This window comes from Hydractinia symbiolongicarpus, chromosome 10 (genome assembly GCF_029227915.1).
Source record: "Hydractinia symbiolongicarpus strain clone_291-10 chromosome 10, HSymV2.1, whole genome shotgun sequence".
Taxonomy (NCBI): Eukaryota; Metazoa; Cnidaria; class Hydrozoa; order Anthoathecata; family Hydractiniidae; genus Hydractinia; species Hydractinia symbiolongicarpus.
The window spans coordinates 24,614,649-24,666,046 of record NC_079884.1 but is presented as its reverse complement, the minus strand read 5'-3'; the positions used below and the strand labels follow the sequence as shown (position 1 = coordinate 24,666,046).

Sequence of the window (51,398 nt, the reverse complement as noted above, 5' to 3'; positions counted from 1 at the left end):
TAATTCTCAAACACTTTAGTTTTCGAGGACGATATGAACATGAAATTTGTTTGTGCATTAAACCATAGTATTGTTCTAAACAATTGTGATTATAATATTCAGGTTATTTCCAACAAAATATCCAAATGATAATAAACAAGTGCATAAATATAATATTTCTAAGCAATAGTAAAGAAAGGAATTTTTTTATTAAAAGCGAAATACCCCAAGTTTTTCGTTTAATTACCAGACTTTTTGAAGTAATCAATTAGACTGCAGTAGTGCGTCGAATTTTGAGCCAATACCTCCATCAGTTTTAGATATCGGCTATTACTCAAAGCTACCCTTTAAATGTTTATGAAAGTCTTAAAATCACTTAGCTTTCGCTTTCATTTTATTTCAACGTAAAAAAAATTAACATCTCGACAATTCGAAAGAATCTAATGTTTGGGCGATTTTAGGAATATTGCGGAAAGTATTTTCGTAGTTCAAGCTTTTTACATTTCTTAAGGAATAAAATTTCGCAATTTCACAGTTTTGTTCTGATCTGATATAAAATAAACATTTTTCAATGTGTTTCGCAGGAAATTTTAGTTAGCAGTTCTATTTTGATAGATCTGTTTTTGCTAATCAGTCCAATTTTACAATTAACCTTTTTACACACCAATTGTTTGCCTTCTGGTGTTCTGCATTTTTCATCATCATTTGTGCATATACCTTAGCTCTCCTTAAAATTTTGTATATATTGTACATTTCTTGCTTTTTATCATTAAAAATATTTTGCTGATATAGTTCAGTTATGTATAAAAGAGTTATTTTAGTTAACAGACAAATAGAGGAAGAAGGCTTCATTACAAATGCAAAATAAGTGGGATTTTTGCACCAATTTGAGACACTTCCCTACTCTCTGTGCTATTAAAAAAAGTTCTTGCACGAATCATGAATATAATAGATTGCGCAATTGTTTACATTTCCTTAAATTTCATTGGTTGAAAAACGCCAGAGAGGTGGCTGAGGTGGAAAATGCAGTCGTGGAAACACACCTTAAGGAATTTTCCCTTCAACATCCTCCTGCAGTTATGGTCATTTGTTCATGACGCCACACTACACTGAAGACAATATTACAGTGTTTTAACCTCGTTTATAATTATTTTTTAAAAATAATTTAATTATTTAGAAAAAATATAATTTTTATGATGTTTTGTGAAAAGCTGTAGTTAAGAAAGCACTTATTACCATAGAATCTGTTAAAAAGTGGAGAAATTGAATGGAAGAGACAATTTGAGAATGTTTATGCAGAACAAGTTTTTGTTAATAATATACACCTTAAAATACATCCTCTATTGTATATATATTATATTTACAAATCCTAAGCAGAAATGTAATTATCTATTAGTACTCCATATGACAATCAAGGAGACATGTTAATGGTTGAATTTTGAATTTGATTCTACATTTTATTCTATGTACACTAAAGTAGAATGACCGCTGACTCGACGTAAAAAACATGCTCCCAAGCTTCTCTCGAAAAGTTAAACTCATTTAACTTTTTCTGCGCGTATTATATCTCTGGAGTTTTTCAGCCAATGAAATTTAAGGAAATGTGAACAAGTGCGCAATCTATTTCATTCAAGAAACCATTTTTTCCTGCACTTTTTATTCACAAAATAACAACATTTTAATTCGCTGCTATAATTTCGTAGCAAAAGATTTCCTCTGTTTAAGGCGGCTATTTTATTCTAAGTTCAAACTCAAGAGAAAAATGCTGTCGAACTTTTTCTGCTAGAGCGAAATATGCAGTCGTAGGGACACCAACTTTTGCCAATGAGATGTGATACACCTAAATATTCACAGAACTCCTCAAGTACCGCACAGTTTCACTGACATCAGTGGCGCCACTACACGAAAATTTGTATACGACGCCTGAAAGCAAAGCTCTGGGAGGTTTATCTTCAAATCGAAACATGGTAGAAAATTTCAAAAAAAAATTATAAACCACCTCCGAAATGAACAAGGTAGCTGTTCACGAAACAGCTTCCTAAGACATGTCTTTACCTGCAGTGAAACAGATCCTAAGTAAGGCAAGACAATAAGAACCTTAGCTTAGGAACATCATGAGCATACCAGAAACATTTTAGAACAAAATGTACATAGAACTTGACAAACAGACTGATTTTACTATTTTTAAAGTCTGTTTCTTTTATGTACCTCAGAATGTACATCAGATGTACCTATGCATATTCAAAGAAAGATTATTATTATTATTTACTTATGACGTCACAATCTGTGACGTCAATAATTTTAGTGTTTTAAAGTTCGACTTTTATAATTATATTTTGAAAATATAAGAAAGTCTTTTTATCTTTAAAGAGAATCATGTACTTAATAAGACCATAGGACTAAAAGATCACTTTCATTGTATTTATTTCAATAATAATTTTATGGGAATTGTCGATATCTTTTTTAAATTTACAACGTGAAGGTAATTAAGTAACAGGATGTTTTACCGTCCTTTGCGATTCCATCCCTAACAGCTGGTCCTTCCTCCCCTCCGACTGTAACTATGTTACATTACCGCTAGAGATACGTGTAGCATTGCTCTAACGTGCTTGCCTGCCACACAAGCCGATTAGCAGTCAGTAGATAGCACCAGATGGGCTGACAACACTACATTTAGAGTGCGTCGGAGTGGGGAATAATCATGACTCCCTCAGATGGATGTGTTTTATTTGTCCTTGTTTATTTAACATAAAAACCCAACAAGTTGTTCTTATAAATAAAAATGTTTTCCGCGGTAGTTATGATTTTTGAGCGCGTTTGTTGCAGCGTTAAAACCTTCCATGAACCTAAAAATACGAAAATGATCTGAAGTTTGTGATTAACATTAACACGTGTGTACATTTCTGAAATATTCAAACAACTTGGTGTTTAATTATTTTCTCTAAATTTAGAACTTCTTTTCAGGATGATGATAGAATTTAACAACGAATTTGAGTACATCAAAAAGGTGAACCATGTAGTTGGCGACCGTTCACTCGAGTCAAACTGTACATTGCTTATATTAAGAATTGGCAAGAGAAACCAAACAAAATACGGCATGTTACACAAAACAGCACAAAAGAATAACATTGCTACTGTAACAATCGTCCGTCTTTGATAATTTATACTAGAGTGACGATAAGCATCCACTTTTGCCATTCTTTGTCGAACATACCAGATTAGATAAATCTGAGAAGAACTAATCAGGATAATTATTATACCGAGAGTGAGAACCAATGAAAAATGAATATGATTTGCAGTTCTTGTTACATTTACTGCAGACAGAAAACTAGCAGTTACCGAAGCAAATAGCATTCCCGGTATTACACATTTAAAATAGTATTTACCAAATTTCAAGTGAAAGTTTGGAGTAGTGATCAACATGCATCTATCTATTGATATTGCCATTGTCATCGCTAATGAAAATGAAAACGGAAACATGGTAAAAAAAATTACATATGGGTACATATTGCATAACAATTCTCGTTTAATACCAACATCAAGAAGCATCATAGCAGGTAAGGAGAGTATCCCTACACCAAGATCTGATATACTCAATATTAAAAATGATTTGGTGACTTTACTGTTTCTTTGTTTTCTCAACAATCGAATCAATATAGTGTTAATGAAAAGTATTAGGAGTATTAGAACACCTGATGTGGTTAGAATTGAATATTTGATTTTCCCACTATTCATCCACGAAGTTACGAAGCAAATATATCCAGTTGGAGTTGTGGAAACAGATGACGAATTAAACGACGATGATTTATTCTGCGAATGATCTTCCATCTATATCAATTTCTGTCAAATGCTTTTCTTATGTTAAAATTAAAATGTTATAGCGAGCGTAGTAACCTATATGCTAAGCCAGTCAATGTGTTAGTTATGTTGTAAATGGAGGAAAAGTATTCAAAGGGAGAATTTACTCAGCTGCTCCAAATAAACATTTATTCCGAAGAAAACTTTGGAACATATAATCTATTGCAGAAAGGGAACATGATATTATATTTAACCAAACATCGGATAAAGTTCTGTTAAAAAACAAATGAGATATGCAAATTTAAAACGACTTCCCAATTTGTAAAATTTGCATTTCTAATTTGCATAAGTGGACTTTCTCTGTACACAGAGAATTTTGCAAAGTGGACCTTTTTTTATAAAAAAAAGCTATGCAAAGTTGACTTTCTCTACAAACAGAAAGGTTTACAAAGCTGATTTTTGTATGCACAGACAGCTTTGTAAAGTTTACTTTCGCTACACGCAGAACATTTTACAAACTTTACTTTCTCTACACTTTGATTTGAAGGCAATATTTAATGTATTTTAAAGCAATACAAATTAGCATGTTTATTTGTACAGTAGAGTCTCCATAACTCGAACCTCTATTACTCGAACGTCTCCTTAACTCGAACGAAATCGTTGGCACCGTGAAAGTTTCCTAATAAACTCTTATAAAAAAACCTCTACTACTCGAACCTCCATAACTCGAATGTTCCCTTAAGTCGAACAGATTATTTTGTCACTTGAAGGTTTTTGACTCCATAACTCGAATTTTGTGGCATTTTGAAAAAAATTGATAAATTTTCCTGATCATTTAACTCTTTATCATTTTCATATTTTAATGTTTACGTGTGTTGTGGGCCTTATATTGTTCGAATGCATGATTTGAATGTTTGTGTTTCGAACGACAACGCTTTCTCAACCAATTTTCAAAAACAGAATTTCATAGCAATCTGACAATGGCGTCTGTGGCAGGGTCAAAAAGAAGTAAAGCCGATAATAAGTCCTGTAAAATAAAATACGGTACCCTCAAAGAGCTTGAAAAAGGAACTGCTCCAAAGCGTTTTCTCGAAATTTGGAGAAGAAATGTTAGCTTCCCTAAAGGACTTAAATAAAAACATCAAACGAGATTATGATGATACTTGTAAACAATCAATTATAACTGATTTTTTTCAAAAAACTTGAGCAAAAAGCAACTAAAACGCTCTGTTTTTGTATTTCACCAACACCAGAACCCCCAATAAGTAAGACTACGTACTTAATATACTGTTTTTGTTCATCTGATAGGCAGATAAGGGAAAAATTTTGAAAAAACTTGAAAACCTCTACTACTCGAACGTCTCCTTAACTCAAACGGTTTCCTTTTCCCCCTGGCCGTTTGAGTTATGGAGACTCTTCTGTACTTTATTTCTTCGCGGTTAAAAAATAATCAAAGGATATTGTGGACATTTAAATTTAAATTGTCCTTAGTTGTCCTTATGCCATGCTGCCTTTTAAATTGATTTATGTTAAACAGAAAAAAGATACGCCTAAGTAATAAAAAGGGGATCTTATCCGTTTTACTAACAACCAAATTGGTTTAGAATTAAATGCAAAAACAACTAGACGTCAGTTCGTGAAGAAATTACAGGAAAATTACAAACTAGTCAAAAAGGTAAACTGCGTATACTTTTGTGTTCCTAAAAAATTCGGGATGATTTAAGTTTGCGAATACGAGTCAAATTCGCAAACATTAACTCTGAAATTCTTGTAATTCTTATTTTCTCACTTCTAATCATGTTTAAACGGAGACTTATTTGCTTCTGTGAAGTAAACAATTTTTTTACCAAATTTATATAGATTCTTTCACAGTTAGTTCTATCAAAACAGTTTTAAATAACTTAAAAGACAATAAGCACACAACATGTTAAATTTATTTCTTCAATTTTGTTTATCAAAAATACACTCCATATATGCCAAGTTATATCACATTGAGAATGCGATTCATTTTTTTTATGTGGCTGCTGAATACAAAAAGTTCCTTAACTCACTTTGATCTCCATATTCTCTCTCGTGTTTGCTTACAGTGTACTGCCATTTTTAAAATCCTAACGCTTGACTTCGAAGTGACTATGTTGTTTTATTGAGAGATCCCAGTTGCTGGCAACAGAGACGTTGATCGCTATATATCATCACATATTATGTTTAATGTTCTGGTCATACCGTGTTCATACTGTGTGAAAAGAACACACCAAATGGTGTGGTGTTCTTTTCTTTCAAATAAATCAAAAAGATTATAGGGGAAAGGGGAAAAAGTACAACGAAAAAGCAACATTTTGATATAAATTCGAAACTGTTGTACAGGCAGTTTGATTTGTTTGTTTTGTTTGTTTTTATATACAGTATAACTCTATAATGCAATTTCAAATTTCGTTTAAAAAAAGGCGACATTTATGGTTAATGACGAAATTCTGTGCGACATTTATGAAAAAAAGTGAATTTTTAATTTGCAACATTTATGGTTGATGTGCGACATTTGTGGGCGATGTTGCGACATTTATGGTTGATTGCAGCATTTATGGTTGATTGTAGCATTTATGAGTGTAACAGTTACAACCTTACGTAAGAAGGGTATATTTCGAGAGCGCCACGAAAATTATCGTCTGACTGCATATTTTCGATCAATGGTTGTTTGATTAATGGTTGTCCAATGAGTGTCCCTATTTCGATAGTTTTTGTCAACACGTACATAGCTAAGAAGGAAAAAGACGTAGTAAATCGAAGGAATTAATCCGAAACTATATAAACGTCATGTAGATTAAACCTGTGCTAAACAGGAAAGGAACGCGCCAGATACTCTGTTCAATTTACTTAATGATTAGTACCCAAACATTAAGTTAACAATGGAAGTGAATCCTCTTGTTTTCTCGACATAGAAATTATTCCAGATGGCAACGGCTGCAAAACCAATGTCCACAGAAAAGATTATAAGTGACACTCTGCAGTACTGAAACGATATAAACGCTTTTGCATTCGCTGACCTAGATGGGGCAAAAAAGTAACTGTTTTGGAGAAGAAATTGAGTGTATTAAATACAAATGTAAGAAAGCAAGATATCCTTATTGGCTTGTCAATAACATAATCAGATATTTCAACAGATTTTAGGAAGAATAAGTTATAACTGACTGGCTATTTGAAGAAAGGAAAAAGATAGCTGCCCTATTGTACTAGAAATGTAGAAGTTGCAAAAATATTCATTTACAAGGAATTTTTATTTTCATAGTGCTTTGGAAAACAAAAAAATACATTCTCTCTTTCCTTTTTAGGCAGCATATACATGCGTTATTTATGAAAGTTACCTGTTCGTGTGGTCAGAAATATATTGTAGAGACAGAAATGCCGATATACGTTGGTCCGAGCATGTTGTATTGAATGATGGACTTTCCTTCAACTGGGAAATTATCTGTACAGTTCCCAAAACAAAAATTTTTTATATTAAATCTCTTAGGACAACTCTAAACTAGCAAGTTGAATCTAAGAGACTTTTATTGTTTCATAATGGCGTAACATAGTAATATTTATTTTGTATTATAGCTTTCATTCCATTTACGTGCATGTCCTCTTGAGAATTGCATACAAGGATTTTAGCATATCTATACTTAATTCATGTTTCCACAATTTTTTTTATTACCTGACGATGTAAGGTTATATGTTGTTCTTAAGGTGCTTAACACTGAGCAATAGTGCATACTAATTTTATAAAGCCGCATTTACATGTACAAAAGTTTTTACGTGAGAGCTAACGGAATTTTTTACGTTAGGAGATGCTTCTTACGTAACATGCGTAACATCCCAAGTCGAAAAAATGAACGTGCATGTGAATGCGGCTTAAGAAAATTTAAATAAATATAAATGTTATGAAAAATATAGAAATCATGAGGAACATAGATAAAAAAATAAATAGATAATAGATTTTTTTTGTTAAAATGATACAAATATCCCTGCTATAGAAAAATATACTATGATATATAAAAATAAAAATATAGTAAAGATTAATAAAAAATATGTATTTTTAAAAGGAACAGTGGAAACCCACTTTGTCTGGTAGTGTTAAAGTGCTGTAGAATACAAAAATCTTCCTCCTTATTTATTATTTTAATGAGACGAGCAAAGCATTCAAGTTGAAACATCCATCTCATTTGTTTTTCCAGTTATTATATCAGATAAGTAGTCTGAAAAAATTAAATGAGAGGAACATACCATTTACCTGAATGAAGCAACCATTAAGGGCTTTTCCTCGAAATAACCATGTTTTTACTCCCCAACACCTAATAATTCTAACATATAAATCTTAAGAAGGGTTTAGGTATACGTTCAATTAAAGCTTTCAAACACGAGTAATAAAATAATATAAGTAATAATAAGAAAGAACAAAACAAAACAAAACAAAACAAATGTGTTTTGTTTACAACCAAATATCTGAAGTGCAGTCACCACCAGGATAGCGAATTTCATGAGCAAAAGCTGGTCCATCAGGTTCCACGCCTAGATCGATGCACAAATCCGGGTTCAATTTTAAGCCACCGTTCACATTGTCTACATCAACTTGCACCAACATCGAACCATTTCTAAATAGAATCGGTATGTAAAACAGAATCCAATAAGTGATGTGGAAAAACTCACAATTTTTACGTTTACTCTTCTTTGAAAAAAACACTAACGGATAACTGAAGAAAACATTATTACAGTACCATGTATATACGCACGGACTCTGAACAGATGCGTCATTTGTTGCATTTCTTGTTATTTTTTTCACGTACTCAGCATAACAGCAAATGTTTAAGCAGGATGCAGAAACACCTGTACTTACCTTTTTTATAAAGCGCCGAAACTGTTTAAAATCCTGACGTGCATGTCATTATTTAAGTATTATTATTAGTTAAAGTAAAACAAAGAATTCAAAGGTTGACTTACTTAGTTAATTCCGGATAAAATTGTCGATCCCATGCCGAGAACAACGAAGTTGTCACATAAAGACGTTTTCCGTCCAGACTAAGCTGTATCATTTGCGGACCGCCATGGATGCGTTTTTCTTTGATGAACACAGGGTCTGGCTGTTTGAAATCCCCCTCAATAACCTTCACACCACCATCACTCACTAGACTACCGTTAATGTAAAACTGAAAGAAAGAAACGTGTTGTTGTACAGTAATAATCACAAACCAAACGTGCCAACCTTTTTAGGGGCAGGCACTCCGCACGAATAAACAACAACAACAACAAAAAAAGTTCAGTGCTTATGCATTACTGTCTTTAAATGTGAGTTCAAGAGTAAACAAATTTGAATCACTTTCAAAAATAGGTCCAAAAGCACAATCTTGACAAGCTAGTTTATTATTTTATGGTTTAAAGGAATTTCTAAAAATAGTACCATTATCGACAATCATTTTTTTGTTTTTGTTTTATACATTAAAATGAGATATAGAAATACAAATGACATTGCCACAATGTTAAGAGAGGCATGGGTAAAAGTAAAGGTAGCACGCTGAACATTAACTAGAGAACATGTTATGATGTGAATCAAGTATTTACCTGCCCAACAAGTTTTGGATTTTTTGTGTCGGTGATGTCGTACTGTCGTATATCACCTTGTATCCAGTTGCTTACAAATAAGTATTTGTCGTCCATTGAAATCAAAATATCCGTGATCAACGCTAGACAGGACAAAAATTATAAATATTAGCCTAATTCTTTGAGGTGCCTTAACATAGCACAAATATCTTTTCACCCTACTCTTGCTTTTTCTGTTTTGTTTTTTAGATTTAATACTCGCGAAATTCCGTAAATTTGCTCATTCGCAAAAAAGAATTACGTTTTTACCACGTGAAGAATAGTAATATTTTTACTATTCTTCACGTGGTAAAAACGTAATTCTTTTTTGCGAATGAGCAAATTTAAAGTGAAAATTAAGCTTTTTACCATGTTTCCCAGAGTCGCTAGGGTTCGTGAGACTTTCTTTATATCTATATAGCGCTTGTATAAAATGAAGATGTGGCAGATTCATGGTTCTTTCTTAATATAATTTTTACAAAAACAGAACATGTGTTAGTTCTTGCGTTAAAGTTTACTCTGTCTGTACAACTACCTTTGATAGTAAAATGTTTAAATTTAGAAAACATAAATAGTACGATTAGCAACTTCTTAGCAGCTTTAGAACTGAAATAAAATTTGGTCCGCAGCAACTGAGGTTTCAGCTAAGAATGGACCTGCTTATAATAAAACGTGTATACATTAATTCAAGAAAATAATTTCAGGTACAAAATTAACGATCACGAAATTAACACGAAGGAAATTAACGAATGCTTATAACAACTTATGAAAAAGAATTTGAATAGCAATAACGTAAATCAGAAAATATGTATTTTTATTTTGATAATAATGGGTTTATTGACAACTGGTTTCTCTTGTTTCCTAAAAATGAAATAACTACAATTTACAAAATTGTTACAATTCCTCACAATTTTTCAATCGAAAATGATTTCCTATACAATTTCTCACAATTTTTTAATTGAAAGTGATTTTGTTGACGAGGATAATAAGGAAGAAGATTGTTACAATTCTCATATTGTTTTAATCGTAAGTAATTTTGTTGAGAAGGGAAATAAAGAAGACTAAAATTGTTACAACTGCTCACAATTTTTTAACTGAAAATGATTTCGTTTACGAGGGAATGAAAAGAAGAATAAAATTGTTACAAAGACATTTGTTTGATGATGCAGCTCACTGTCGTAATCATATCGTCACAGCTAAAAGTTGCGTATCAGTTAATGGAACGCGCATTCAAACGCGATAGCCCAATCAAAAAAACATAGAATAATTTGAGAATTTGAAATATAAGGCATACACTTACAAGGCATTTCGGGTAGTGCCCAGCCTTCTACCTTCTGTGCAGGGACTGATATTACTTTTTCGGCCTGCCATTCTTTTTTCTATAAAGAAACGAAAAAGAATCTCACAAATCGTAAACATTGGTTTAAAGCCTTATAAAAGGTAACTGGTATAAACAAGGCTATCAATTTATGATCTCGCCCAACCCTAACCTTTATTAAGCGCTACAGAGGTTTGGAAACAGCTTGAAAATTGTCACTAAGACATATCATGTTAAATACTAATTTATATCTAGGCGTAAAAATTGGTACCTCATCTTGATAAATTCTAAATACAGTCCCGCTTAAAGCACATCCTACAAAACCAATGTTTGAATCTGGATCATGAAGGAATCGGATTTCCAAAGGAATTTGTCCGTCTGGCGCAAGATCAATTGACTTGACGTAGCTTTTCTCCTTCCAATCCCAAATGTGAATTTGGTGACCGTATAAGCCTGAAAACAAGTTAAACCCGCATTCAGCAAACAAAGACAAGTGAAAGGAACACTGGGTGCCAAATATTTGTCAATATAAATAAGTATACTGAGTCAACTTAAGAAAGTAAACTTTTTCAAATTTGGAATTCCTCTCAATTATTGAAAATTTTTGGGAGATGGCACCGTGTGGGCCATTGGATGTTGCACAGAGTTGTCTAGTAGGGCCGCACCCTAATTGGGTCTGCGTAGCTCAAAATGAGCATTTAGGACTCCCCCATCCAAGTTATGGCCCCTCCTGAAAATAATATAAGGGTATATCCCTTGATATTTGTGAGACTAGCCATTTAAAATATGCACATTTATCTATCTATCTTGATAGTCAAGAAATTTTCTTGTGAAATCTAGATTTTTTTTCCTGAAGAAAGAATTACTTCATCCTGATTAACCTAGCACTATACATAATATATATATAAGAAGTAAAAATTAAGAAAAAGTCATCAATTTTGCAAAATGAACGCAAATTAATAGGACGGAAAAATTAGTTTCTCGTTAAAATAAAAAATAACTTCGCGAAAGTGAATTCCTTTAATATAATATTAAAATGTTTTTATAAAATATTTCACTTCACTTGTATATTGCACCATGATTGCACTAAAGACAGACCTAACCTCAAAAAAGTTCATGTGTTTTTAACATTTAAATATTGAAATCGAGGTTTTATTACCCAAGATAAAACACTTAACAGATGTAAGCCATTGGTTTTGGCAACTGAACTTGTTAATACTTAAAAAGAAGTTGAAGAGTAAACATATAGAAAATGTACATACCAACTCCTGAACAAGATCTTTATAAAAAAGAATCTTTAAAGTTCGTAACATATTAAACTCAATTCCACAAACATTTTAGAGACAGAATAATTTTTTGTAACAGGCTTTTAGCTACACACTATTACTACTGCAAAGTTATTATGAGAATTGCTTTAGTGTACGTACCTTCAGCAACATGGGCTGGGTTAAAGCCATGCAAAAACGCCTTCGGTGCTCCCCATTCCGAGCTAACCATAACATTATGACGCGGTTGATACCAGAAGTCATACCCAAAAGGAGTTTCTTCACCTTTCTTTTGCCATGTTCCAAGAACTTCAAATGATTCGCCATTTATCAGTGCAAAGCTACCTACAATTTAATATGATTAATTAATATAAGTAATTCACGTGCAGAAAATTTCGCGATTCATCAATAGTTCATTTTAGCGATTGAATCTCAAAATGTATTCTTTCATTATCAAAACATAAAATTAAGATATAAAATAGATTACATCTGCCCAGGATTTTTTACGTGTTCGCAAACAATTGTGAATCAATGCTTTCACAATTTAAAATGCTAAACAACAAATCATATAAGCACATGTTTTCTGACTTTAATACTCTTGGTAATATAACAGTAGGGGTTGGCCTATAATATGCAGAGGGGAGGGTCGAAATTCAGATTCATATTTGAGCTGTTAATGAATTACAACAGGGCTATAAAAAGTTAATGCCCAGTTGTATAATAATGAAACCAATACATAGTTTCACCACCACCACAGAAATGTTGCAGACCTTTGCCATTTCCATCTTTGTCACCCATACTACTAATCATAATATTTCCATCAGCAAGACAATGCGTTGTGTGAAGATTAGTCAAGTTTGCCTTTTCCAGCATTTCTTCATTCGTTACCACCTGTTGAACGAGAAGAAAAATGTAGTAAAAAAAAACAAAGTAACTAAACTAATGTATTTCATTGAGGGATCCAAAGACTAAAAATGATATTTTTCATGGTACAGAGGACAAAAAAAGAAGTTGTGTCTTTATATCTTATAATATGTATATATGTATATATATGTTGAAAGAAGTCCAATTGACCTTCTGACATCAACAATTGATATGGTAGTAAGCACAAAATTCTTTCTTTGAATATTTTGCACAATATAAAAACTTTTTTGCAGTGTGGGCTAACAGTCTTAATGATATCTTGACATAAGCAAAGTTTAAAAATTTAATATTAACCTTGTCTTAAATTAGAACTATACATGTCTAGTTCTACACCTGTGAAAAATCCACAAGTTCACCTGTCCTTATACATATGAAATTTGCTAGTGTGTTTGTATAAAACCGAGCAAAGACAGACAGACAATAAAAATAATTAATATACAGACAATACATTAATCATCCACAAACAAATACAGCCTTAACCTTAAGAGTTACTCACATGCTTTAACTTTGGTGCTCTCTCATCTGTGCCCACATCAAACATGTAAACTTGTGCAGAATTGATTGATGGCAGGACTAAAATATTTCTTGACCTTGCTTTATTACAATGACAGCTAGAATGTAAATGTTGATTGGTAGTTACCTATGTACACTGATGGAGTTTATGCACACATCTTAAAACCTACAGCAGCATTATTTTGCCAGAAATGTTAATAAATTACAAATACTTACAGAGGTTGAAATTCACTTTGCTTCTCAAAATAGAAGCAAAGTAAATTTCAAACTGTGGTTATTTTTATTCTTTTTATTCAGAATTTAATTCAAAATTTAATTTCAGCAATTAGATAGAATAATGCTGCAAAAAAGGTATTTGCATTGATAAAATAACGGTGTGGTGTCAAAAACTTGGATTCAAAATTCTCTGGTAACCCTTTACTAGGGAGTTACTATGGCAACCATGTACATAGCTGTAGGGGGAGAGATTCCTGCTACCCTTATACATAACAGAGTAGGCAAATTGGCTTTGGTGCTAATCTTGCAAAATTAGTTGTCTAGCAGCGTATTTTCATCTTGCAATATTGAAATAATTCTTGACAGACCCTAAAAGCCACCAGCAAGTAGATCAACTAATTTGAGTTGTTTGTTAAAAAAAAGTTATATATGGTGTTTGTATATGCCTTTAAATAAAGATTTGTGTTAGCAACATGTACAACTTCTATATTTAGTGCTGAAAAATTTGTTTGCTGGCTGCATTAAGAATTGGTTATATTACACAGTAGCATTTATACTTAAAAATCCATGGGGAATCTATTGTGACTGCAGCAAAAAGGTCTTAAGGTGATCAGTAAGGTAAGTTGACTGTATTAAAAAAAGAAAGAGAGAAAACCTGCTGCATGCATTCCATCCACTGTGGTGTAATTCATCACCATTGGCAGGTATGTAGGTTCGGTGTATGACCTATATGCATACAAAAAAATTTTATTTTTGACAAATGTAATGTAAGTACACTTTACTCTTAATCCCATATCTGGTCAATATTTATTTCCCCGCATAGTAAAAGTGTAGACAAAAAAAGTGATTATCTGTTTTATTTAATAAACATTTACCTGACTGAATGTTGGTGATTTTGGATCCACATCTGCAGTAACCAAATAACCAGGCTTGTCTTTGTCAACAGGAATGCATGGGAAATAAACAATTTTCTCAACTGGAGCTTTTATTGCATCAGCAGGTGTTGCATAACCTGGACCACTTGCCGGTGTTGATTCTACATGCAAAAAATAAAATAAAAGTGCTGTATTTTGTGCTTGCATCCCAAAATATTAAATTTGGTTTATAAGGAACTTCTCATGCATAACATAAGTGATCACTTTTTTTCACCCAATTATTTCCCTCAGTTTTCCAGTTATTGAGCCTTAAACATAAAAGTGCATTGCAATGGCTTCATTAATGATATATAATTCAATCACTAAGGTCAACCTAATGTATATGTTAACAGCACCAAATACCTAATTTTTGGTAAACAAATGAGACAAAAAATCGTCCTCCTTGTAAAATTCACAGACAGATACACAGAAGCTTTGTATTCTTATAAGAAATTTTTTATATTATTTCTTTTTGTTTGCTGCCGACTTAATCTTTTTGAATAATTTTTAATACTTTTATTAGTTTTTATTTTTAACATATAAATAAATAAACATAAATTTTACCTTTAATTTACAGTATATAAATGTATATATATAACCACCAACAATGTAAAACTCAGTTATTCATGCACCCTTAAGATGCAGAACATCATCATATATACACTGCAACTTGACGCTACTGAAAGCAAGAACATCGCCTATTCAACTGCCAGTGAAAACCTGTTTGTCCGCTTGACAGCAAATGCCCTACACCACATATTGGATACAAGGTTGAGGTAACAATGAATGCGAGAATGTCAGCACATCTGTTTAAATTTTGTAAAAGTAACGGGTGTCCACGAAACATTATTACTTACTTACTAGTAACAATGGCAAATTATTCAAATACAAAAAATACTAAAACAAAACTGAGTTATCAAAATCCATATAGCAATTAAAGAACACTTCCAATCCTAACCTATTATGGAATATTGCAGCATAGGCATTCTCATGTGAATGTGGTATGAATATACGATCTCTGTCTCTTTGAAAAATGTGCATCATTCATGCTGAGTCCAAAAGAACTCTTTAAATCACTGAGCTGATTTCAATATGTCCCCATAAGAATAAGTTTGATAATATCTAGGAAATTTGAAAGAGGCAACATTCCCCACTGTATTTTAAGATTTATAAGAATGTGGTACACTAATCAGCATAGTTCTAACCTGAAGATTGTTAATGTAACATGAAACTCAGTCATTGTGGTTGTACAGTTGCAATTTGTTGCTTCTTATACGTTGTTTTTCTTGCATAATACACATTGGAAACAAGATATAGCTTTGATTGTATTTTGTATATACTCTTTTATCTTTGACACAATTACCTTTTTCTCTATAGTATGCATTATTCCCCTCCATAACTCTTGTTAAATCATAGAAGAAACACGACAAAGTAGGATTATATTTATACTTTAAACAAAATCCCAATAATATTTTACACGCCTTGCACACACACCCATTTGCCTGCCTCTAAGTTTTGACGATTGAGATTGCATTTTGAAAATCCAATGACTGAATGACAAAACTTTCTCGAACAAATTGCACGATGTAGCATAGATGCTAAATTTTACATTTGTAATTAGAGAATGAATAGCTAAATACCTTGTCCGCCCATTATCAATTAAACTTGTGGATCCTGCTGGGAATCTTGCAGACACCTGCTGCGTAGCAGCAATACGAACTATTCCGACCCGTATTGACATCTTACCCCGTATTGACCGAATTTTGGACCCGACCCGTTTTGACGAGAGTAGACCCGTATTGAGTTGCAAATAATATTTTTCTGCGACGCAGAAAAAGAACATTTAAAAAACAACTTCAAAATGCAAATAAAGTACATTTCCCTGTATTTTTCAACTTGCAGATATAATAGAATAAAATTTTAGCGGTAAATAAAGACCCAAGTTGACCAAATACCCTCTAGTCACCATGGTGCAACATTTTTTGCTGACCCAAGTTGACGAAACACCCTCTAGTCACTATGGGACAACATTTATTGTAGACGTTCTAGAAACTTTGGTCAACTTGGCTCAACAGCAAAAATTGCCCCATAGTGACTGGAAAGGATTTGGTCAACTTGGGTCAACAACAAAAGTTGCCCCATAGTGACTAGAAAGGATTTGGTCAACTTGGGTCAGCAATAAAGGTTGCCCTATAGAAAATAACAAGCAGAAACATGGTAAGCCTTTTTAATAGCAAAAACTTGTTGCCCCGTCTTTTAACATGTAAAAGTATATACACTTAAAAACATGTATATATATATTGCCCTTGGTATTCTTAAATAAACACTGGTCTGATAAAAATTAAAAAGAAGATCCAGACAGGATTTGCACCTGTATATTCGTGTCTTCAAATTAACAGAATACCAACTGAAAGCTGGATCATAAACACTTCATAAAGGTCTGAGCTCTTCAAGAAAACAAAACACCAACACAAAAGCATGCGAAAACTCCTGTGCATGCAAACATGCCCATTTCTGGGAAATGAGATAATAGCTGAGGCATTAATTGCTCTGCTAGTTCTGAAACAAGTTTGTCTAGCTGAGTCACTACATCATTGCACATGCTAAGGCCACCCTAAAAATATTAGTGGTTACAAAATCCACCATTTACCTTTTCAGCAGTCCTCTGAATTACAGTTGTTACGTCCGAATGTTATTTTGATAGGGACTGCACTGCGCTACTCAGTGCTATATTTTCCTGCTTCGCATTTATACGACAAGACAAGCGAAAACCATGAGAACAACATTGACTGACAAAAATTGAACTTGAAACGGAGGCTAAATATACAGCTGGCGTACATCTAAAACGAATAACAAAATATGGCTGCGAAATATAGTATTTTTGTAATTTTTTAGGAAACATTTTTACACAACCGACCGACCGACTCACTTTTGTAATTAGAAATGACGCTAACCAAACATATTTTCGATGGTGGCCTAATCAACAATTTCTTACTAAAACATAAGTAAAAATGAATAAAAGACTTTTAAAAATATTCTTTTAACCTTATATTGTCTAAAAGAAAGAATGTAATGTGAGCTGGCGTTTGATAACTCATGAAAGTCAAGTTCTTTCTATGTGTACATTAAAAATAATTTTTATTGTGTACAAACCAGATGGGCGCTAAAGTATTTTTATATAAATATACTGGTTAAACTTAAAACATTTAAGGTTCAAAATATTTGGGAATATGCCTTACTTCTGATTATACCCAGGGTAGATTGTTTTGGCTAAAAATGATTTTAAAAAGTTAAACTGCAGCTTTAATAAGCAAAAATCTGTTCTCCTGGCCAGCAAATACGAGGTGATACTTTTCAATCAATTAAGTGTCTGTATTTTTCAGGATAGCCATTATGAATTAAGGGAAAACACGCTGTTCACGTAGTCACCTTTTTATAAATAGGAGCTGAATTTCTTGTGGAATCTTTGTTTTTTAACTTCAAGTTTTGGGTGCGTTTTTGCTAATTTAGCCTTACTTTAATTAAGATACTTGTAGTTCTTGTTTAATCAAAGCTTCTTCTGTGAAAGGTCCATGCTTTCCCTCAACTGAAAGTTGTGCCAACAAGTGACATTCTGACTGGAACTATTCAAGATTCATTTTATAACCCTTGTTGTCAATCCATCCACTCTCAATAAGTTTAAAACCTCACTGACTATTGTACTATTGTTTGAAGAACTCAATGGAAAATGGCATTTGTAGAAATTTGTAGCTCACTAGCATCTTTTCCACATGCCAGACACATGTTAGAAGAGCCCTTAGTTAAAATATAAACAAAGAAATCTATCTGTAGCAAGCTTAAGTACTCTAGTAAAATAAAATACAGCGTTAGCCAATCAGATAGGTGAAACAATCAATCGCTGCTGAAAAAACTGCTTAAAAAATACTGTACAAATAACAACACAACACAAGATAACGGATACTACTTGCATTGTGGCATGGCTAGCGATAACTGCTTTCCCAGAAAGCAGGACCCGACCCGCAGTGGTAGAAGCCGACCCGTTTTGACCCATTCTCAATTATTCAAAACCTCAACCAATTTGGGGCAACGGATAACACGGGTCTGATCACGAACAATTAAAGATAATTAACTCCTATATATACGGAGGTGTGGCACTCAAGGGCTAAAATATGCTGATATCAGCAGCAAAAATCTGAAAATCATAAGACAGAACTACATTTTTTCAAAGTTACCCAGGGTTCCTCGACGTTGGCCATCACATTGGCTAGCGCTGAAACTTGTGAACGAGACGCAGTTGGAAGCTAAGGAATCGTGGCTTTGAACTGAAGACATGCTGAGAAATGCCATGAGTGGTGCAAGGGAAAGAAGAGGAAGTCTTAAGTAATTTTATTTCATTGGATTTACAAGAATTTGAGGTACCCCACAATGAGAAGTAAAGAACAGAAACGCCTTGCTGATGTCTGATGATGAGGGATGGTCACATCTAGATAATATTTATTTTGTGATTTTAAGCTACCTAGCTAATGCCATGCCAGCACTTCAGGGGCACATTTGTTATTAAATAATTAAGTGATAAAGTACAAGAGCTAAATATATTATTTTTATGTAGCTGTAACACAAAAGATTTTTATAGGCATTCTGTCATTTTAAATAAAGATAGCTACCTGCTAGCAATTTGGACCTCCCATAACAGTGACCAGTCAAGACTTGAGTATAAAGCTAGTTAGGCGTGCAAGGCATTGCATGTTGGTTAAATATGTTGTCACGACAAACAGAAACCTATATTTTATAAATCAATTTCTGCAAATGTCCAGGTTTCTTTTATCGAGCAGAAACCTATTTTTCATACATAAATTTTTGTAGATTTTTGTAGACTGTCTGTCGTCTAGCAGCGTATTTTCATCTTGCAATATTGAAATAATTCTTGACAGACCCTAAAAGCCACCAGCAAGTAGATCAACTAATTTGAGTTGTTTGTTAAAAAAAAGTTATATATGGTGTTTGTATATGCCTTTAAATAAAGATTTGTGTTAGCAACATGTACAACTTCTATATTTAGTGCTGAAAAATTTGTTTGCTGGCTGCATTAAGAATTGGTTATATTACACAGTAGCATTTATACTTAAAAATCCATGGGGAATCTATTGTGACTGCAGCAAAAAGGTCTTAAGGTGATCAGTAAGGTAAGTTGACTGTATTAAAAAAAGAAAGAGAGAAAACCTGCTGCATGCATTCCATCCACTGTGGTGTAATTCATCACCATTGGCAGGTATGTAGGTTCGGTGTATGACCTATATGCATACAAAAAAATTTTATTTTTGACAAATGTAATGTAAGTACACTTTACTCTTAATCCCATATCTGGTCAATATTTATTTCCCCGCATAGTAAAAGTGTAGACAAAAAAAGTGATTATCTGTTTTATTTAATAAACATTTACCTGACTGAATGTTGGTGATTTTGGATCCACATCTGCAGTAACCAAATAACCAGGCTTGTCTTTGTCAACAGGAATGCATGGGAAATAAACAATTTTCTCAACTGGAGCTTTTATTGCATCAGCAGGTGTTGCATAACCTGGACCACTTGCCGGTGTTGATTCTACATGCAAAAAATAAAATAAAAGTGCTGTATTTTGTGCTTGCATCCCAAAATATTAAATTTGGTTTATAAGGAACTTCTCATGCATAACATAAGTGATCACTTTTTTTCACCCAATTATTTCCCTCAGTTTTCCAGTTATTGAGCCTTAAACATAAAAGTGCATTGCAATGGCTTCATTAATGATATATAATTCAATCACTAAGGTCAACCTAATGTATATGTTAACAGCACCAAATACCTAATTTTTGGTAAACAAATGAGACAAAAAATCGTCCTCCTTGTAAAATTCACAGACAGATACACAGAAGCTTTGTATTCTTATAAGAAATTTTTTATATTATTTCTTTTTGTTTGCTGCCGACTTAATCTTTTTGAATAATTTTTAATACTTTTATTAGTTTTTATTTTTAACATATAAATAAATAAACATAAATTTTACCTTTAATTTACAGTATATAAATGTATATATATAACCACCAACAATGTAAAACTCAGTTATTCATGCACCCTTAAGATGCAGAACATCATCATATATACACTGCAACTTGACGCTACTGAAAGCAAGAACATCGCCTATTCAACTGCCAGTGAAAACCTGTTTGTCCGCTTGACAGCAAATGCCCTACACCACATATTGGATACAAGGTTGAGGTAACAATGAATGCGAGAATGTCAGCACATCTGTTTAAATTTTGTAAAAGTAACGGGTGTCCACGAAACATTATTACTTACTTACTAGTAACAATGGCAAATTATTCAAATACAAAAAATACTAAAACAAAACTGAGTTATCAAAATCCATATAGCAATTAAAGAACACTTCCAATCCTAACCTATTATGGAATATTGCAGCATAGGCATTCTCATGTGAATGTGGTATGAATATACGATCTCTGTCTCTTTGAAAAATGTGCATCATTCATGCTGAGTCCAAAAGAACTCTTTAAATCACTGAGCTGATTTCAATATGTCCCCATAAGAATAAGTTTGATAATATCTAGGAAATTTGAAAGAGGCAACATTCCCCACTGTATTTTAAGATTTATAAGAATGTGGTACACTAATCAGCATAGTTCTAACCTGAAGATTGTTAATGTAACATGAAACTCAGTCATTGTGGTTGTACAGTTGCAATTTGTTGCTTCTTATACGTTGTTTTTCTTGCATAATACACATTGGAAACAAGATATAGCTTTGATTGTATTTTGTATATACTCTTTTATCTTTGACACAATTACCTTTTTCTCTATAGTATGCATTATTCCCCTCCATAACTCTTGTTAAATCATAGAAGAAACACGACAAAGTAGGATTATATTTATACTTTAAACAAAATCCCAATAATATTTTACACGCCTTGCACACACACCCATTTGCCTGCCTCTAAGTTTTGACGATTGAGATTGCATTTTGAAAATCCAATGACTGAATGACAAAACTTTCTCGAACAAATTGCACGATGTAGCATAGATGCTAAATTTTACATTTGTAATTAGAGAATGAATAGCTAAATACCTTGTCCGCCCATTATCAATTAAACTTGTGGATCCTGCTGGGAATCTTGCAGACACCTGCTGCGTAGCAGCAATACGAACTATTCCGACCCGTATTGACATCTTACCCCGTATTGACCGAATTTTGGACCCGACCCGTTTTGACGAGAGTAGACCCGTATTGAGTTGCAAATAATATTTTTCTGCGACGCAGAAAAAGAACATTTAAAAAACAACTTCAAAATGCAAATAAAGTACATTTCCCTGTATTTTTCAACTTGCAGATATAATAGAATAAAATTTTAGCGGTAAATAAAGACCCAAGTTGACCAAATACCCTCTAGTCACCATGGTGCAACATTTTTTGCTGACCCAAGTTGACGAAACACCCTCTAGTCACTATGGGACAACATTTATTGTAGACGTTCTAGAAACTTTGGTCAACTTGGCTCAACAGCAAAAATTGCCCCATAGTGACTGGAAAGGATTTGGTCAACTTGGGTCAACAACAAAAGTTGCCCCATAGTGACTAGAAAGGATTTGGTCAACTTGGGTCAGCAATAAAGGTTGCCCTATAGAAAATAACAAGCAGAAACATGGTAAGCCTTTTTAATAGCAAAAACTTGTTGCCCCGTCTTTTAACATGTAAAAGTATATACACTTAAAAACATGTATATATATATTGCCCTTGGTATTCTTAAATAAACACTGGTCTGATAAAAATTAAAAAGAAGATCCAGACAGGATTTGCACCTGTATATTCGTGTCTTCAAATTAACAGAATACCAACTGAAAGCTGGATCATAAACACTTCATAAAGGTCTGAGCTCTTCAAGAAAACAAAACACCAACACAAAAGCATGCGAAAACTCCTGTGCATGCAAACATGCCCATTTCTGGGAAATGAGATAATAGCTGAGGCATTAATTGCTCTGCTAGTTCTGAAACAAGTTTGTCTAGCTGAGTCACTACATCATTGCACATGCTAAGGCCACCCTAAAAATATTAGTGGTTACAAAATCCACCATTTACCTTTTCAGCAGTCCTCTGAATTACAGTTGTTACGTCCGAATGTTATTTTGATAGGGACTGCACTGCGCTACTCAGTGCTATATTTTCCTGCTTCGCATTTATACGACAAGACAAGCGAAAACCATGAGAACAACATTGACTGACAAAAATTGAACTTGAAACGGAGGCTAAATATACAGCTGGCGTACATCTAAAACGAATAACAAAATATGGCTGCGAAATATAGTATTTTTGTAATTTTTTAGGAAACATTTTTACACAACCGACCGACCGACTCACTTTTGTAATTAGAAATGACGCTAACCAAACATATTTTCGATGGTGGCCTAATCAACAATTTCTTACTAAAACATAAGTAAAAATGAATAAAAGACTTTTAAAAATATTCTTTCAACCTTATATTGTCTAAAAGAAAGAATGTAATGTGAGCTGGCGTTTGATAACTCATGAAAGTCAAGTTCTTTCTATGTGTACATTAAAAATAATTTTTATTGTGTACAAACCAGATGGGCGCTAAAGTATTTTTATATAAATATACTGGTTAAACTTAAAACATTTAAGGTTCAAAATATTTGGGAATATGCCTTACTTCTGATTATACCCAGGGTAGATTGTTTTGGCTAAAAATGATTTTAAAAAGTTAAACTGCAGCTTTAATAAGCAAAAATCTGTTCTCCTGGCCAGCAAATACGAGGTGATACTTTTCAATCAATTAAGTGTCTGTATTTTTCAGGATAGCCATTATGAATTAAGGGAAAACACGCTGTTCACGTAGTCACCTTTTTATAAATAGGAGCTGAATTTCTTGTGGAATCTTTGTTTTTTAACTTCAAGTTTTGGGTGCGTTTTTGCTAATTTAGCCTTACTTTAATTAAGATACTTGTAGTTCTTGTTTAATCAAAGCTTCTTCTGTGAAAGGTCCATGCTTTCCCTCAACTGAAAGTTGTGCCAACAAGTGACATTCTGACTGGAACTATTCAAGATTCATTTTATAACCCTTGTTGTCAATCCATCCACTCTCAATAAGTTTAAAACCTCACTGACTATTGTACTATTGTTTGAAGAACTCAATGGAAAATGGCATTTGTAGAAATTTGTAGCTCACTAGCATCTTTTCCACATGCCAGACACATGTTAGAAGAGCCCTTAGTTAAAATATAAACAAAGAAATCTATCTGTAGCAAGCTTAAGTACTCTAGTAAAATAAAATACAGCGTTAGCCAATCAGATAGGTGAAACAATCAATCGCTGCTGAAAAAACTGCTTAAAAAATACTGTACAAATAACAACACAACACAAGATAACGGATACTACTTGCATTGTGGCATGGCTAGCGATAACTGCTTTCCCAGAAAGCAGGACCCGACCCGCAGTGGTAGAAGCCGACCCGTTTTGACCCATTCTCAATTATTCAAAACCTCAACCAATTTGGGGCAACGGATAACACGGGTCTGATCACGAACAATTAAAGATAATTAACTCCTATATATACGGAGGTGTGGCACTCAAGGGCTAAAATATGCTGATATCAGCAGCAAAAATCTGAAAATCATAAGACAGAACTACATTTTTTCAAAGTTACCCAGGGTTCCTCGACGTTGGCCATCACATTGGCTAGCGCTGAAACTTGTGAACGAGACGCAGTTGGAAGCTAAGGAATCGTGGCTTTGAACTGAAGACATGCTGAGAAATGCCATGAGTGGTGCAAGGGAAAGAAGAGGAAGTCTTAAGTAACTTTATTTCATTGGATTTACAAGAATTTGAGGTACCCCACAATGAGAAGTAAAGAACAGAAACGCCTTGCTGATGTCTGATGATGAGGGATGGTCACATCTAGATAATATTTATTTTGTGATTTTAAGCTACCTAGCTAATGCCATGCCAGCACTTCAGGGACACATTTGTTATTAAATAATTAAGTGATAAAGTACAAGAGCTAAATATATTATTTTTATGTAGCTGTAACACAAAAGATTTTTATAGGCATTCTGTCATTTTAAATAAAGATAGCTACCTGCTAGCAATTTGGACCTCCCATAACAGTGACCAGTCAAGACTTGAGTATAAAGCTAGTTAGGCGTGCAAGGCATTGCATGTTGGTTAAATATGTTGTCACGACAAACAGAAACCTATATTTTATAAATCAATTTCTGCAAATGTCCAGGTTTCTTTTATCGAGCAGAAACCTATTTTTCATACATAAATTTTTGTAGATTTTTGTAGACTTGTAGTAAAGTCTCTGTCCAGGTTAAGACTTCGTAAAGGGTAAACTGTGTCACACGGAGGACACTTAGTGTAATGTGTTACAAATCCAGTGGAGTGCTTATAGCATTAAAGGTATAATACATTTTTCATAAACCAACATTCAACAGGACTTATGATAAAGCCTATTGATACTTCTGCAAAGCAAATACAGTTGTCTAGCATTTTTCATTTTGCATAATAAGTTCCTGTAGATATTCAAAAATTAATTGTGAGTGGCACCAGGCTGAGTGATTAGTGCAAGTAAACGTGTTGCAGATCCAGGTGGACAAAAAATAACTTCTAACAACTTTGTATTTATATGAGCTGGATAAGGTATTTGGTCCTGAACCTGGGACACATTTTATCTGTTTGAATTATTTTAAATCCTGAGAATCACTTTGAATGTTTTCTGTACACATGGCTTGTCAAAATGATATGCTGTCAAAAACAGTTTATTGGCGTCTCAAAAAATGGCTTAATTCAGGAACTCGGACACTATGATAGTAGTAAAACATTTTTTGGGTTCATTTCATCAAACTGGTCTAAAAACATGTAATACTAAGTTTCAAGTCATTATTTCAATTTTTACTGAAGTAATAGGACTTTTACTTATTATGGTTTTAGCATAGTTTTTCATACAACTGACACCAAAATGGCTGCAGGGACTAATCGGTTTGAAATTAATTTATAATATTTTTATAACAACAAGTTGTTCCATAGCTTATGTATATGACATTATGATAAGGACGAAGAAGTTACTGTGCGACATGGGTTTTAAACCTTAAAATTTTCCAGCGAGAAATTTGAAAACTAATAAATCACAAAATCGCAAAAGTTTATCTTGAAAATTTTCAATTTTTGTTAATGTGAAAGTAATCCACTTGAAAAGGTTTCTGAGGTTTTTTATGAAGAAATCTTCCATGTTACCCATATGGTGTAACTTGATGAACAATGAATTTTCCCGCAAGTGTTCTCAAATATGTGTAGTATAATTTTAAAAACTGTGATGTAATTTTCCTCTTAAGTTTTGATTTTAAACCCAGCTAAAAAGCTCAGCCTTGTCCTTTTTATACTTAGTCTAGCTAGCTATAGCGAAAAAGTTTAATATTTAAACTTGACCTATTTTACTGAGTATTAAGTAATAAATGCTAGTTTAATCCTTAATGTAGCTATATAAGGTAGCTAAGCTACCTGTAAGAACAACATCAAACAACGTCGAGGCTGTTCTCTTTTGTAAACAAACCCAGTGGTATTTTTGTAATAAGTACCAAAATTTATGTGTGCATTTCTTGCGCTTATGAGAGTAACCAAAGTGCCCTGTACGTAAATCCTAAAAATTTATGTCATTGGCACGCTCTTTACGAATGACACCACATAAAAAAAAAACGTGCTTTGCTATTTCCCCTAACCTCTACCGAGATTTGGTTGTGATATATATCAGAATTAATTGTCTTTAAACTGAAAAATGTTTATTGTGGAAAATAAGACGCGTGACGCAGTTTGTACTGCACCATGGAGATTTAACGCTTTTTAAAGTTCGTACTACCCCACTGAACGTGTCGGAATTGGAAATCGTCATTGAGTAATATAAATTTATGATTAAGTACAACAGAGAAGGAATAAAGTTATCCTCTTTCTTTTCCATTTTCTGTGTTTAATTAACTACTTCTTAGGTGTGCGACTTTGAGAGTCAGATCAAATTATATCTAATTTTGGCGCGAATTTAAATTCCCTTATTTATATCTGACTAAAAATAAGTTTTACGCGAATTTAGTTTCTTTGACGGTAATGTTGTAAGCAATAAATATAAATTACTCCCATTAGTGGCTTTTAATAAAAGATATGACATCTATGCTGATAAACGATAACATAATTGAAGAATATAAAGTGGAATAATAATTGACGTCTAATAATCTTCAACGCCATAACATCGCACCCAAAACGCGGGAGATACGCGGGCGATATTAAGACAATTTGTTATTACAAGACTTTTACGCTTTATCTTTTAAAAGCGTATATTTAAGAGCAAAAAAACATATCTGAACCAAATCCTACAGTATTTTAAAGAAGATTATATTAAAGAAATGCGCTTATATTAAAGAACAACCTCGTCCCCAGGGTCTTGTGTCCCCTGAGCCGTGTTATTACGGAGTGGCCCAAGCTCGACAACAATGTGGCTATCGGTGGCCTATCAACTTTATCAACTAGGCAAAATGCCCTGGGAACGAGATTGATTGAAGAAATAACTCGCTGCAAAAGAAAGTATACGTGTAACTCTAAAAAACAGGGCATTAAAATAATTTGCGTGCAAAATAAATATTTTGAGAGAATATTGCGCTGGCTGATTAACGAAATTTAAATTTAATTTGTGTTAAAGCTACGGGCATACAGAAAACCGGAGAAGAAACAATATAAAATATCCTTTGGTGATATGTTTCTTAACTCTTTACTAGCCTCTTCACGAAATAATGTTGAATATATATCAGATATCAAAAATTGCACTTGAAACGAGGTTGGGTAAAATATTTTTGCCAATGTGCATTTCTCTGAACGTTCTAGCGTATTCTACAAAACATTGACGCAAGCAATTTTTCATAGCAAGAAAATGTTCAATAAAATAATTATAGAATCATTTTTGTGGCATTGGAAGTGAACGATAAAAGAGTAAAAAAGTAAGACATTTTGTCAGAATATTAGAAAACTGCGGGTTTTAGGCTTTGGTAACATCCAAAATTGTGATCAGCATCCTTGAAAGTATGTAAATAACTCAATGTTTATCCCTAGATTTGGGGTACGAACCTAAACATTTACGTCTCTTGGTTAACCAGAGGCGTATATCTAGATCATTACGATCGTTGCACCTCAAGCGTTCAAGGCAAGTACGAGAGATTTATGAAAGCGGACAAATCTAATACCTTACTATGCAGGATATTTTGAAAACAGGTGTCACTTTGACCAGAACGAAAAGCTTGGTACTACTGATGTACACATTTTGTTATGATAATTGACTGTTCCCCTTATGTAGCTGAATACGCTTCAATGTCTGTTCAAAACTTAATTCTCATATATCAGTTTGATTTTCGACCTGCTGATCAAGTACAGTTTTTTTTTTATTTTTTTTTTTATTTTTCGCCAAAAGAAATTTACATACAACTATTTCAAAATTACATAGCCGTCATTAAAAAGAGCGTCAAATAAAATTGACAATTAAAAAATATTAAATGTTATGTTAAATAAAAGAAAGCGTTTAATTATCACACGTAGTGTTGTTTCAGAAGAAGACTTGTTCGTTATTACTTCGTAACAGCTGATTTCTTAGTGCAAGTTTAAATTGTTTTGTAGATGGAATGCTTTTTATCTCATCGTTAGAAGCATGCTCCAGAGTTTTGGGCCTCGGTTTGATATTGAAAATTTTGTTACATTAGATATGATTTTTGGCCGAAGGAAATTATTACCTGAAAATCTAGTTGGATATTTATGTTGAACTTTCTTAAATAATGTAATGAATATATTTGGTGCTATAAAATTTTTAATCTTATACATGAAAATAAGGACTTGAAAAATGTTTAGCTGACATACATTAAGAATACCCAGTTCTTTTAGCAATGGTCTAGAATGGGAACATTTATTCTGTCGTAATATAATCCTACTGGCATGTTTTTGCTGAATGTGCAGTTTTTTTAATTTTGTTATATTAGTGCTAAGCCTACCCCATGCAATGTTTGCATAGTTTAAATAGCAGTGTATAAAGGAAAAATATATGCTTCTTAAGCAGTTCTTATTCAAAGCGAAACTGGCTTTATATAAGATTCCTAAGCTTTTGGAAACTTTGTTTTCCACTAATTTAATATGTTCTCTCCAAGTTAAATTTTCGTCTAGGAGAACTCCAAGAAATTTCATTGAATATTCTCTTTTTATGTTAACATGATCAATAACTAATCCAGGTAACCTAAGAGGTATTTTATCTTTTTTACTAAGTTTGTGAAAAAAGGTATATCTAGTTTTTGAAGTGTTAAGGGATAATTTATTCGCTTTAAACCAATCAGCCAATTTAGTCAATTCTAGGTTAGTAGTTTCAAAAAGTACGTTTATATCTTTATGAGTAAAGAATAAATTTGTATCATCAGCAAATAAAATTGAATTTAAGACACTAGATGCTCTAAATATATCATTGATATAAATAAGAAACAACAGTGGCCCTAAAATTGACCCTTGAGGTACTCCACATGTTATAATCCTGTAGTTAGTATTTCCTTCGTCATAAGAAACATATTGTTTTCTTTCGAAGAGGTAGTTATTGAACCATGCGAGATATGTATTTCTTATGCCATAATATTTTAGTTTTTCTAATAGAATCTCATGGTTGACCGTATCGAATGCCTTACTTAGATCAATAAAGACCCCAATTGTAAATTTATTCTCATCAAAGGCTTGAAATATTTCCTGACTCAACTGAATGATTGCGTGATCAGTTGAATGACCTCCTTGAAATCCAAATTGCTTATTATACAAAATATCGTTATTGTTCAAGAAAGAATAAACTCTGTTGTACATGATTCTCTCTAAAATCTTCGAGAAGCAGGGGAGTATTGAAATTGGTCTGTAGTTAGATACTTCACAAACTTCTCCTGCTTTAAAGACTGGGACAACTCTAGCTATTTTTAACTTTTTAGGAACAATGCCTGTAATTAGAGATGAATTAAATATATGCAGTAGTGGAGATTTTAGTTCATTGAAACAGTTCTTTAAGACATTGCTGCTGATTTGATCAAAGCCAGGACTTTTGTTGATTTGCAAAGAATGAAATGCTGCTTCTAGTTCCTCCTCACTTAGCTCTTTTTTCTCTATTTCATTATCATGATATGACAAATACGATCTAAAGGATTTTGCACTGTGACCTATTTTCGACGCCATGGTCGGCCCCACTTTAGTGAAGGAATTGTTAGATTCTTCAGCTATCAAAGATGGTTCTTCAATTTCATTTTCGTCATTTACAAGTTTTGAAGGAAAATTATTACTTCTAATTTTTATTTTACCAATCACTTTCTTGATGATATTCCATGTTTTTCTTGCATTATGTTTGTATTTATTATATTGTTCATTGAAGTAAAAATTCTTAGCACGCTTTTTTATTAATTCAAAAAGGTTTTTATAATTTTTATACAGTGTTTCATTCCCGTAGGTTTTCTTTCTTAAATACTTTTCATATAGTTTTTGTTTTCTTCGGGAAGATTTTTGGAGGCCCCTAGTCATCCAGGGATTAAAGAATGTTTTGATCTTAATAAACTTAATTTCTTCTGGAAATGCCGCATCATAACTTTCCAAAAAATATTCAGAAAGCTATCATATGCGTCATTTGCATCCGTTGCTTCTACCACGTCGTCCCATTTTACCTTAGCCAATAAATACTTAAATAATGTTATTGAATTTTCATTTATTTTTCGCGTTTTTATTTTTACATGGTTTGACTGTTTATCAAAGTTTGTATTGGACGTGATAAAGATGGGAAAATGATCAGAGATGTCTGTTTTGATAATACCCGAATGTAGTTCTTTGTCGCAAAATGAATTTGTTATGATGTGATCAATTACTGTAGCGTTTTGTTTAGTTACCCGGATTGGTTTATTTATGAGAGGAATATACCCACTTTGAAATATAAAGTTAAAGAAACACTGGATGTTTTTGTTTGTTTCGTAATCAAGTGTATTGAGGTTAAGATCCCCCACGAGGTATACTGCTTTGCTGGTGTTTTTATTGATCAATATAATAGGTTCAATTAACGTTATAAAATTATCAATTGATCCTGCAAGTTGCATGTATATTACGCTCACAATGATGTTCGTTGTTGTTTTGTTCAGTATTTCTACACTTAATGACTCACAATCGTTATTATTCACACATAGCTCTGTTCTTTTTTTATACAATTATGAATAAACACACACACGCCACCACCCGCCTTGTTAGAGTTTTTAATTTGATGAATCACCGAGTAATTACACAATTGAAAATTTGAATTGTTTTTTATGTCTTCATTACGACACCAAGTTTCAGTTAGACAAATTATTTTAAAACGAAAATTCAGAGTGTGGAGAAACTGTTAAAAACTCTCAAAATTCTTTTGCATGCTTCTAATGTTGAGATGTAGTATAGAAAATGAATAATTTTTTGCGTGTGCAAAAATATTGTCTGAATTTGGAGAATAATATTTTGTATTAGTGTTCTTGGACAATGTGTAGCTATAAAAATATAAGTCTGGGTCATTTTCATCGTTTAATAGTAAGGTTTCGTTGGTTTGGAATGGATGAAATTCCAAATTTTCAAAATTTGTTTCCGTCATTGTAGCAGAAAAGATAATTAAAAAGAAAATATAAATCGTGTAAATAAGAAAGCGTTAAACAATGTTTTTCGATTTCTTAAACTCCCTAACAACAAGACGATCATAAAGAACGATAGCATATTTACCATTTTCTCTATGAATCTTTATTTCCTTGAAGAGATTCGCCCTAATCCGATTCGTCGAAGTGGAGTAATCCTCATTTACATATATTCCGGTGCCTTTTAGTTTCTTCGAGTTGTTTAAAATATTAACTTTATCCTTATAGTCCAACAGTTTAAGTACGATAGTACGCTTTTTCCCATTGCTTTTCTCTCCTGTGCGGTGTGCTCTCTCTACGTGCACATTCGACAATCCTAATTTGTGTTCAAATAAATTGACCACTTTCTTTTCAGTATCGTCCCAACTCTCCGACTCGCTTGCTTCCAACCCATCAATACGTAAATTGTTTCTTCTTTGTCTATCCTCTAAGTGTCGTGGTTTTTCCTCATAAATACTCAATTGTTCTTTACGATTCGTTGTCTGTTCAAGTAAGCCAGCTTCCATTTTTTTAAAACTTTCCTCATTCAAACTTTGTGTCACTGTCAGGCTTTCCTCTATATCTCTTTTGTCCTTTTCTAAGGCTTTAATTTTTTCAATTGCTCCAAAAAGATTATTTTTTAATGTCCTATTTTCTTCTTGGATAGCTTCATATGATGATGCAATTTCTTTCAGTTTTTTGTCTGATTCACCAATCTGTTCGTTTGTGATCTTCAGATTACTGCTAATTAACTGAACAATATCCCGCTGTTGCTTTTGAAACATTGTGGTAAAAATATCACGCACCATTTCCAGAGAAATTATGTTCACTTGATTAGATTCCATATTTGTAAATATAAGTATTGAGTAAGTATTAAGTAAAATAGTAAAATTTAAATAAAATATCAAAATTTAAATTCCCTCTTCCGCAGTAGTTAAAAACACGTCCGCTCTCGACAACATGTGAATTATCCCAATTCATCAGTTGTATCCTGGTACTTTTCCCAAAACAGTCTTGAATATTTCTCCGCGTTCAGAAAAACACTTGTGTGTATAAGTTCATCATCTTTTTTAACACTCTTGTTACATTCAAAAGTTCTTCGTCTAGACGGTAAAAGATCATCATTCAGACAGACTAATTCAACAAAAAATAATGTCGCGGAAAGGTTTAGCCCGAAAGTAAATCAGAGGGTTAATTATCCACTTAAAAGAGCTACGAATGATACTTTGCAAATGGATTTTGCAGAGAGGTTGGACTTCACTGATCCAATCTTCAATTAGTGCATATCTTGGATAATGTTACACGTTTTGCAAGATGCAGTTGATCACTTATTACAGTGGTGGAATGATCATCGTATTCCAGGACCAGAATGTTGTGTTCCGATCGAAAATATAATTTTCACGATGAAAACAGCTGAAGTTCCCTATTTTTTGTAGTGCTGGGTTGACGTTTATCAAGGTATGGTCATGACCTTTAATATGCAAAAGAAACTTCAAAGAATCTAGGGACGTCAATACAAATTATTTATCAATGGAAGATACTGTGCTAGAAAAGTGGTTATTATAATAATAATACGACTAGAAAGTCCTTTTATTCATAAAATTTTTATGTGATTCAGTAACATTTATGTAAAAAAATATGCAAATGATAATAAAAGAAAACATAGATAAATAGTTATTAACCTCTTGTAGTAATGGAATCTTTCACAGTAATTCCACTTTTGTATAGTTTGTGAAAACACTATTATACACGGTGCATGCTTAATTATACGCGATGTAAGCACTATTATACACGGTGCATGCATGATTATACGCGATGTACGCAATGTTACATACAGTGCATACATAATTATACTCTGCGCAAGCACTATTATACTCTGTGGAAGCACTATTATACACGGAGCATGCACTATTGCATGCTGTGCAAGCGTTATAAATGTAACGTTAATCTCGTATGTAATGTCGCGAATGCGAAATTATTCTGAAACATTCAAAGCGCTGAGTAGACATAACAAACTAACTAGAACATTCAAAGAATGATTAAGCGCATGATATTCGAACTCTACTGAACAATAGACCTTTGTTTTGTTTATAATAGGAACCTTCGGAAAAGAACATTCTAGAACATTATTTTTAGTATATATATAGACAGCATTTGTCAAGTTATGTTAAAAGGGTATGTATTATGAAGAACGAAATATAAGAAGTTATAAAATCAAGGCTAACTCGTTCATCTGTCGCAACATGTAACGTTTATATGAATAAATGTGCCATTTGGCAAGTTGGTTATTGAAATAATATAGAGGAGAGTGTCTACTGCAGAATTATCCAATAAACAATGACTGGATTGTCTCGATCTATTTTAGGATGAAGAAATTTCTGCCCATCATGTTTGGCCAAAGCATGACATTTGAGTGTTTTTTTAGATAAGGCGACATTTCTGTAAACATAAACTATCCGCAATATAGAGGTTTTATCATATGAAGGTGTCCGTCTTTATATCCGTTCCATACAAAAGTCTCTAATGCAGATTATTAAAAAGGATATCTATAATATGTGTAAAGAGGTTTCACTTACTTACACATCGTACTCAATTGAGTTCCCTCCTCTCAAAATGTTCCTTCTCTTCCAATAAAACTAATATCTAATAGCTAAACACAACCTCTAAATGAGATCCCGTTGAGATTTAATTCAGTCGAGTACAATTTTTGTTTTAGAGGAAAGGGTACTTCAATCCAAATCAGGCAGAGCTTTTTATCTTGATGTGCTTTAGTATGACAGAGTTTATGACTCGTGTTCTTTTTTTTTAACAAATTATAATACGATTTAAACAAAGTAATATTGTACTGTTTAGATTGTAAAATTCAGCGTTTAAGATTTCGTTTTTGAGTTGACTTTTACCTATTTTCTTGTGTTAATCAATTTTTTTAATGTCAACGTTACTAATTTTCTTATTTCGTCCAAACTTTGCATTCACCGCCAGCAAAAATAATTGTTTTCCTTTACCTTTTTATGTTTTTCAACAGCTCACGTATTGTGGACCTTCCAACATAAATAGAATTTTTTATTTTCTTTATTCATTTTAACGATCAACACTATTTACTTGATGTAGTGTTGTTCCCTTTTTTTCCTTTATAGGTGATTATAATTCTCCAAGGTGATTCAATAGTTTCCACTGGCAAAATGCTATATTTTTTCTTGCAGGCTAGCACAGTGTTCTATGTGATTCTTTAAAATAGGAAAGGTGTCTCCTTTAGGGTAACTTTATTTGCTTTTGGTCTTCGACAAACTTTGTTAAAACTAACTGAAATTTTCCAACATTTTTGCTCAGAAAGTCACGAAATAGGCACCACATTATTGCACTTTAAATTGTTAATTTGAGAGGCGCTAGTGAACATTTCTTTCACCAATAAAAGAATGCGGTTTTTCCTGACATATTTTGTGTAAAATCCTGCAATTAGTGCAAGAGAGAATATGTTGTCTCTCCACACAAAAAGTTTTTTTAAGCAAGTTTTCTTTTTCGATTCCTTATTTTTCATTAGTTTTAGCAATTTTTCACCGATGACTTTGTACAATGTACATTTGATACTGTAAAAACGTGAAACCGAATTGTTGAAAACATCATCAACATCGTTCGCAGACTTCCTTAAAAGGTCGCCAGAATGAGAAAACAACCCTGGAGAAGATGTAGATATGGCTGGCAGTCTTCCAAAATCCCAATGCAACGATAAAGCGCCTATGTTTTTTTTTTAAACCATTAAATTTAAACTCCGTCCCGGAGACCTTTCAGCGATACCCGCAATCACTCATAACTTATATTATGGAGATTTGTTCAGTATATCCAATATTGTGGAGACAAATGCATGAGAAAACATCTAATTAAAACAACCACACGGTAGTTAGTGTAGTCAATTAGAAAATTGAAATTTGCATATGGCAGTTAGAAAAGCAAAAAATAGCACTTTAATTAAAATTTTGGCATCTATATGAATATATTCTATTCACTCGACGTAAAACTTGATTCATGGCTGGCCTGAGGTCGAGGCCTATTGATGATACTCTAGAGATAGAAACATGAATAATAGCTTCTTAATTTTCAAAAATGAGGTGTGATACTAATATTTAACTTCCTAAATAAGACATCTTGAAAATAACGGCACAGGGAAAAACTGATAAAACACTGTTGGCAAACCTTGTTCCTAAAGATTCTTAGGTTTTTACTTACGAACAACTAAACAGTCCTTAGGACGAGGTTGACCTGATGTCGAAGCCGCCATTGCTTAAGTGGAAAGTCAAGAACCCGTGGTAATATAATCCATAAACCAAGACTTCGAAAAGAATTTGGTATCCTTGTCACCAGGACTTTTCTACGCCTATGATATTCAGACGGGAAGAAATAGAGTCATGTGGATGAACTTGAGAACTTCGTTAACCGTAAGAGATTTGATTTTCCAAAAATGTTTAGAAAAAAAATTATTTCAAAATAAAACATGACGTATCCGCTGGGGAAAAGTTTTCACCGAGATGTGAATTTTAAACGAGGTGAAAATGGCTTGCCATTGCAGCAACCTTATTCGAATCAATAAAAAGACAAAAAGACCTAAGAAAGATGTTGGAATTGTACTGCACTTCTACAATATAATCGAAACTACTCGTTAGCCGTGGAAAAATCCACGGGGTCCTCCGTCTTTAAATTACACGCTATTTCGTGTGCTCGTTGAACAACACTTTTCTTGTGGACAGACAGACAAAATACGGCTATTAATAGAGATACCTCGTACAATAACATTTTTTAGGTGCGAATAATAAAAGATACTGTCAAAGTACAATTTCGGTCCCAGAGCTGCTTATTCGCTACATATATGTGGCTCTACAAAGAAAGCAAAGAAGAATCTCTGACAACAAGATAGAATAGTGACGTTATAGATTATTAGTGAGCCAAGCAAGATGGGAATAAAATGAAGACATGTTCTGATTGAGGTCTGTTGAAATGAATAACAACGCATTAATTACAACCAGAGATATTATTTAATCTCCGTATTCATTCGCCCAGGAGCAGGGTTGTTTTCAAATCCTGTCGAGCAGACTTGTTCCAAGGCTTACCCACGCCTATAATATGACGGTGTAGAAGAGCCCTGAAGACGAGGTTGCCGTGTTAAGTTTTGTTTCACCAGCTGCATAACTAGATTTTTTTTTGCTAAGATTCCTGTTTTTCTCAGAGTAAGTTTGAATCTAATTTTTATACCATACTTATTAGTAATTTTGATTAACACTTCACTTTTATTTCAAGAACTAGAATTTAAAGGCACAGACGATACCAGCCTAGGTTCTGATGTGAAATGGGCATTTCACGAAACCTCGTGCATCACGGAGTTTCATACCGCGCAAGTCTAAGCACTAGCGAAGTACTTTGTAGGGACAAATTTTTATCGACGAAAGAAACGCTAGAAGCATAAAGAAAAAAAAGAATGTATGATCAGACTTTCATTTATTCATACCACCAGAGTTTCATCCTACCTCACTTTTCTAATTTCCAGGACTTTTGTTTTTAAGCACAAATTAACACATCTTTGTAAAAGTCTGTACGTATGGCCTTTATGGATGCCAAATCATGTTTCCGCACCCTAACAGGACACGCACCATTTTTTATCTAAGGGTTTGTTTCTCAGAAAAAATTTTTTTAGTTTCAAAATTGCTAAGCAGTTGATAAGCATACTCCAAGTTTACAAGAACACAAGTAGACACTTGTTTTTGGACACTATCACTAAAAACATTTTTTTCTAAGGAACGCTTTTATGCCGCTTATTAGACAATCCATTTTTTGACTTCCCAAATATTTTGACTGGTCAGTTGCCAAGTTATTGACCTACAATGCAAGCTTTGGTTGTTTCTTTTCAAAAAGGGTACCAATTTCCAATCTGAAAAAACCGGGTCGGAATATCCAGCGTTGCCACTCTTCATGTCACCAGATTGATTTAGAGTTTTTTTAACACAAGCATGGATATCCAAACAATATAATCAGCAGATTAACCAATGTTATTCCTTTTCTATTATCTTCTGAAAGTATCTTCAGAATCGACTTAGCAGGTGGATCAAAAAAATTATGTGAAATAAAATAATAGATTAAACACTCGTATCGATCCGGTCATATAAATGAAATACATAAAAATAATTTGAATACATAAAAAAAAAAAACGTTCGGTTTACCTTTTAACAGGCCTTGGTTTTTACCACATAAGTATTATATACATTACATCAATTCACACTTAAACTACAGATTTTTTCACACATTAATATATTTAGAGATGTCGATTCTTCATTATGTATTTCTCGTCGTTCAAAGCGTCGTCTTTCAGGTTCGTCAGAAAGTCGCAGCGTGTCGGTGTTTTTCGTCGTAAAATAAATGGTACCATAGCTACGCAAGCGAATTGTCTTCCTTTCGTCTTTTGATTCTTGGTTCATTGCTCGGATATGCATTTGCGTCTGGGGCATGCTTTTTCAACAAAGTATCAAAATGCGCCTCCAGACGACGTCCCATTTTGCATACGTCAGATTCCGCCTGAAAAAGGGATTTAAAAAGGTTTAAATGAATTCTACTTTGTTAGAAGAAGCTTCGAGCAATTGTTTAAAAAGAAAATGTATCAAACAATGCAATTACTCTTCAAAATTTAGTTTCGAATCGACAAGTTAAGTTAAAACTGAAAAAGACAGCATTGTTTTTTATTCTTTTTTTTGGAAATTGTGTCAAGCTTTGTACGACCACGAGTTTATTTGCTCACATTTCCAAAATCTTAACCCGATAACTATCGCTTAGCAAACGAACCAAAGTGTAAAACATACAAACATAAAAGAAATCAGTTATTGATTGCAACTTACATGTGAACGCACAAAATAATTAACACACAATAAAAATTTATTCATCGGAATTCCTCGATCATCAAGTCCGTCCCTCTCGAAATTAACCAATATAGCATCACATAGCCGTACAAACGCAAACCAAATACCCTTCCACCTCCCTGTTAATTTCGCGAAAATTAGTTCCAACAAATATTATTACGAATGCTAAGGAATTCGTAAAAATTAATTCTTCCAAGATTGGTATTTTTCCCTTATTGAAAAACCATTTAAACTAACCGATATAAATTTCAACTTCAGTAGTCTTTACCTTTTGTGTTGCACAAAGTAAATAAATTGCATTTGCGTATTAAAACGATTGTCCAACACTAAAATTGTGACACCTTGTGACGTCATACCTTTTTATGCAACACCACAATTCTAACTTTTTATTTCGATCACAATTCTAAATTTTTTATTTTCCTGCTATATGACTCAGCATACATCTCTAATAAAAAAAATTAGTATCACCCGATGAGATTTTTTATTAATGGAAACTGAAATTAACATTTTTGTCAAACCTTTTAGCTTTTAACATAACAAAAAAAACAACAATAACAACAACAACAACAATGACAGATCAACAAACTTACAGAGTTATAAATGAAGCAGTTTGAAAATACCAATCGGATATCACTGATGAAATCTTCAAACGTTTTGTAAGCTTCGAAGTGTTGCGGATTCATTTTGGTGAGGACAGTCATTAAGTCCATTGGTTTTGTGATCACCTTATAATAGTCTGGTACTTGCTAAAAAAGAAGTTAAGCTTCTGTTACATTATAATTAAACGGATGGCTAAAATATCAGGGACAAATAAACACAAGAATTTGTCAGCACGGCATATAATTCAATTGGAAATAGGAAAAAATAAATAAATAAAAATATAATGCAATATGTTTAAAAACATACCACTTTACTAACTTTGTGGTGGAATGGAAGACTATCGGCATGCACAAACAGACTCAGTATAATCTTCTCTGTCAACTAAATAACAGAGTATATAGTAAAAAATTTTTTGGGGCATCATCAACCATATTCATAGAAATTAATTTTAATAAGAATTAATTCACTTATTTCCCCGATAATTCCAATAAAACATACACCAGACAGATTGTCCCTTATTATGCTAAAAATAATCGCTGCCGCCCCCTCTCGAGCCAAGGTCTATTATTTATTGCTAATTTCGAGTTTGTTATAATTTCTAATTGTAACGGGACGTTCATAATAAAACGTCTCATAAAATCTACAATTATTTTGCTCCAATACAGATCACTCAAGATAGGCTAAATATAATTTTAAATAATACTATCATTTATAAAAACCTCAATATTCTTAATTTAGTAACACATATGTGTGATAAGATACACGCTACAAGTAGTTTAGATCCAGTATTCTAGCAAGGTGTTATTGCAACAAAACGTAGCAAAAAAAGATGAATAAAATATCGTTTTATGTATTTATTTTTCTTGTAAAAAAGATGTGGCCCCGTTACAAGACAGTGTGATTGAAGCCCACACACTAAGAACCAAGAGAGTTCAAAATAATTAACTAAACTATAGACATCCCATGTGTCACAAATTAAATATAAATTACCATTCAAATACACTTTCTTGAGAAAACTCTTAAAATTTTTTACCTTTCTTTCCCAATCTGTTAGTTGTTCTGTGTACCGCCGTTTGTGACCTAAAAAAATGCATTAATAATCAGTAATCAAACCATTTTTCTAATAAACATAAAATTTAGAGGGATATAACAGGCAGATACCTGGTCTGGTATCATTACCAATATCAGCACACAAGCCACAACTCCACGAATCACTAAAAGAAAATTATTTGCGTGAATTAAACTTTTTAAATGACATTAAACATGCATAGGCAGGTGATATTGGAGGGATTCTGCATATTATTTTCATTGGGTTTTTTAAAGAACTTTACTAAGATTATTGTGAAGATTGTTGGAATATATAAGTTTGCCTAGGATTGCATCAGTTTTTAATAAAATTTAACAAATATTTATAATTCATGAGGTCTTGAGATTCAAAATAATATTACGTAACAAGCGGGTAAGTGAGTGGTACTAGATTAGTTACGATGCATTACAAGGGGGAAGGGTAAATAAACAATAAAATCACAAAGCTAAATCCATGCGAATGCTCTGAAAATTGGACTCATATACAAAAAGTATTAATTATTTATAAAAAATTATGGTTGTGATTGTTATAACACATTTTATCAAAAATTTTGACATTTTGTTAAAAAGCAAGATAAAACATTTATTTTAAATCATACCCATGCTATAAATAGCATAGCGTTAATCTTATATTTGGTAAGTCTGTGTGTGATGCAAAGAGAGTCTTATTACGTCTCGTTTACTTATTAGCAATTTTCACATTATCTAACCACATCAATAGAGCAAAATGACATCAGTGTTTTATACGATTTTCGAAGCTATTGCATTGCAAATAAAACTTCTAGGCTAAATAACTTGGAAACAGCTAAAAATAACTGATGTCAACACCTGCTTGTGTAACTAGGGGCAACCCTAAAAAAATTGTGTTGGCTTCCCAAAGCTGAACCAAACTACCTGTGTAGGGATGGACTGGTTAGTGACGTCATCAACAAATCAAAGTTTAGTGGTGTTAATTTAGTTTCAAAAAACTGCGTCCAATTAAAATACCACTAACATCATCAGAAAAAACACTTACCAGAAGGAAGCAAAATATTTAGCATATGCTTAAAAATTACCCTGCTTGAGCTTGAATATGCTGATGGCATCACGTTTAAAAACGTAATACACATGAAATGATTTTGACAGGCAAAAAAGAATTCACAAGCCAGATAGTATAAAAGGCAAACTTCTTGTGGACTCTTCCACAGGTTAACAACTAGTACAAACCTTGGTAAACCAGTCAATGCAGGTACATGACAATTTAAATGATACACTTTTGGACAGGTGTCACAACACAATAACTGACCACCATTACGACATACACCACAGTAGTCTTCGTTACTCTGCCCCTCGTCAAAAGCAGCATCATTTTGTCTATCATCAGGATTATGTGGCAAGCTCTACAGTGAAATAAAAATATAATATATATATCCGAAGTTCTTAGAAGTAATAAAAAATTCCACCTAAAAATGTTTTTTTTTTACAATTAACAAATTAATAAATCAGAATCAAATAAATTAGCATTTAAAGTTTGTTGTGTTTGCAGGCCAATGCAGATTTTGAGGACATTTTATCAAGGTCACCACAGTAATTTTTGCTTTATAGAAAAAAAAAATTTCTTAACAATATGTTCAATGTTTTTTGTTATATATTTATTATAGAATGACTTTTATACACACAGACAAGAGTGTATATATTTAGGGTTCAAATTAGGACTTAAAAATACACATGCAAGTTGATTGAGCATATTAGTAAAAATAACTTTTCCGGCGTAAAATTGTTTAAGATTTTTGTTTAGCATTAAGTTATGCTGAAGATTCAAAATTTGTATTCTTTAACTCTGCCTGCTCTTGTTGGAAATTCCAATCTACTTTCAGAAAAATTGATCTGGTGTGCAAAAGTTACAAGATTTTTACATATTGCCTTTCCAAAATGGTAGCCATGACCACCTAACGAGTGCCTATAGAAGCGAAATGGAATTTCAAGAAATGCAAAGTAAAATCCTGTTCACAATTTAGTTTGCACTAATAATTTTTGTGTGTATTATTTTTTGCACACTGAGTGAAGTCATGAAATCTGTAACATGAAATTAACTTAACCTGCGGCACCATTTAACCATGGTACCACAAAATACCAGTGTTTGCTTTTTGAAGTGCAAATACCCCAGACATTTTTTAACTATATATTGTAAAGTATAAGCATAATATTCTAACAAACCAGCATTTCTTTTTACTTTTTACATATATATTTTATTTGCAAAAATGCCTTAAAACAATTATCACACTCTCTTTCCTGATTTTAGCACAATTAACAAGAAATAATACCTATCACACAGAGAAAAAAACACAAATGCAAAATAATTACCATCTGATATGTACCAACATCTGGACTCTTGCTTTCTTCTTTCACAAGTACCATTCCATTAGCTGATAATCTGCCAGTTTGGACATCGCTAACAGAGGCTCTTGGAGATGGCCTCTCCATCCCATCATAAGATGAAATACCTGATCCAAGTGTGTTCGTAACCATTTTTTGTAGTTGGTCAATTGTACTGTTTTTTGAATGATGCGGTTGTTCAATTTTATTCTGGCTATTTGAATGATGTTCTCTGTGAGGAGAAGTTAGAGATAATTTTCGATGATAATCTCTGCCATTGTAGCTTACATGGGAAGAGCGATGGTCATAACTGGATTGCACGTGTTTGCTTTTATCGTAGATATGTGATTTGTGAGGCACACCTCCTGCCCAGTCTTGAGATGCTTTCCGATACTTTGATGCCATATCTCTTTTAATTTGTGAAACTGGGTCGGCATTTTGAAATGATCGAGGATGGGAGGAAGACAACTCTATCATATCTTGTGAGATCGTAGATGACAACCTTGCATTATTGTAATTTGGTGAACTAACAGAGGTTCTTAGGGTCTGGTGACCAGGCAATCCAAAAGATCCTTGCTTTGACAAATTAATATATGCCGTTGAAGATGTTACAGCAGTAGATTCAGATATTCGTTTATTTATTGCAGTCATTGATTCAATAGGTGATTGATGAACTTTGTTATTATAAGACCTAGATGATAATGCCATAGTCCTAGGTGCAATACTTGAAGGAGGGGTTTTTGTGTTATAATGATCAATTCGCCTTTGCATATCTTCATGTGAATACACTGCTCCAATTTTGCTAAAATATGAACAAAGCTTATCCACATCCATACTAAACTTTAGGTCAGTAAAAGCAAGCGGTCTTTGCCTATATTTCAGACTGTTTAAATTGTGCAATCTAGTTCCCAAAACTTTGCGGCTATAAAGCAGGGCAACGTTACTACCCCCTTTCACTGCAAACTCTGCAAAATCATGGTTATGTTCTAATATAATACGCATTTGTGTCAAATCCTTTTTCTGTTTGGCCAGTAAAGCTTGTTTGCTTACTACAAGCTGTTTTAGCTCTTTCACTAAATTTTCCTGTCGGACTTTAATTGAGTTGATTAAAGAATCAAATGCATTTTTAATTTCGCCTTCAAGTTCTTTTTCTTGGTCAGATAGGCCGTTACTAACTTTTTCTACATCAACAATCGTTTCTTTCAGCAAACCTAAGTTAATTTGCAAATATTGCAATAACTTTTTTAAAGTATCTCTGTGCTTTGTGGCTGCTTCATTTATAAATTGATAGCGATGATCTTTATGTTCAACTAATTGACAATCACGGCATGTTAGTTTATCACAATTTGCACAAAATAACCTGAGCTGTTCTTGTGTATGCATCTTGCAAAATAAGGGTTTTTCTTTATTTGAATTAGGAGGAATATCAGTTGTTTCTGGTTTTGGATCACTTCGACTCGATTGTGACTGAATTATATGATCTTTAGTAACTTTTACACGTTGGTGAGCACTCACACATACACTACATAACCATTCATTACAATTTAAGCAGTACGAATCTGCAGAGCTTTTATCATCGCATGACGTACATTGATGATTTTCTGGTTCTTGAGTTTCTCGAGCAGGTGTTGATTCAATAACAAACTGATTATTTAGAAACCCGGATGTAGGTTTATCATTAGCTGCAACCAAAAATTCCTGCCCACATGATGGACATTTTAGTCTTGGCTGGGTACTTAAGCCATCCTTTGAAGATTGCTTTTGTTTTTCGTACCTCTCTTTTAGACAATTCTCACAGAAAGAATGCAAACAAGGCAGAAGCTTGGGTGTAGATCCAATAAGAATTGGATTATTTTTGCAAGAGCCACATATAAAAAATCTGATATCAGAAGTAGTTTGCAGGTCATTTAGAGCAACGTCACCTAAACTCACACTTGCTATTTCATCGGTACCAAATTCGCCCCCGCGTGATAACAACGTTCCACTGTCACTTTGTTTTAATTTAGTATCATCTTCATACTTAATTTTATTCTCTGACACATCAGTTTCCACTTTATTTTCATTATCCACTGTGGCTGTTGAAGAATTGCTTTTTCTAGGATCCTCTGTCGGAGATATCGCAGGAAGGCTTGCCGAATCGCTTTCACGCTCTTTACAACCTTTTGGAACTTCAGACATTTCTTCTGATAAAAATACTTCATCAGTCATGTTTAATTTAAAACTAACATTAATATATAATCCTTTTATTCAAATTTAACTTTGCGTTAAAAAAATGCGCCAATGTTATAAAAACACTGACTTAATCGCAGGACAAATTTTATATTATACGTCTTTCCACAATACACTAGCACAAGACCAGCCAAACAACAAAGAACGAGATTGAGTAAGCGAGCGCGTCGAGTTTGATTGACAAGTTAGTTGTATACGCACATCTGGTAAGTTATGCTAAATCCGGTGTTTTTCTTCGTGCTCCTCTTCTTGTATGTTATGTAAGCAGCAAAGTGGTTACATTTGTTGATACCCGTTTTTTACTAGTAAAACTTTGTCAAGTCGTATTTGACTGGTAATAAAGGTTTGTTAGCATTTTATTAGAAACAATTAAATGAGAAAATGCAATATCACTATTATAAACAAACCCCCGTCCTTGACCTCTTTGTGACGTATTAAGCAAAGAAAACGTGTGGATCACGTATTCTTATGATTTGCGCTTGCGCAACAGCTTTTTTCTGGTACCTCTCTTTTTCGGCACAATTCCATCTTTCTACAAAAAGTTGCTCAGAAAAAGTGATATAATCCTTCAGTTAATAACTAATAACTAAACTAATAAAACGGCCAGGAAGTAAAAGGAAGTTGGCCTTCTTTCTAAACTCAATTAATCTTATTTTAGCTCTGCTCGTACAAGAGTTGTACAATCAAGCCAAAATCAGATTTATTTAATTTACGTCAATAATAATAATTCAGCACCATTCTCTAACTTCCTTGCTCTTTTATCGACATACAAGGAAAGCAAACACACGTCATTTTCTCTGTCATCCTTACATCTGTCCACAGTTCTTTTGTTAAAAATACTCGGGGAATAGACCATTATTTCTTCCCTTTAGGCCATGTACTAACAAAACATTTTTTAGTTTTTATACGTTGTGTGGAATATGTAAAAACCTACATGATTAAGGGGTCCTTTTGAAATAAAAACCCATTATTTTTCCCCAATGTTTAAAAAATGAATTCATTATCCCCATTAAAAATATCTGATATATGTGTAGTTTTTGTCAGTGCATGCTTAAAATATGTGTTTTAAATACACTTTCCATGCTAAATTTATAATTGATAAACAAGCAATGAGTTGTTGCAGCACTGTATGCAGCTGGATGAATGCCAAAAATTTGTTTAATTGCTAAAAACATCATATTATTTTTATGTCTTTTCGTATAAATCAGTTTGACTGTTTAAAGTATGGAAAAAAACACAAAAACGCCAGATGTCGGAAAAATGCTTTGACGTCAAGCATGTTATATTGATGACAAACAAGTCATGAATAATATATTTTTCGGCCAATCGAGTCAGAAAGAAAATATTTTTCGATGATTAATGTATTAACATCACTATAAGAATTTTGGGATGACTCAACGGACGCTGATAAGCAGGAAATTACACTGACAAATTCTATCAGAAGTCAGTATATAACCTATTCCTGTCCGACATTTTCGTATTTCCGACGGCCCACTTGATGTTTATTATTTAAAAATAGAAGTATGCATAACTATGCTCTTCTGAAAACGTGTTTCCACGTAAATTCGGAAAGATGTTTTTGTAGCAATTTCCCTTTTACTTTCTATTCTACAAAGTTTGGTAAATAAGGACTAACAGAAATTATCTTTCGCTTTAATAATTTTTTGACTGTTTTAGATTTCTTTTCCTTTCGTTTTAAAACGGCTTCATACATATAGTGTTATGAGGTACCTCCTCATAAAACAGAGACATTCGCAATTCGACTGCGTTCTACCTTTACGAAAACAATGCATAGACGTTTTTTAATGAAGAAAAAAAAATATGTGATGGACTCTTAATCACACGGCTTAAATAACTCAAATTCTTTTATTTCCGTTTAACGGAAACGGCAAAGCATCACGGTACATACCATGCATCTATCAAATGTGACACCTATCACGTTATATATAAGTCTACAACTAAAGAAAATGAAAACAATAAGGGGCGTTAACTTGGCCAAGATATCGTAAACGCCATTCAAATAGTTTTTAAATGGTTTGTGTCTATTTAGGATTGGTCTTTCCATGCCAAAACATGCTACATATTTTGCGCGCGCAATTACTGCGGACGGCATGAATTACCATCCCTAAGAGAGCTACTTTTGTAAGAAAGGAAAGACTTTAGGTCAAAGGTAGATTGCAAAATTCTCCTTTGTAGACTCTTGGCAGATACTTTCGAATCGTTTCATATCCTATTTCAACAAAATGAGACTCTGTTGGAAAAATTATAAATAAAATTATTTATGTTTGCTCATTTCAAAATAATGCACAGAACGATATTGCTGTATTTTCTTTGTCATCTACACGTATTTTTGTGGAACCAACATGACCTTTGACGTGGTACCTGACTTGTTGGGTTACTAAGGGGTTCTAAATGCTGAGCGGCTGATTTGACCACGTTATTTCTAAGTTGTTTTAATTACACATAAACAAGTGTTCCTCAGGCCTTATGTACCAACTTAGTCAACTAAATTGTTTTGAGATTCGTAAAATGTCCGCTTTAACTTTGCATTGGCACGTTTGTTGCTTACATTCCAAAGTTTAAAATCTTAAAGATTGTATTAATGTTGTTTAATACTATGACATTTGGCTCAAGAAATAAAATTAGCAACGATAGCATCTCCTGTTGAAAAACACTAAAATATTTTTATTATTTTTGCAGCTACAATGGTTGTTATCAAGAGATAAAACTTTGGATAACATTGGAATTGAGTCTTTATGCAGTTATAAAGCCTTGCGTCTTTGCTTACTTACGAAATAACCATGTGACATCTGCCTAAAGCTTGCCCAGAGAACTTAAGAACAATTTTGACACAACACTTTAAGTTTCTTGTTGATTAAAATATAATTAATATAACTTAATATGGGGTTATACACACCTCAACTACCTCCCCTGACTCCCACTCTCCCCTGCCTTTCGAATTCCTCTCGGAATGAATAGGGCAGACAACAATCATTTCTACATAATGCAGCCCTGTATTAAAATACTGTACAACCAAGAAGTAAATATATGGTGCAAAACAAGCCGTAGAAGAAGTAACATAGATTAAATATTTGCGAATTAAATATTAATCAACAAAATTAAGGCAGCATTTTTGCTGATGCAAAGAGTATGTAACGCGCTCTATAACATAAGTTAAAATCTCGTATCTGTTTGACTACATATTCTCTGAATATGCGCACTTTGACGACAAAATTACATATTGAGTCACGCACAAGCGCTCCCAAAACGTGCTTCAGCTAACAATGCAGTAAAAAGGATATGACCCTTAACATGTTCATTGTACACTCAAAAAGAGAAATGCGAAGTTTCTCAAGAAAAATGCAAAGCGCATTTGGTGTTTTTAAGGTACGAGCTTCTTTTTTTATCCTCAATGTAACAAGACTAAAACATTGTGTTTGGTACAGCGAGACTGATTTTGCATTTAAACCTAGTTATATAAAGACCGGATAAGACAATTTCCGGTAATAAGGACGCAGTTAAAATGTAATACTGTGAAATTGGCACGTCAAGCGAAACATAAATAAACTCTTTTTTTACAGCTGTTATCACAGAGATAGCCGGGAGACCCTGCGTCGAAAAGTAGGGTTAAGTTGTTGACGCTAAGCTGAGCACTTAGATACAGGTAAACCATGCCATACATTTAGGCTTTAGTACAGGTATACAGATGGTGGCATAAACCTTGTCGCACATCTGTATGTGAAGTGCTTACATCAGTTTTTTATTAAAAAACTTGTCACACTTCGGTTTAAATAAAAACACAGGAAAGAGCCCGTTGTCACTCAATCCAGCTAAAACAATCACTCAGCAATATTATTTTGCGAAGTAATCTTTCGTGCCTTTTGTCACAAAGAAATCCTGTTGTCTCATTGTATTAATAAACTTTAGACTTTTACTTAAGTTTATATTAAAATTAAAGGTGTCATTTAGTGCGAGAAAGATTATACTTGAAAGACTTGTTGCAGCCAACTGTAATGGCTGCTTTTTACCGAGAAGTAGCTAACAGTTAACTAGCCATAAGCCCTATTTTCAGCTGAGTAAAAATCAGATTGGCGAAGATAACACAAACATTAACAATCTTAACTAGGATTTTTAATTGAATAGAACCCCCTTTTTTAATGACTTTACAGCAAGAACAAAGAAGCCTCCGCTGCTCACTACGATATTACGGACAAATGGACTATCATAGATACAGAGGTCTACATATTACTAAGACTGGTATTTTAAGGATACGTTATTTCTATGATTCTATTTTTTCTCTTGGTTACCCCAGATACAGCGCATTTACATTCCCTATAGAGTATAATTGACCACAATGACACAATGTTGGCATACTGTGTTTATTCCATTATTCCCGCATTTTTACTATTGCTGCCTATCTAGTAAGCCCGATCTTTTGGCATGGATTGAAAACATAAATTTCTTCAATAGTCCCGCATCGGAAATGCTGTAATTTTGTAGTCTGTACGATGTCTACGATCTTTTATATTTCCGCGACACAGTTTTTTCAAACTTGCTGCCACTCAAGTAAACCCTCTATATTTAAGGTTAAAACGCTAATCCCGTGACGGGAATAATAAAGTAAATATGGTAATTCTCTGCATAATGGTGGTTTATACTGCGCCCATTATATAACCATAACCATACTAGTTAAAGAAAGGATTCAAAAAGTTTTTAGACGAGTGCGTTTCGTAAATATTCGTCAGGTGATTTTTGGGTAGCGTAAAGAGCGATATAAATTGTAGCCTGTGACGAGACCAGCTATGGTTTATAGTATAAACCATTCCAACATAATCCAGTGTAAAATTTGACTTTTATAAAACTCTCGATTCTAAGAAAACTTGTGGAGATCTAGGCTAATATTCATTCAAAATTTTTTTTTTACTTTCGTTCTTTGTACTGCGCGCACAAGAAAGTCTACTTAAAACTTAACAACACTAGAACACAACTGCTTTGATTGTACTCGAAATAAGCTCTACTTTTAGACGTTCTACGCATTGATTTAAAATAGTTCAAATATACTACGAAAAATCTCACTTTTTTAGGTTATTGACTTTACCTCCAACCACCAGTTGAATATTGACCTTTAAGCAGACCTGTAAGTCTTGCGTAGAAATTGCGTCAAATATTATACAGATATTCCAAGAACCTGGAAATTTATTTTATTCTTATTTTGGTATCTTAAGAAAATTAATTTTTGCGAATTTCGTGAATTTTTGTAATTTTTGCAAAAATAGTTCCTGCGAAAATATTAATAAATAACTCGCTCTTCGCAAAAATATTTCTCGCAAAACTTAATCTTTTTTCTTTTTTTTTTAAAAAAAAAATTGTAAATTGTTTCCCTCCAATTACCTTATAACAGATTACAGTAGATATGTAAACGTCAACAAAATTTTTATTTTATGTTTCCTACAAAAAAAGTCGTTAAAACACGCTAGAAATTTATAGAGGAATGATGTAAAATTCAAAAATTAGTATTCCAGAAAATTTAATTCCCTGCAGGTATAATTTGAAAACAAAATTATTTGTTTATTTTTGTAAATTTAATTTTTAATTCTATGTTTCTCAAAATTACAACAATTGATGTTTTTGAAGCTATCTAATTTTTCCGGAAAAATAGGGTCGTGCCCCTCCCTTTCTTTTTCCCATAAATTGTTTCTTTGACCCCGAATTATTTATTAATCAACAAAAGCTACTCTTTTTAAAGATAGAAAGATTATAATCAGCTACAGCCAACTGCATAGTAAAAAAAGTGGGAAATTTCATAGTTTAATACGGAGTAAGACATTTCTGTACTAGGTTAACGCAATTCGAATTATATTCAAAAAAATCACTAGGAGGATCCCGACTCTTAAACTGCAAAAATCGTTGCTACCGTTAGCATGACTATTTTTTAACATTTAGGGTCTCTTGACGACGAATTTTAATTTGTTCGTGCGACAGATATGTTTAAGCTCGACTTGCGCTTTTGATACACAGTTTACTTAACCTATTCATCTACCAAAGTAGGACTTATACAGCCTATGGGCTGTAAAGAATTTGCGACTTGATGCTCTTCACCAACTTCGTAAAATGGCTAAAGCACTTTCGTCCTCTAAAGTCAATCTCTTCCCGAGGACTATTTGCGTCTAAATGGCGCTGCACTTTTAAAAGGTCTGGAGTGAAGCTTACGTGAAAGTTACACTATTAGGTAAGGAGTATAAAAAGCAATATGAAATTTACAAATGGCTATTCGTATATTAGTTGATTTTAAATTAATAGTCAATGGCCCGTAGAAATATCTACGAGTTCCGCGGTCTTTCTCTCTACTTACGGTACCATTTTGCGTGACAGACAGACGTATACGGGTATAATAATATCTGCGGTTACCATTTTGCGTGACAGAGAGACACGTACGGGTATTATATAGTCGGTAGCCCGTGGATACATCCACTGGTCCGCCCGTCCTTTATATATAGCCTTCCGTGTTTTCGCAACGACTTTTTCACTTTTTTTAAAAAGCTTGAAGGAATTTATTTTTGCGAAAATTAATTTCCGCTAATTTTGTGAGTTTTTATAAATTTTACGAAAATTAATTCCCCAGAAAATTAATTGGATGGAACTGTTGTTTTCTCCCTAAGGGTCAGGGAAAGCGGGCAATACACGTTTTTTTTTCATAACAACCTAGTTTATAAGAACATCGAGGCTGACATTTACCCAAAATTTAAGAACATATTAAGAACGTACTTAGCCTAAAATTCTTAACATTTTTAATTCTTAATTATAAGAACAAAATAATGTAAGTGTGGAAATACTAAAAAAACATATTTCCGCACAGTTTCCCTCTTTTTTATGTATTTTTTTTCTAATAACATAACTTTAAGTCATTTTTCGCAACTCCTTCGTAAGAACACATATAAGAACATTCAAGGCTTAAAAAACTGTATTTAC

The 51,398-nt window shown here is 33.1% G+C and overlaps 4 protein-coding genes across 7 annotated transcripts; all 4 read right to left on the bottom strand.

Annotated features, from left to right (window-relative positions):
* Positions 1 to 7,738: 7,738 nt before the first annotated feature.
* LOC130612338 (methanethiol oxidase-like) lies at positions 7,739 to 16,297 on the bottom strand. Of its 2 annotated transcripts, none has more exons than XM_057433643.1 (11): positions 16,178 to 16,297; positions 14,499 to 14,659; positions 14,279 to 14,349; positions 13,391 to 13,505; positions 12,741 to 12,861; positions 12,133 to 12,315; positions 10,977 to 11,158; positions 10,688 to 10,766; positions 9,370 to 9,491; positions 8,752 to 8,957; positions 7,739 to 8,405 (listed from the first exon to the last, which is right to left on the bottom strand). In XM_057433643.1, the coding sequence occupies exons 1-11, from the start codon at positions 16,188 to 16,190 to the stop codon at positions 8,243 to 8,245; spliced, it is 1,416 nt and encodes a 471-aa protein (XP_057289626.1). In that variant the 5' UTR covers positions 16,191 to 16,297; the 3' UTR covers positions 7,739 to 8,242. The 2 variants fall into 2 exon arrangements, with proteins under 2 accessions (XP_057289626.1, XP_057289625.1); XM_057433642.1 differs by lacking the exon at positions 16,178 to 16,297 and adding an exon at positions 15,901 to 16,031.
* Positions 16,298 to 19,569: 3,272 nt separating this feature from the next.
* On the bottom strand, positions 19,570 to 21,774 carry LOC130612324 (methanethiol oxidase-like). Of its 2 annotated transcripts, none has more exons than XM_057433630.1 (3): positions 21,380 to 21,555; positions 19,978 to 20,138; positions 19,570 to 19,828 (listed from the first exon to the last, which is right to left on the bottom strand). In XM_057433630.1, the coding sequence occupies exons 1-3, from the start codon at positions 21,411 to 21,413 to the stop codon at positions 19,679 to 19,681; spliced, it is 345 nt and encodes a 114-aa protein (XP_057289613.1). In that variant the 5' UTR covers positions 21,414 to 21,555; the 3' UTR covers positions 19,570 to 19,678. The 2 variants fall into 2 exon arrangements, with proteins under 2 accessions (XP_057289613.1, XP_057289614.1); XM_057433631.1 differs by lacking the exon at positions 21,380 to 21,555 and adding an exon at positions 21,657 to 21,774 and having other exon boundaries at positions 19,602 to 19,828.
* Positions 21,775 to 31,301: 9,527 nt separating this feature from the next.
* Positions 31,302 to 32,108, bottom strand: LOC130613002 (uncharacterized). The gene has a single exon (XM_057434327.1). It carries the CDS (start codon positions 32,106 to 32,108, stop codon positions 31,302 to 31,304), a length of 807 nt encoding a protein of 268 aa, XP_057290310.1.
* A 5,351-nt stretch (positions 32,109 to 37,459) lies between these two features.
* Positions 37,460 to 44,689, bottom strand: LOC130662869 (transcription intermediary factor 1-alpha-like). Of its 2 annotated transcripts, none has more exons than XM_057461811.1 (7): positions 42,189 to 44,689; positions 41,052 to 41,224; positions 39,921 to 39,973; positions 39,793 to 39,839; positions 39,078 to 39,140; positions 38,750 to 38,905; positions 37,460 to 37,821 (listed from the first exon to the last, which is right to left on the bottom strand). In XM_057461811.1, exons 1-7 carry the CDS (start codon positions 44,406 to 44,408, stop codon positions 37,678 to 37,680), a joined length of 2,856 nt encoding a protein of 951 aa, XP_057317794.1. In that variant the 5' UTR covers positions 44,409 to 44,689; the 3' UTR covers positions 37,460 to 37,677. The 2 variants fall into 2 exon arrangements, with proteins under 2 accessions (XP_057317794.1, XP_057317793.1); XM_057461810.1 differs by having other exon boundaries at positions 39,066 to 39,140; positions 42,189 to 44,684.
* Positions 44,690 to 51,398: the final 6,709 nt, after the last annotated feature.

Excerpts from the sequence above, each read along its gene's own strand:
- LOC130612338 (XM_057433642.1), bottom strand. The coding sequence starts at position 15,934 with ATGGAGGGGAATAATGCATACTATAGAGAAAAAG. Across the intron at positions 14,660-15,900 it reads TGCATACTATAGAGAAAAAG|AATCAACACCGGCAAGTGGT; the intron begins GTAATTGTGTCA and ends TTTTGCATGTAG. Across the intron at positions 10,767-10,976 it reads TTAGAATTTATCAAGATGAG|AAAAAAGAATGGCAGGCCGA; the intron begins GTACCAATTTTT and ends GTTTCTTTATAG.
- LOC130612324 (XM_057433630.1), bottom strand. The coding sequence starts at position 21,413 with ATGGAGGGGAATAATGCATACTATAGAGAAAAAG. Across the intron at positions 20,139-21,379 it reads TGCATACTATAGAGAAAAAG|AATCAACACCGGCAAGTGGT; the intron begins GTAATTGTGTCA and ends TTTTGCATGTAG. Across the intron at positions 19,829-19,977 it reads AATCACCAACATTCAGTCAG|GTCATACACCGAACCTACAT; the intron begins GTAAATGTTTAT and ends GTATGCATATAG.
- LOC130613002 (XM_057434327.1), bottom strand. The coding sequence starts at position 32,108 with ATGGAATCTAATCAAGTGAACATAATTTCTCTGGAAATGGTGCGTGAT.
- LOC130662869 (XM_057461810.1), bottom strand. The coding sequence starts at position 44,408 with ATGACTGATGAAGTATTTTTATCAGAAGAAATGTCTGAAGTTCCAAAA. Across the intron at positions 41,225-42,188 it reads ATGTTGGTACATATCAGATG|AGCTTGCCACATAATCCTGA; the intron begins GTAATTATTTTG and ends ATTTCACTGTAG. Across the intron at positions 39,141-39,792 it reads TAACAGATTGGGAAAGAAAG|TTGACAGAGAAGATTATACT; the intron begins GTAAAAAATTTT and ends TCTGTTATTTAG.